This window comes from Budorcas taxicolor, chromosome 2 (assembly GCF_023091745.1).
Source record: "Budorcas taxicolor isolate Tak-1 chromosome 2, Takin1.1, whole genome shotgun sequence".
In the NCBI taxonomy this organism is placed as follows: domain Eukaryota; kingdom Metazoa; phylum Chordata; class Mammalia; order Artiodactyla; family Bovidae; genus Budorcas; species Budorcas taxicolor.
The window spans coordinates 68,880,597-68,952,685 of NC_068911.1; the positions used below are offsets into that span (position 1 = coordinate 68,880,597).

The following is a 72,089-nucleotide window of genomic DNA, read 5'->3' on the forward strand; positions in this document are numbered from 1 at the left end:
TGGGTTAAACAAACTGAAACCAAACTATGGAATAAATATCAAATAGCTGACTCTGAAACCAAACTATGGAGTAAGTATCAAACAGCTATTTAGAATCAGCATGTTTAGAACTGAAGTATTCTGACATGTACTAATAAAGATAAGTTAAATTTAACTGGAAGAGATTCTAAGTACTGCATATAGTATATATCACCATTTGTATTGAAACAAAGTTATGGGTGTTTGCAAACTGATAATTAACTCTGAGGGGCAAAAGAGAAACTGGGAAAAGTAACTGCCTCTGGAGAAGTGACTTAGGTGACTGGGTGGAAGGGAGGGCAGTTTACTTATCAAATACTCTTACTTATTTTGCATTTCATGTTCATGTTACGTAATTAAAAAGTCATTGCTTAAATGTCAATGAATATTTAATCCCACATAGCAGTGGTTCTCAACCAAGGCTGATTTTGCCCCTCTGGGGTACATGTGGCAGTATCTGGAGACATGCTTGGTTGTTACAGCTGGAGGTGGGGATAGTACTACTGGCATCTCGGGGGTAGAAGCCACGGATGCTCTTAACCAGCCAGTACACAGGTCAGCGGACTTCCCTGGTGGCTCAGCAGTAAAGAATTTGCCTGCAGTGCAGGAGATGCTGGTAGGGAAGATTCCCCTAGACAAGGAAATAGCAACCCACTTCAGTATTCTTGCCTGGGAAAGCCCAGGGACAGAGGATCCTGGAGGGCTACAGTCCATAGGGTCACAACTTAGACTGAACATGAGGCAGTACGACAGTGATCTGGCCCAAAATGCCAACAGTCCTGAGGATGAGAAACCCTGCTGTAGAGCAGTTCTTCTGGATGATAAGGTTTGAAAAGAGCTAAGCAAGACTAAAGGAAGAGACAAAAAGAAAGTCATGGGCCTATGCCTAAGTGTTCAAACCACTGTGCCTTTAAGATAATTATTTCTAGCTGTGTAGGAGGATGGTTGGAGAGGTCCAAAATGCTCTTGTTTACACAGCTAATTCTAGACTGGTACAGGGTCAAGCATCTGTAACCTTAGTTGGTGTTAATAATTTTAACTGCTGTAAACAGTAGTATAGTCACTGTAAGAATGAGTTCAGACTAAAGGTCATGATTTCTAGGACTTTAATCTCTACACACAGCACATGTACAAGAACGTGCGTGCATTGCAGCATTGTTTGTAATGGAAAATACTGGAAACAACATAAATAATAGGGAACTGGCAGAGTAACTTCTGGTATATCTGTACAGTGGCTACCATGCAGCCATAGCGCTAATGATTTCCAGGATACCATTAACTTTAGGGACTTCTTGGGTGGTCCAGTGGCTACGACTTTGTGCTTCCACTGTAGGGGGCATGGGTTCAATCCCTAGTCGGGGAACTAAGATCTCCTAGGCTGCGCTGCATAGCCAAAAAACAACAACAACAAAAACCCAAAACAGCAGTTGTTTCTGAAGGTTTGGGGCAAGGAACTTTTCACAATATGCCCTTTTCCATTTTCATACTATGTGCATACTACTGTTTATGTAGACAGCTCTGCCTAAGTCAAGGAGTAAATTCAATGTGCTGTGTAACGCTACTGCAATGCATAATACAAGAATGAAATATGTGTTACAATAAAGGTGTAAAGGCATATAGAAACATGAAAGTTGTAGATGTTGAGTAGCTGAAAATGTTGAGAGGAAATGAGGAGCTTCAAGCCATGCTTCAAAGGAGGCACCAATCATCTCGGTCATTATACATAAACATCCTTTTTCCTGATACTTAAGGTTTTGAACAGAGGACAGCTGGGGTGTTTGTCCTGTGACTACATCAAACATGCAAGTGAGGTATTTCCCAGATGGCGATAAAAGCAAGCCCCACTTAGGAAGAGCCTCGTGGGTTGGCATGCTTACGACTTGGTCAGCCTACTTGATAGAAAATGAAATGGAGGAGTGGAAGCCAGGTATTATAGTCCTGGCTTTGCCACTAGTTCAGTGTGACCTTAGGCAAGTGAACTTCCGGATCTATTGTCTGTCTATAAAACTGAGAGTGTAGCCCCTAAAAGTCAAATTTGAAAAATGAAATGGATAATTCCTATTCCTAAGGGAAAAATTTTCACAAAAACATGGAGAAGTATTCAGCTTTCCCATTAAGCAAAAGGAATACAAATTTGAGATTTTATACCTGTGGAGACAACAACAAAATCAACATACCTATACCACTGAAATTCTGTTAAAATCAGTACAAACATTAATATCTGTAATTTACAAAGCATTCTGGAAAATATGGCATGTTTACATAACTGAACCATGGAGATAGCCCTACCCTTTGACTCAGTAACTATACTTCCCAGGAATTGGGATACTTAATGGATACAAATATATATATATGTGTGTATACATATATACACACACATGTAGATAATTCATTTGAATGTTGTAATAAAAGAAAAAATCTAGGCAAATGGTTTAATATGGGAACATCAACTTGAAATATTGTACATCTTTGAGAACCATTTTGAACACTAGAAATGCTAAAGAGAAAATGCTACTCTGTTCAATGTATACAGAGATAATACTCAAATATAAAATAATTTCACTTGGAAGAAGTATGGGTATCTTAATCAGCATTTAATATTTTTAAACTGGCCTGTAAATTCCAATAAAGAATGAATTTGAGGAATTCAATCATTTGACCTGTGAGGTCTGTGAGTCTTTATTTCTTTGATATAGCATTGAAGGCTTTGCTGTGAGGAAACTCTAGTGGACAAGATAATGGTGGGTGAGATAAATCTTCAGAGTAGACAAGACTCTAGTACAGCAAGCTGAGGCCCCTGCAATTTGGAGACAGGGACATATAGTGGGTTTTCCTCCTCTTATACATTAACTCAGGTATGAACTGAACTTTGTGATTTATTAAAATTATTTTAGATGTACACCACATCTATATCCATATCTGAGTAGAAAAGCTCAAGAGTGATGAGGAAAGATGTAAAAAGGATAAGCACAGATATTAGAACAGGGCAGAAGCCTGGAGCCAAGTCTAATACAACTTCATTTTACATCTGTGTTTTTCACTGTTCTCATGTTTCCATGAAAGGAAACATGGTATTACATGCAGAGAAAATGCAACTTGGAGAAGACACGGAAAAAAGTAGTGGAGGGGAGGAAGGGAAGAAGGTAAAGGCATCAAATAAAATACTGTACATCTACGTGTATGTGTATGGTAAAGGAGATACAGGCTGCTACCCCAGGGTGAGAAGTGACCGCTAAGCCCAAAAGGTAGCTGTGCTGGGTTTCACACACGGTCCTATGTATCTATCCTGGTGTTTAACTATCCTGTTCTAAGTACAGATCTTACTATCAGACTTACTCTTCTAACTCAAAATGAAAGTACAGCCTTTCAAGTCTGAAAGATTAATGCTAATAAACTAGACCTTTAACCATAGAACATTGTATTTAAAAAAAAAAAACTACAGAAACTGGTATCACATTGGCTTTTTCTGGTTTCTACATAAAGAAGGATGTTGAAAGATAATTTATTTAGATTGTACTGATTTTTTCTCCTCAGAGCTCATTTTTAGGCATCAATTGTTAATTTCCAAATTAAAAAATTTTAAATCTTATAATAAATTCAGATGGAAAACACATTTTTTCCATATAGCTTCAGAAGGACTTTGCATTGGTTCATTCTATCTGTACGACTTAGGTATGTGTTCAGAAATCAAGTTTTATGTATATAAACTGAGATGAGACTGTCTGAAATGTTCGCAGAACTCTTATTGTAAAGGTCCAGCTTTAGTGCCATTGGTATGCTGGTGGCCACAACTACTTCATGTCCAGAGGGTACTACTCACTTTGCTTCTATGTTTGACAGAATTTACTGATGAAAAAAAGCTGATGAAGGACAAGTTAGTGCTTGACCAAGATGGGATTTTGCCTTGAGCATTGAACAAATCAGATTTTAAAAGTAAAGTTCAACTAAAAAAAAAAAGTAAAGTTCAACTTACATCCCATTTTTGATGTTATACAATACTTGGCTTACTGGCACATGTTAAAAAAAATCAAGGCTTTACTTTTAATGACTATCAAGCAACTTATTTAGTTCTACTTCGATAAAATAAGGACTATATTAAGCAATTTATCTTTTTTTTTCCCCTTCTTAGACTTCAACATCTTGATAACCTTATATTAAATCACAACCTCATTTTACATATTTCAACAATAGTGTGTAAACTAGACTTTTGTTAACTGATTTGTATCTTACTATTTATAAAGTGTTTATAAACCTCCAATTAAAATAAATAAATTTATATTTTAAAAAATAAATAAAATGTTTATGGCAACTTCTGAATTATCTTCAATTAATATTTGGTGCCAAACATCTAGGTTTCAGGCTGTATTCAGTTTCCCTTCTCTCTCTTACCCACGCTACTCCTAACAAGTGGTTAATGGTTTATTTAAAACAGTTCTACTTTAAGAACATTTTCTACTTAGAAAAATCACATAGCAAGACCAAGATTACTAGGAAGACATTAAAGAAATGTGTTAAAAGCTTAGAAGCAAAGTGTGGGAGGAATAATAAAAGCTTAAAACCTAAAGGTTTTTAACAAGATGGAAGAAGTTAATCATAAGTATTCAAGAATCATATCAGCACACATTAACATATCACAACTAAGCATTTATTACACTATTTAAGAAGGGAAGTAACTGCAGTGGTATTTCAGAAGCTATATCTTTTTTAATGTAATATATGCTCATAAACTCTAAACAGTATTTTAAAATATACAATCTCTCCAAAAGAAAATATTCAACTAAAGATAGATAACTTTTAATGTAAGCAAAATGTTACAAGATTTTTTAAAATTAAAGTCAACATCTGATTTTCACAACACATGTACAGAAATCTGCAAACTTTCTGTACAGAAAAGTAGAACCTCTACTCTTGAGCGAGGCGTTCAATGACACGTCGATAGTCTTCCACGAGTTCCTGAAAGCTTTCTTCCAGCTGTTCATGTTGCATGCTTATTTCTATCTGGTTCATCTGGTTTGTCAGTTCTTCCGGTCTGAGACATTTTCTCATTTTAGCAAGATCTCTCTGTTTTTTCTAAGTAACAAACACAATTATTGGTTAGACTAAGAAAGCTGATATAAAAAAATATGTCTCTAGTGTTAATAATAGTAGGAATATGCCCAAATCTATCCCATATTCCTTTTTAAGGAAGCCTAAACATAATGTTAACATGAATCACAAGCCCTCTAAAAAGAGGGTTCCAAAAGACATGGAATTTGTATCAATTAATGGTAAATATAGGTATGTAAGTGAGAGCCCCCTCTCCAAAACATAATAAAGAACTGGCCAGTACAGATACTCAAATATTTCTTTAATAAATAAGGTACTGTAACTGAAGACAGACAACTGAAATTAAGTGCTATTATTTCATCGATTTAATCATTAATTACATTAATCTTAATTCCAAGCTGGCTTCTTCTGCCACTATTATTTCTGAGCTCCCTTACCCAGCAATGTATTTATGGATCACATATTAATTTTACCATAAACTGTTCGGAGAGTTTCAGGAAGATAAGCCAAAAACGGTCACACTTTAAAAAACAGTATTAACTAGCATTCATTGAGTCTCTACTGTCTAGACATACATTATCTTATTAAACCCTCTCCATTTCACTAAGAAGGAAAACTACGATTTGTCAGGAAACTGAGATTTGCACCACCCTAAGAATCTGGTAACAACTTTTAGACAGGTCACTATCAGAACAATATGATTAGTATGCTGAGGATGGGACTGGAGGGGACCAAGTTAGCAGTTAGTTTAAGAATTCAAGAGATGATTTAAGCCTAGACCAAGTCTGCTTAGTAACAGACTAAGCAGAGATGGAAGGTACAGAACAGATTTAGGGAAGAAAACATTGGATGATGTGGGGAAAGAATGCAGAATGACTTCCAAGATTCCTAGGTGGGTGGCAATACTGCATTATATAAAACACTGTAATATATGAAACTTCCATACATTTTCGACTTCCCTGGTAGCTCAGCTGGTAAAGAATCCACCTGAAATGCAGGAGACTCTGTTTCGATTCCTGGGTCATAAAGATCTGCTGGAGAAGGGATAGGCTCCCCACTCCAGTATTCTTGGCCTTCCCTGGTGGCTCAGACAATAAAGAATCTGCCTGCAATGCAGGAAACCTGGGTCCGATCCCTGGGTTGGGAAGATCCCCTAGAGAAGAAACAGCTACCCACTCCAGTATTCTGACCTGGAGAATTCCATGGACAGAGGAGCCTGCAGGCTACAGTCCACGGTCGCAAAGAGGTGGACACAACAGAGCGACTTTCGCTTTCATACATTTTGGATAAACTGTTCTAGATTATATCCTCTTAAGCATTTAATAAAGAGCTAACTTTATATAGAGATCAGAAATCACATATATTAACTCATGTAATCCTAAAAACTATGAGACAGGTACTATAACTTTCTTCAATCGATAAAGAAAAAAAAAGGTGCAGGTGTTAAAAATAACTTGTCATAGAGGCAGGCAGTAAGCCGAGAAGCCAGGATCCAACCCCTAATGATCTAATTAGAAGTCCATATTCTGAATTCCATAACTGCCTACCAAATACAATTTAAAAAAACACCTAAAACCCTGAAAACAGTATCTTAACTCCATCCTAAAAACTAATAAATGTCTCTCAAAGGAAACCCTAATAGTTTTGGAATACAAGACATGCAATGCTTCTCAAACTTAAATGTGCACAAAGATCAACTGGGAACCTTGTTAAAATTAAAATGCAGGTTCTCATTCAGTAGGTCTGGAGTGGGGTGAGAGTCTGAGGTTCTAAAAAGTGCTCCTGGATGATGTTAATGTTGCTGACTTAGTGTGTGAGATTCTTAGTTTGACAACCAGGGATTGAACCCATGGCCCCTGCAGTGGAAGCACAATCTTAATCACTGGATCACCAGAGAATTCCCAGTGTTGCTGATCTTCTAATCACATTGTGAATAGTAGTTCTAGAGAAGTAATGAAAATTCAGATTTATTACTCCCAAGGCCTGAAAGGACAGTATATTCCTTACTCTTCAATCATGTGGATAATAAATGCTTTGTTTCTGCTGTGAAAGTTACTTTTTTTTTTGCCAAGAGGCACAACTGCCTCTTGGCGGCACCCAAGTTAAGGAAACGGCTCAGGAACTAAAAGGTAATGCATCGAAAAATTATCATGGAATGTTATAAGAAAAACAATTATTCTTCTAAACTGCTAACCAGTTATAACATTTATAAAATAATCTAACCCCATTGCTTGAATATGCCTCCAATCATATTAAATTCTCGTATACAACAGAACCATCATTTCAATTCTTAAATATTCTTAACTATCAATTCTGCTACAAATAACCTACAGAATGAATCATGTGCCACTGACATACTGTTTTAAATTAACTTGTTTTAAAACTCAACATTAAGAAAACTAAGATCATGGTATCTGGTCCCATCATGGCAAACAGAAGAGGAAAAAGTCGAAACAGTACAGATTTTATTTTCTTGGGCTCCAAAATCACTGCAGACAGTGACTGCAGCCCTGCAAGTAAAAGATGCTTGCTCCTTGGAAGGAAAGCTATGACAAAACCAGACACCTTAATAAAAAGCAGAGACATCACTTTGCTGACAAATGTAGAATGTAAGAACTGGACAATAAAGAAGGCTAAGCACTGAAGAACTGATGCTTTTGAACTGTGGTGCTAGAGAAGACTCTTGAGAGTCCCTTGGACTGCAAGATCAAACCAATCAATCCTAAAGGAAATCAACCCTGAATATTCATTGCAAAGACTGATGGCAAAGCTGAAGCTCCAATACTTTGGCCACCTGATGTGAAGAGCTGACTCACTGGGAAAGATCCTGATGCTGGGAAAGACTGAAGGCAAAAGGAGAGGGAGGCAGCAGAGGATGAGATGGTTAGACAGCATCACTGACTCAATGGACATGAATCTGAGCAAACTCCAGGAGATAGCGAACAATAGGGAACCCTGGTGAACAGTCCATGGGGTCACAAAGAGTCAGGCACAACTTAGTGACTGAACAAAAACAACAGATCTCTTAAGAGTGTTTACTTCCCCTGTTTATCTCCCCCTTCACTGCCACCTTCAGTTTCACTGTCAGTTTTTCTCAGATTTATTGACATGGCAATACATCTCTGAATTAAGTTTAAGAGCTCTAAGTACCTAGGAATAAAAAATACATGTACTAGCTTTATGGAAAACTATGAAACTATTATAGAAGTTCCTCACGAGCACGTAAACTATGGTTCATTTTTTAAAATAAGTTATTTGAGCTATTTGTTTTACTGATTTTAATATTCTTAAAACTGTGTATGTATACTGCTTTGTATATGTAGGAAATATTATAAATTCATCTTTTAAACCGTGCTTAAAAAAAAAAACTTAAAAAGCTAATTCCTTCATAGATTAAGGCTGTGGATAATTTTAATTAATGCAGAAAAGTTAATTGAAGATCATATTAGTGTCAGTTTATTTAAGGCCCAAAAAACAATCTCTTCTTGCCTAGTTTTCAGAGGTTCCAAGAAGGTTTACAAATATCTCAAAAATTCCACCACCTTTAAGAGTGCCTTAATTTCCATCTGCTCAACCAGTCTCTTTTGTGAACTACAGAAATAAGGTTCTTTTGCAAGAATTTAAAAATAATAATGGTGTGGAGACATATAACAAGTCCTAAGACTTATCGAAATGTTATCTTTAAGAACATGCACACTGGATTGTATTTCTTTCTCTTCAGTTCCTCACTATGGAGTATTTCCATTTTAGAGAAGAGAAGCCTAACACCCAGATTTTAATAAACTCTCAACACACACAATTTGTAAAAGTTAAAACTAGACCTCAAAATTGAGTTTTCTGATTCCAAATCCAATGCTATTATAACAATGATTCTAAATTTTGTACTTGCAAACCAATTATGAATTAAAATATGCCTATGAAACAATATAAGAATTTAAATGCTAAAACCAAGCAGCTGCACCAACTTCTTTTTTCTTTATTCAAATTGTTCAAATTTATCTTTCCTTGAACACCTGAAAATTACTTCTGTACTAAAGAATTTCTTTTTGTGCTTTTAAAATGATTCTAGTTAATACAAATTATTTTTATCCCTTCTTGGCACTGATACAAATAAATTATCAGTGAAGAACTTTTAAAGTAAGGTACAACTACTTCTAATATCTACCCAAAAAAATTTCTTAGTGGGACTAAACCGATATGGAAATTTAAGCCCTTAAAAAAAGGCAGCACAGAATTGGTGGATTGCTATCAATAAACAATTCCATTCCTCCGAAATAACTTAAGACAATCTAAGTTACACTTTCTTATCATAAAATGTGTTAAAGTATAACATAAATTCTAGATTCCAAACTTTCCCCATTTGCCATATAAAGATTTTTTAAAAATTCAAAATCACACTCAGTATTAAGCAATTTTACTTTATTCTTAAATATACTTTTGCATTTGAGAATGCTGTGATAGCACAGCACAGTATACAAGTATCAGCTTGGAATGGCAAATTGGAGAAAACCATCTACACACATTCAACAAAGGAATCTTCTAACTCTTCCCTTGCATATAGGGCATTCAACTATTTCTAGGCTTTTACCAAGTATGTGGTAGGTTTTCTATCACCCTGCGGCTATCAACCCAGATCAAGATTTCTTGGTTTTCTCAATGAGACAGAATACTAGATAACTAAACTCATTAAAATTGGGATACTATAAATAAGGTTTGAGCAAGTATCTAAAGAATTTAATATTTTGTATGAGTGCGATTTTAGCTGTTAAGAATTTAAATAGTTTAATAACCAGTTTTTGGTCATCTTTTAGAAAAGGTGAACTTGCTAGACAGGTGAGGATACTTAATAATATTAAAAAAATCATTATTCTTAAGCGTAGACAATACTTGCTTTTATGAACTACAGATATTCCCATTATTTGGCATAACTTCATGACTGCTATTTATACTTAGAAATCATCTTTTATTTGCTGCATCTGCCTATATAAAATATCACAAGTATCTGAGATACATAATTTAATAAATTACTAAAAGTTTTAATACTCTTAAATGTTGTCATGCTAACATCTAATTATATTGTTCTATATGCCCCATTTCATCATAAAGAAATTTTCCAGCTAACAAGTTAATATTAAAGATCAAAATCTTTGGAAAGTACCATTTCTACCAATTTTCTGAAGTTTCTGAGTTGACAAACAAAGATTGATAAAGAATAAAATGTTATTTCTGACAAATTTTGGGGAATAGTTGTTATAATTTATTACAACCTGTTATATGCAGATGGTAGTTCCTAAGTTAGAAAATCAATTAAATTGATTAGGCATTCCATTAATTGCTTAATAAAATGGCACTATGAAGAAAAAATATATGAATTCCAGACACAAGGATTTATATATCAGGCAAATAATTATTTTTATATTCAGAATGTGCTATATTTAGAATTATAATAAATTAAGAAATAGTTACATTGCAAACAAGATGTGATAAAGGAAAAAACCTGAGATTCAACGAGTACTGCAACCCTATATACCATTAACACTCAAAATCTATGATAAAGAAAACGGATTAACTTAGAAAAATCATAAAAATCATAACTATACACTTGATATATTTACTCATTATTAACTGACCTTCTTCTTATACCTTAAGACAGATCCAAATTTGTCATTCATGTTTCCAACTATGGTGCTGTATAAGCCTCAGGTATAGTACATACAAATGCAGCACTCAGTAATTAGTTGTTAAATAAATGAATATTCTCTCCAATCAGATTACTGCCCAACTACAAGAATCACAAATCTTCCTCCACACAAGTGCATGGACAATATCTACCTTAATAATGGCCAAAAGATGAGGAGGCCAGACCTGATCTAGGAGGGGAATATTTTTGAGTTAAAGGAAAATAAAGGAGATGAAAAAAAAGCAGGGGGTAAAGGAGCAAGAACAATGACAAAACAGGTAAACAACACTAAGTTGCGATTTCAGCTATGGTCAAGTACAGGGGTTACAAAAAGCAACCAAGGCCATATTTAGGAAGAAAGAAGCAAATGTAAGCAGAATATAGGGACAAATAAAACAATGGAAAAAAAAACAAGATAATCTGTTAGGGAAGATTCTGGGCATTCAGTTTTTTAAAAGATGCATACAAATAAAAAAATAACCACGAGTAAACTATCCTTGGGATTAGTTTTTAAGTGAATGGAAACATCTACAGTTTACACTGGAAAATTATGACAGGGAGAATTCTTATAACTAACTGGAAGAATATTTTCACTTTTGTAAAGTTAATTTAGCAGAATGATTTGGACTCTCCCACACATTGGTATTTGCTAGATATTCTTCATTTTCAACAGTGACAAGAATATAATGTTTAAGACTCTTCAAAGTCCTACCTTATATGGGCTAATTAGTCTTCTTTTAATATCCAGTCTATAGCTTCTGTATTGTTCAGCATCACTCATGTCAGTTACCAGTAGTCGAAGAATTTCATAAACCCGTCTAGCATGTTGCTAATAAACCAAAGAAGAACATGAACATTTCAAATTACAAATAGTAACACCTTCCCAAAAGAACACATCATATTCTGAATAACTGCCAGAGGCCAGAAATTGTGCTTGGTGCCAGACAAAAAGCAATAAAAGATAGTCTCTGCCCTCAAGAAGGCAAGTAGTCTACTGTGTAACACAAATGAATGAGGTATGGTTAATTTCACGATAGAAATGTGCACAGGACACTACAGCAGCACAGCCTGAGAATGGGGGAACAATGTTAGAAGAGGATTCCTGGGGGAATAAAACCTGAGTGAATCTTAGAGGAAAGGGAGCATGCTGTTCTTAAAACAGGGCAGGGCACTATATGTGTGTGCATGTCTCACATACACACGTGCAGAAGTAGTTTAACACTGCTGGGACACAAATGAAAATGGTAGCGAAAGAGTAAGGAGACCAACCAGAAAGCTCAGTTATTAAATCAGGCAAAAAATGATGATGGTATTAACTGAGACAGCACAAACAGTAATACTAAGGGGACAAGAATTCTAGAAATAAAGAGGAGGAAGACTGTGGCGGAGGGTATGGAATGACAGTGAGATTTTCACAGAGTAGGAGAGATTTAGGAGCCAAGAGAACATATAAATCTGAAGAAAATTCTAGACCAAGGACAAGGATTTAAGCAATATCAATATAGAGTTTAAACCTTAAGACTGGTTAATGGTCAAGACAGTCCAAGGAAAACACACACAGTGAAGACAGGGGTGTGTGTGTGGGGAGGGGAGGTCAGAAGCCTGCAGTATAGTGCCAGTTAATGAGCAGACAAAAAACAGTCAAGAAAAATATGCAAAAAATCAGGAAGTTGTGGTAACACTGAAGCCAAAGGAGTAGGCCTATAGTTTTCCTATTTCTGTCATTTCACTTATTTATTGGGAGTGAGGAAGAGGTCAGGTATATATAGGTTAAGATAATACTGAAATTTCTGGAAAAAACACCTGAACTGAGCCTGAAAAATGTACTACCTGGCCAGGCAAAGATGAAGAAACTGGAGAAGGGGGTGTCAGGGCAAAGGGAATAGTTGATATACAGGTGCATAAAAGGAGTAACTCTTGCCTGGAGAATCCCATGGACGGAGGAGCCTGGTAGGCTGCAGTCCATGGGGTCGCTAAGAGCCGGACACGACTGAGCAACTTCACTTTCACTTTTCACTTTCATGCATTGGAGAAGGAAATGGCAACCCACTCCAGTGTTCTTGCCTGGAGAATCCCAAGGACGGCGGAGCCTGGTGGGCTGCCGTCTATGGGGTCGCACAGAGTCGGACACGACTGAAGCGACTTAGCAGCAGCAGCAAAAGGAGTAAAGCTGTAGCACAGCTGGGAACCGGCAAGAGGTGCAGTAGAGCCAAAGCATATGGGAAAGCGGGAGGAAGCTGAGGCGAGCAAGGCAGGCACGGGCCAGATGATGCTGGTGTCTGTATGCCATACTGAGGAGCTTTAATCTCAGTAATAATGTGTTCATATTCTCTTTCTCTTGAAAGCTGAGCTATTAAATAAATTCTAGTTAATTAAAGGTTTAATACAGTCTGAGATATAAATTATTTCTAAATCTTAAAACCATGAACCCATTAAAGTGTTTTTATGCAGGAGAAGATGGAAAGTTTCAATTCAAATTGTTTGTTGAAGGTCAGTGACCAGTGAACGTTTGGCATAGTTTTGGACCTCAGGAGGAAAATCTGGATTACAGATGTTAACAGATGAGCTCTCTCAGGCAGAATTAAGTAGAATGAGAAAAAATGAGGATTGGATAAAAAAACTCTGGGGAAGAATTGTATTTAGGGAGCATACAAAAATGTAGAAGCCAGTGACAATATCTCAAAAAAGATAAGCATGGTGGTTCACTGAAAAGCTAGGAACTGCAGTGCCTTAGAAGCCAGGGGAGGGGAGGTCAACGGCACCAAGTACTAGTCCTCATTACTGGAATACTCTTCATCCCTCATACTTTTATATTCCAAAACCTACCCACTGTTCAAGGCTTAGATCAAATGTATTCCCACTATGAAATATTTTGATTTCTTGCTAACATAAATATAATAATTTCCTCTGAATTCCTATATTATTTGTCTGTACTTAAGATATTTATTACTTTAAAATCCAAACAAATACATCTAGAAGTATAAAAAGTGAAAATTATATGTTTTATTCTAATCCTCCTCCCATCAATATAGTCTCCAGGGGCACTAACTACTTTACCAGTTTAAATAAACATTTTCTTGTTATACTTAATGCAGCCATGAAGTCAATTATCTTTCCATTCTATTAATGAGAAAATTGAGGCACAAGGAAGTAAACTAAATTGCCCTAAGAGCAAGTGGTAAAGCCAGATTTGATCCTGGCCAATCTGGCCTCAGGGCCTGTATTTTTTTTTCTTTTTCTTTTTTGGCATGTGGGATCTCAGTTCCCTGACCAGAGATCAAACCCACGCCTGCTGCAGTGGAAATGCGGTCTTAACCACTGAACCACCAGGCAGGTCCCAGGGCCTGTATTCTTAACCACTGCTACTTCCTACACATGTATTCTTAATGTATTTGCAACATTTAAATTATGTACTTAAATGATTTTTTTCAAAATTTAAATGCTTTCCTTCTACAGAATAAAAATACCTTATTTATTTTGAACTTCTGTTGAGCCTCTATTGCCATATCTTCACTGAATCCTTGCATTAACTTTTCCCGGGAAAAACAGGGCAAATCTTGACAAAACTTCACAAGCACAAAGTCTCTCAATTTCACATAGCTTTTGGATGGATCTTCCGCTAAAGAAAGAAAGCAGAATAACATTTCCCTTATCCAGCATAATTTATTCATCATCTGCAACCTCAGTATACACACTAACCTTGGAAAGGCAAATATTCTTCAATGAATTATATAATACAAAAGTTACAATATGAAAGATTATAAATCAAATAATAGCACTACCATCTTTGTCAAATAAAGTTATAGGTACAATCCGTTTGCAAATAATACATATATATTATTTGTGAAATTAGAAACAACTCCTTTTCAAATATAATTTATTAATTTTTATTTTACAATATTATATTGATGTTGCCATACACTGACATGAATCTGCCACAGGTGTACATGTGTTCCCCATCCTGAACCCCCCTCCCACCTCCCTCCCCATCCCATCCCTCTGGGTCATCCCAGTGCACCAGCCCCAAGCACCCTGTATCATGCATCAAACCTGGACTGGCGATTTGTTTCACATATGATATTTTACATGTTTCAATGCCATTCTCCCATTAAATATAAATTTTTGACTAGTGTGTTGTCATATGTACCTTAGTTTCATTTTCAGTTAGAGCAGCTGTATACACAAGAGATTCAAGTTTGGATAATCAATTCCAAAAGCCATTTTCTGATAGCTAAGGGTTCCAAAGCTAAGTTTATAACTCCCTTATTTTAATCTAAGAAACTTCAAAGTCTTCTATGCTTCTTTAACCTAATTAAAAAAAAAAGTTCTTCCTTTTACAAAACACTCTTTTTCATTTAGAGAATATGATTTTGATTCTTTCTTCATTGCATCTGAGTAGCACAGGTCTTCCTTTACGTTTGTCTATGTTATCTACATTAGACTGAGTAGTGGATAGGGAAGATACCAAAACATACAGGCAGAAAAAACACTGCATAGTCAGAGAATGAGTGTGAGTCCCAGTTCTGTCATTCATAGATGAAGGACTTTAGGCAAATAATCTCATTTCTCTGAGCCCTCATTTTCTAATTAGTAGATGGTATAAACAAAGAATGTTGAAGTCTGAGCTAGCTCATGGGTCATAAAACAGTTTTGTTACAGTATCAATTCTCCACCAACTGTTCAATGCAATCCCTATCAAAATCCCAGCTGGCTTTTTTTTTATTGCAGAAATTAACAAACTCATCCTAAAATTGATAGGCAAGAAAATCAGAATAGCCAAAACAACCTTGAAAAAAGAACAAAAGTTAGAGGACTCACATTTCCTAATTTCAAAATTTACTCCAAAGCTACAGTAATCAAGACTGTGATACCAGTATAAAGATGGACATGTAGGTCAATGGGACTGAGTTGAGAGTTTAAAATAAACCCATACATTTTTGGTCCATTCATTTCTGAGAAGGGTGCCTTGACAATTCAATGAGGGAAAGAATAGTCTTTTAACAAATGGTACTTGGACAACTGGATCTCCATAAGCAAAAAGAATGAAGTTGGTTGGCCCCCCTTTCCTCACACAGTACACAAAAATTAACTCAAAACAGATCATAGACCTAAATGAAAATAGAGGAGTAAACCTTCAAGACCTTTGGTTAAGCAATGGTTTCTTAGATAACAGAACCAGAAGCACAAGCAACTAAGGAAAAAGTAAATAAACAGGGCTATATAAAAATTTATAACTTTTGTGCTTCAAGTGATAACCTTTAAGAAAATGACAAGATAACTTAGAGATGGGATAAAATATTCCCAAGTCATATATATGATATGTAACTGTAACCAGACTTTCTATATAAAAAACTTTGTAATTCAAATAAGAAAAGGTCAAATACCCACCACCCAATTAGAAAATGGGCAAAAAATCTAAATAGGAATTTCTCAAGACGATATAAATACATACAGTAAGCACATGAAAGGATGTTTAACATTATTAGCCAAAGGGAAATGCAAATCAAAACCACAATGAAATACCATTTCTTGTCCACTAGGATGACTAGAATAAAAAAGACAATAACAAGAATCAGCAAAGATGTGGATAAACTGAAATCCTCATCTACTTGCTGGTGGAAATATAAAATGGCACAGCCATTTTGGAAAACATTCTGGTGTTTCTTTAAAAGGGGAAACACAGTTACCAGATTTTCCACCATTTCCACTCTTAGGTATGTACCGAAGAGATATGAAAACACAAGTCCACACAAAAAACTGTACACGAATATTTATAATACCATTATTTAGAAGAGCCAAAAAGTAGAAACAACCCAAATATCCATCAACTGACAAATGGATAAATAAAATATAATATATTCATACAATGGAATAGTATTTGGCAATAAAGTACTAATGGATGCTCAAGGATGAACCTTGAAAACATAATGCCAAGTGAAAGAAGTCAATCATTCTATTGTACGATTCCAATGTCCAAAAGAGGCAAAACTACAGAGACAAAAAGTAAATTAATGGCTATGTAGCACTGGTGGGGGGTTGAAAGGGTAGGGAAATAAAGAGGAAAGAAGTGACTGCTAATGAGGACTGGGTTTCTTTTTGGGAGAATGAAATACTCCAAAATTAGGTTAAGGTGATGGCTGCACTGTAAACATGTTTTTGAAAAACTGAACACTTTAAATAAGAGAACTGTATGACATGTTAATGCTATCACAATAAAATTTTTATTAAAAAAAGTCTGAGCTAACGGTAATGTTTTATGATTGAGTCATTCATTCATTCAATCTATATGTACTAAATACTGTCTTTATACTTCTATGCAGCACTTCATATACATGTAATTATTAAGTAACATTATATGACTATGGCTTTAAGGTGGTAAAGTGAAATTCTGTCATGGCATCGGTTTGGTATGAAATTGAGATTAGGAATATACAGAAAATGAAATCAACAGTAAACCAAATAACAAATGCAGACCTACAGAAAATCACCAAATAAACATAACACTGTGACTAGTTACTTTGTCTAATTCTTCAGTCTTTTCCTTATTAATCTAGTCACATCATGCAGTTATACAAGTCACCCAGAAACATGAAGGACATTCTGATTCTTCTCCTATGTGCTGCCACCAGTGGTTTTTTTTTCAACTACTACAATAACCTCCTTGTTTTCCTCACTTGTACTCTGCAGCTTTATAAAGTGTAAAATGGATCGACACAAACCTAAATTAAAACCATTCAAGTATACCAATGTAACTGTAATGTGTGTCTCAAAGAAAGGGAAGAGAGAGAACAGCTGAGGAAATACTGGCCAAAAACTTTCCAAATTTGATGAAAAAATTTTTATCTATACATCCAGGAAACTCAACAAGCTTCAATTAGGAAAAACATAGTGTTACGTATCTAAACACATCATAATCAAACTTCAACGTGAACTGAATGAAATGAAAGCACAATTTATGAAAATTTATATGATCAGTAAAACCAGTACTTGTATTTATATAATAATATTTAAGTATTATTTAGGTAGCTATATTAGAAAAAAAGGACATCAAATCAATAACCTAAGTTTCAATCTTAACTAGAAAGAGTAAATTAATCTCAAAGCAATAAGAAGAAAATAATAAAAGTTAAAGTGGAAATCAATGAAGTAGAAAACAAAACAAAAATTTTAATGAAAACACACCAAAACAATTCTGAAAAAGAACACAATGGACTTTCATTTCCCGATTTCAAAACTCAACATAAAGGTCGAGGCTCTGCTACCACTGGAGCCATGACGGCCCCAGAGAGCAAAAGCAAGGCCACCAAGGCTGGGCGAGGCGGCATTTCAGTCCCAAAGAGATCAGCAAACCCACGCTCACTGATGGTGAGTTTGCAGCAACCAGCCCTAGTCTGTGTTGTCTAGATGCTCACGGAGAGCAGGACGGTCTTCTGGGAGTGTGTGCCTCTGGGTCCCTGAGGCCCCACTTCTCTGCTCCATTCCCACCCACCTGGCCAAGGCCAGTACCCATTTCTAACTCTACTCATCAATCGTTTGAAGAACTGTCGGTTTAATTTACAGCCCCCTGGCAAAACAGGCTCCACAAATTCAACTTATGCATTTAACAGGCTCAACTTGACATTGCTGTTAAGGCAAAACAAAAAAAAAACCTCAGTAAGAAAACTACAATAAAAATATCAAGACAGTATGGTTCCAGCAGCACTACAGACACAGATAATTCGAGAGTCCAGAAACAAATCTTTTACGTTTACGGTCAACCTATTTTGAACAAAGGTACCAAGGCAATTCAGTAGAGGAAAAGATAGTCTTTTTAGCAAACTGCTGGAAAAACTGTATGATCACATATAAAGAAGATTAATTCAGAAACTTTCTGCACATAATGCACAAACTTTACCTCAAAACGGATCACAGATCTCAATACAAGAGACTGGGGATGGGGACTGACTGGGGACAGACATGAGGGAATCTTTTTATGGTGACAGAAATATTGTAAAACAGGCCACAAAACTAGGCAAGTATACTAAAAATACTGAACTGTATATACACTTAAAATGGATGAATTTAATGGTATGGAAATCAGACCTCAATAAAGCTGCTTTAATGAAATCTCTACTAAGTGACAAACTCTTAAGCAAGCATCTCTTGAAAAAAATGTTTTTGAAGTGCTAACAGCGACGCACATGCTTATCCACGTCTACCTGTTTCTGAACTGGTTTAGAAAAAAAGAACTGTGCTGCTAATATCAGTATAAAATAAAATTTAGTATGAGTGAAAGCTTAAGTATCTTAAGTAACTAATATCCCCTCAGAATTTTAGGGGAAAACACATCAAAGGTAAGAGAATTACAGTTGAGAAAAATCTAAAAAAATTCACACCACATTCTTATCTCTAATTTTCATATAAATTAAAAACTTGTGTAAAAAAAATTTCCACTCAGGTTTAAATAAGCCATTATAGACTAACAATATTTTGTTTATAGTTTCATATTAGTATAAGTGGCCAAGTCACCACTCCAACTTTAAGCACTTTAACTAAAGGTGTCAGCCTGAAAATGAACCTAAAATGACAACACCCATTAATTTGTGACATCCTTCAATTGCTTTGTTTCTATGCTACATAAGTGATGCATTTAAAAGATGAAATTTGCTTGGATATAAGTTGATAAGTTATACATGGGCTCAAAGCTTGAGTTTTTTTCCCAAGTTAAATATATCATCTACCAACATTAATACTCTTCTATCATTTAAAAAAACTCTTTTAACTCTTCATATTACAAAACATTTATAGATAAAATTCTAAAAAGCCATGTAACATATTCCAGTACTACATGGAATAGTTAAAGAACAGATTTAATTAACTCTTAATATACACTGATAGGTTAATAACACTGATATATAGCCTAGGATCAATTTCGACTGTCAAACGCAACTCTCTTTGCAATTCAGGAATAAATCATTGATTCTATATGTAAGGTCATATAACCAAGATGTGTTAAAACGCTGTGTATCTTATGATACTGACATCCTCCAAAGGAAAAATGGCACATGATATAAAGAACTGTTTTCCAGTATTTTACTTTAAGTGCTAAAAAAAGGGAATTCTCTGGCGGTTCAGTTGTTAGGACTTGACAGTTTCACTGCCAGGGCCAAAGTTAGATCCCTGGTCTGGGAAATAAGATCCTGCAAGTCATGAGGCATAATGTGCTAAAGAAAAGTGCTAAAAAAAGAAAATGGGTGGCAATTATACCACAAAAACTTATCCTGTAACATAGGCCATCAATGGTTAGGTTTGAATTTTTACTATATCTGGCTATATGTCAATTAAGCAAAAGGCCATCTCAGTATAAGGAATATTCTGGGTTGCAAAGGGAAATCCAGAGCCTGCAAAAAAATCCAACAAGTTTTAAAAATATGCAAAATAATGGATCTATACACAACTAAAACAACCAAAGAGAGAACTCTATCCTTTTTTTAAAAAGACCGAGAATGGAAATCTAAGAGAAATATCTTAATGAGAACAAATGTATCAGTGATTTTTAGTAATTTGCTAAGAAATGTTAACACTGAAAATAAAGGCCAATACCCAGTTTTCAAATTCAGGAATCCTTTAACATGTTCAGCATTTTCTCTTTAGAGACTTCAGTTTGCAATGAATAAAGGCTACCATTATTGATGACTCTTCACTGAGATTTAAGAAATAAAATTCTTTATCTGCTAATTGGCGCTAAGTATCAAGGACTTTATAGGCTGGAGTAGACAGAAGAAAGTGGTTAAGAGGCTTCACAGAAACAACCCCTGCTGGCACATTACCCACTAGAGAAGACAAAGACTACTTATGGAAACCCTAATCTCCAGACTAAAATCACCAAAAAGTCCCTTCATGTAGTACCAAGTCCAAGCTCTACAAGTAAACAGAAGCTAAACAACTTTCAGCTTAGCTAAAAAGAAGTGTTATTGATTGTGTAAAGTTTCTATAATTTTACAAGTCACTAAGCTAGTGAAAGTGTCAATTTATAACTTTTGATATAAACTAACTTTAGTAATTACTTCATCTCCCAAGTTCCCAAACCATTTAACAGTAACAATAAAGTTAGATGAAAAGATAAATCAACTTTATAAAATGCTTGAGAAATAGACTGAACAAACAGTCATACCATACTTGCAATATATATATATATATATTCCTGACCAAGATTTCCCATTTTATATTCAGTTCATTATCCTCAATTTGTTCAACTAATTAAGCACTTCATACTCAGAGATGCAATCCAATTTCACTAAGGGCTTATGATTTAAAATGAAACTTAAGTCATCTTTAAACAGCTCCAAAAAGACCTCAGGAGACTGCTGCTATTTAAAACAAAAGTTAATTCTGACAAAAACAAAATTAGTAAAGAAGAGATTTGGAAAAGCTTTTTCAGTAACAAAATTTACATACCTGTAATATCAAGAACAGAAGGAGATGCAATGTAGTATCTATGAACTGTTTCAAGAAGTTGAGCACCATGGCCTTGACCTTGAAATGGAGTCAATATCAGCATTTGACTATAGTAAAGAAATTATATTAAAATATTACAATCTGACCAGTTTACAGACTGCAAATCACTACAGTAATACAAACATTTTCAAGTTTGTGTAGTTTTTCAATCCATCTTTAAGAATTCCAAAAATCACTGAGACACTCAAAATTGTAAACATTTAATCTTCCAAACTGTTTCAAAAGGAACAATGAAATAAATCAGTACACAGCCAATGAATAATGGTGATTTTTTTTTAAAACAAATCAACACTATTACAGTATTAGAAACTTCAGCAGTTCCTTCTTCTGAAATAAAAGACAAGGCACGTGTTATACTGCCAATTACCTTACACGTGGCCGGGTTTTGTCTGGGTACACATAGTAATTATAGACTGTCATGTAGCCTACGGTCGCAAAGAGTGTAGCTCCATCCTTATTATACTTCTCAAATCTGCAGATAAAACAGAAAGCCAAGCAGGTCAATTACAGTCGCGCTCCCATGCAGTGTCCATTTTCTTTTCCATTCTCTGACTGAATTTTCAGTGTCAGCAAGCTACTCTGTGAGGGCCCAATGGGTACACCTGCTATGTTCTGAATATACAATTCACTTAATTGGTGTGCAGCAACTTGGATAAATCAGACCTCTTTACATCACTTCAGTGCACTTGCCTATTATAAAGATGAATAGGTGGCAAGTAAAAGAAAACACAGGCAAAGCTCATTTTACTGTTTAAGCCTACATTCAGAGCCCTAACGGACAACAGCATTTAATTCGGCTCTATTCTCAAGGTCTCCCAAAGCATAATGAAGGAAAACTCAAGCCTCATAAACAATAGTTTTTCTTTCCTGGGAAAAATATCATTATACTATCCCAATAATTGGGCTGCCACAATTAAAATGCTGGCTTTGTGGAGGTAATAAGGTCTACTGTTGCTTTAGAACTGTACTTACACTAGAAAGTAGTGCCATCTTTCATCATCCACGTCAATAAAGCTAGCAGTTTCAATAAACCACATCAAAAAGGTCTGAAGCCTTTCATGATATTCTCGAAAGCCTCTACATGTCATGTCAGCCTAGGGAAAAAGCCAGGAAAAGTCAGGTGAAACTCATCACAGAGGTAAGTAAAAGCCTGCAGAACACAAAACTATTCTGTGGGAAAATGTTTAGAAGTCTCAGATTAAGATGTGTACACAGACACACATACAAAACAGATCTTTGTTTTTATTGCTGACAAAGACTTGTTTCCTGAAGTTAGAATAAATCACTGAAAATAACACATCAAAACAGAACACGGGTTTCAGGCAAATTAAGTAAGGGAACATTTAGATCTATCTTTACCTTATAAATCTGAAAGGTAAAGTTTTCTCCTCCTGTTGGACTGAGAACAGAGTATGTGTGAAGTAAGGTTCCAAATGGCTTGAAATCAGCTTCTTTTTCCAGCAACGAAAGAAAATCATTCGTGTTTGTGCAAAATCCAGGTGGAATGATTTGTCTAATTTTGCCCTCAACATCATCTGCCTAAGGGATGGAGAGTAAAGGACACACACAGAAATTAATAACTCTGACCTAGTTGAATATGCTTAGTTTTTTTGAAAGGGACAAAATTCACAAAACTTTAATTCACAGTTAAACGAAAGAAGTGAACACATAGCAAATTGGGAAAGGATGAGTTTCATGTGTACAAGATACTGCCACAGAAATGTGAGATGAACACAAGTATAACACAGAAATAAAAAAGAGGAGGTGGGGAGTCTGAAATCAACTGCAAGAATGAATGCAACCCTACAGAAATCTCTAACATCATGTAGAAAAGGCTGACTACACCCCTTCAAGACAATTTGAACTGGCCAAAACAAAAGACTGCTTATTATTTTACATGGCTGCTTATTAAGTTACATGTGTCAAGAAGAGTATATTATTCAAGACATGAAAGGATCACAAGCAGTAGTGAGGTGAGGCTAGAGTCAGACCAAACAAACGGCAACCTCACCATGAGCAAGCAGGTCATTAACTCCCTGACACCAAAACTCAAAATTAAGATAATATTTAAAATATGCCCACTTAGGAAATACATAAATCATACGACTGGATATATTATCCACTCATCCTATAAGGTGACACAATTTTTACAGAGTTGGATTTGTGACAGTAAAAAGAGACAAGCCTGGACAACAAAATTAAACTCAGAGATTAAAATTACCCTTGTTAAACAACCTCGACGAATGTTAAACTATCAGCTGAGCAGACTTCATAATCCTTTTCAAAACCCCAAAAGACCACTTGATTGAATACATTTACTACTTCTCTTTAACCATGAATATTTGATGAAGTCTTACAATAAAGTATTACTGCTTCTCACCCGGCAATAAAACTTAATGAATTGGTCTCAACTTAACAAAACCTTATCCCTCAATACAGTCCCTAAAAGCCTGACATTACATTCAACAAAATGAGCTTGCATTCTATTCAAACTTTTTCCTGAACAATGAGGCCAGGTTTTTACTTAATGGAGTTTGCCGTGAGTTCAGCTGTAATGTTTGTATTGTATCTATTTCCACAAGGACTGACACAAGAACACTTTGTGTTAACTTACTAAGCAGCTCTTTCATACCGTTTACATGCATGATGGGTATTAGTTCTAAACCAAGACCCTTGCTACTTAGCATTCAAAACAGGGAAATTAAGATGCTTAGGACAAAATACACTACAAAAGGCTAATACAACATGCTACTAATTCCTGTCCTTTCAACCATCTTTTAACTAAGTAGAAGCAATGCACCTGCAGATGAATAGCACTTTATTATCATTCAGTTACATTTCAGGATAGAGAACCAGGGATGGAGTTTATTACAAACAAGTTTCATTTTCAATGCTCTGGTACACCAACATTTATATAGAACTTGTTTACAGCTATAAAAAAGAGCTATTATTTAAAAATATAGCTCTTCAACGTTTTACCCAACAGCTTATTTCTAACATGTACACCAGTGTGTACAATCCATTCATGCTCAAGGTTAGATGCACTACATTTGACAGAACTACTTTTGCTTATTTCTAAAGTACTATTTGATAAATATTTTCTCTTGAAACTGCTAACTAATATGAAGAGATGATCTTAAGCATATTTTATAGAATTTGTACAATTTCAACAATTGTAACAAGAAAGTGTAATAATAAGGGATAGGTCTAATATGTCTGTTGTGTGGCTATTAAAATCCAAAGTAGCAATGGGTAAAGGTAGTATTAATTCAAATTTTAAAAAGTCAAGAAACACTAGTTTTCAATAAAGAGGTTTATAATCTATCAGTTTAAAAGAAAACACTTCAAGACACATAGAGTATATATAATTTTAACTTTTAAAAATTTCCCCCAGTGTCATGTCTTCTCAATAAGGCACTGCAAAGCATGATCAAATAACTTCACATATCTGGCACTAAATGTACTTCAAAGATTTCTTTGAAACTCTAAGTTTCAAGTAGCAGTTCTGGTGGACTATAGAGCAGCCCAAAGATTTGAGCTCAACAAAGTTGAAAGATAGTTAATGTTTAACTTTCAGCCTTCGAAGGATACCTATTTATTGTAGTATTTTCAAATGAATATTTTGCTCTGGGCAAGTTTATACATTATTTTAAGAACTTTTACAGAGGAAAAGAGGGCCACGTTTAAAACTAAGTAATCTGTTAACATGTATTACACTAAAGAAAATGTATACCTATTGTATAAAATACGAAACATAAAACCAACAGCTCTTCAAAGGTGAATTCACAACTTTGTATCACTAAAGGAGAAATGTCTGCATTTCTCTATTAAATGGATTCTACTTTAATGGGGGGAAAAAAAATCCTGCAACTATCATATTTTACAGATCTACACTCTTTTCTAAAAGAATAAATTTATTTTAGTTCAGTTAAATATTCATCTATCATACTGGATTACTGGCCAGGTAACAGTTATCACTGGAGAAAATCCCCATGTAATCTTTTTAAATTGAATGTAGAATTAAACATTAACTGAAACTTACACAAGTTCCAATGCTTGTGGTTAAAGGTTTAGATTCTATTTCTGAAGATCACTGAAAAATTCCCTATATTCAAGAGTATTCTGGAGAAGGCAACGGCAACCCACTCCAGTACTCTTGCCTGGAAAATCCTATTGTCGGAGGAGGCTGGTAGGCTGGAGTCCACGCGGTCGCTAAGAGTTGGACATGACTGAGCAACTTCACTTTCACTTTTCACTTTCATGCATTGGAGAAGGAAATGGCAACCCACTCCAGTGTTCTTGCCTGGAGAATCCCAGGGATGGGGGAGCCTGGCGGGCTGCCATCTATGGGGTCACACAGAGTTGGACATGACTGAAGCGACTTAGCAGCAGCAGCAGCAGCAAGACTATCCTAAACTTTAATCAAAACTATATAGAAATACAGTTACGTGTGCTAAGTCACTCAATCATGTACGACTCTGTGCAACCCCATGGACTGTAGCCCACCAGGCTTCTCTGTCATGGGCCTCTCCAGGCAAGAGCACTGGAATGAGTTGCCATGCCCTCCTCCAGGGGGTCTTCCTGACCAAGGGATTGAACCCACATCTCTCATATCTCCTGCATTGGCCTGCAGGTTTTCCATCACTAGCGCCACCCAGGAAGCCCACAGTTATAGAAAGGATAAGAAATTAAGCTGATCAAGAATCTAGAGTACAGCATGATATGTTTAATTAATAAGGACATGCCTTACAACAACTGGCAATGTCTTTTTTTCCTAACAACTGGCAATGTCTTTTTAATAAGGAAAGCATAAAGGTAACCAACCCTTCTATTTAGGTCTTCTCTTAGGTGACTTAAGACGAAATGTTTTGGAGTATACTCTCTGTCTATGGTCATTTCAACTTCCAGTGTTCTATACACTGTTACATATCTGATGTTTCCATGAAGCAATTTTTACATTTCCTCATCACTGCATAAAGCAATGTGCCTGAGACTTAAATGGTAGTCGGACAGAACTCGTACACATATACTTAATACAGATTTAAAAAACAAATTACCTCTTTAGCCTCTTAACCTAAATAGCAGCATCTGTCTAAATTTGTCTGTGGTGCATAATTTTTGAAATACCAATTTTGAAGGCATGTTAAGGCTTGGCTAAAGTCGCAGAGAGTTAACATTAACTGTAATTCTAAGAATACCCAAGATATGCTGCAAAAACAAGCCAAAAAACTCCACATCTACATAAACTTGCTCAATCTTACATTCGCTGACAATATGCAAGCTGCAGAAATTTCAGTATTGTTGGAGAAATTAAGTAGAGAAAAACTGTGAGCATTTCCACTTTTTGAAAAACAAAGGTCACATTATGTTAATTTTACTGCATTAGTGCTTTGCAACCTAACTAAACTTACAATAGCTCAGTTGGTAAACAATCTGCCTGCAATATAGGAGACCTGGGTTCAGATTCCTGGGTAGGGAAGATCCTCTGGATAAGGAAATGGCAACCCACTCCAGCATTCTTGCCTGGAGAATCCCATGGACAGAGGAGCCTGGCAGGCTAAAGTCCATGGAGTTGCAAGAGTCAGATATGACTTAGCAACTAAACCACCACCACCAAACTCACAACGATGTTCTAAGATAAAGATCTAAACACATAATTTTAAAGCTTTTTATGATATTTCACAAAAAGAACTTCTCATTAAGAATACTGTCACCATTATCAAAAAAGGAATGCAGTGGAATTCACTAGGAAATATTATTAGTCTACCAAAGTATTTTTTTCACTTTCTCAAGATTAAATTTTTATACATACATAGGATTTTTCTATTAAAAAAGCCCTCAGGAATCCAGACAGTTAAAGAAATTTGCTCTCATTTACTCTCAAATTGAATCCAAATTAAAGAGAGACAAGGATAAAATAGATGACTGAAACTCACAGATAATACAAACTTTATCCATGTATTTCAACTTTCTTCAACAAAACCCTTCCCTAAAATGTCAGCAATCAGCAAGACTGAACAATCTTTGTTACACATTCTTCTACTAAAAAGCAATGAAATTACCTTAAGAGAGGGCTAGAGGTACTGATAAAAGCAAAACCATAAGATGAACAAACCATCAGTGTCTGAATAATCAAGTTTATTATATTGCAAAATTCAAAATAATTACATTATCTTTAAAGATGATAGCTACGGAGATGTTCTACAGACACCTTGTGACAAAAAATTTAGGTGCCACTAGAGAGTTTGCAAAAGAAAAAGAATGGATGATGAAAGATTAATATAATGGCAAAATTTTAATACACAAATAACTTCTAAGCAGATGTGCTCTGGTTTCTGACCATCTAAAAGGGTATATTTTTCACATGCAAAAATAATACTACAAAGCACCGTGTGCATAAACTCAATTATGACATATTATAGTCTCAAACCTTATACATCTAAAACAAAAATCTTGGGTTTTTTCCACTTAAATCTACTTCTCCAGTCATCCCTATCTCAGGGAATAGTACCACCACCACTGAAGCAATGGCATCCTCCTCATTCCTCTTTCCCTCAACAATCATATTTAACTCAGTAACAGATGCTGCTGACTCTATCTCTGGGGAGGTGACTCACTGGAAAGAACGCTGATGCTGGGAAAGACTTAAGGCAAAAGAGGAAGAGGGCAGCAGAGGATGAGATGGTTAGATAGCATCACTGACTCAATGGACATGAGTCTGAGCAAACTCCTGGAGACAGTGAAGGACAGAGGAGCCTGGTGTGCTGCATTCCATGGGGGTCACAAAGAGTCAGACATAGCGACTGAACAACAACCAAAGAAATACCCTCAAGCAGGTAAATGCAGTGTTGCCCACAACGCTGCAATGTTCTGGTCCCTCTCCTCTCACTCTTGCCCTCTACAGTGGGTTCTCTGCATAGCAGGCAGAATCATCTTTCAACAACATAAACACTATCACATAACCCCCACCTACTTAAAACTTCCAAGGGCTTCAGCTACTCTTATTCCAGCTACTCTTATTCCATCGACCGAGTTTTGCCAACCCTCTTCAACTATCTCCTACCCTTCTTCTCTCATCACCACAATTTAACAACAGTGATCTTTCTGGACAACGAAAATGCCAAGAATGTTCTCATTTCAGGGCCTCTGTATAGGTTGATCCCTTCAGATAACCACATGACTGGCTACTCTTCATTCAGAAACCAGCAAAATGTTTCTTCATACATATTAATTTGTTTATTTAATATCTATCTGTTGACTGCTCCTCTTGGCAAGAACATAAGTGTCTTAAGAACAGTGACTTTGCCTTGTTTGCCATTATACCCCTGTGAAATGAACATTCTCACTGTGAATGGGAAAGAGCTAAGCCTGTTCCCCCCACATCTGCTACCCATTCTTTTTTTTACAAGGGGAAAAAGAGGTCTCTGCTTGAACATGCAATTTAAATAAATGATCTCTGACAATGAAGCAAATAAATAATCCTACAAAAAGACATTATAAAAGACTGATTCCTTACTCCTAACACACTACTTCTAAATGGAGAAACCTCGTTTTCAAGAATGGAACAATTAGAAGTCAATGCAAATACACAGCTATTTTCACTGCACATAATATTTGAAAGATTTATCAATAACTAATAGTTCCTTCAGAAGAAATCAATTCAGCACTACCAGCCAGAACTTAAAAAGAAAAGAAACACAAAAAACCAGCAAACCCCTCAAACACTGAATTTTGTACAACACAAAGGAAAAATACAATTTTTAAGAGTAGCTGGGCTTGAAAATCTAACAAATATTTGATTATAAAAAGCTCCATTTTTAGTAAATTGTGTTAAATGCTAGTTTATCTAAGATTAAATCTTTTCAAATATCAAATCACCACAACTACAGTATTAGTCAATGAGTCATTTTTATAGCTGCAAATTTTCAAAAATATCTAAGGGACACAAACCACTGAAAAAAACAAATATTAAGTGAAAGTTACATATATTTATCTAACAAACTGAGTCATCTCAAATAGGGTTGGCAAATGAGAACTAAAAAAAGTTAGTGCTCAAAATATTTCTGACACTGAAGTTGAATAATGGACATAAGAGACTATTTCAGATTTCTTTTATGCTATATATCATTCACGTTTCCATTCCTTTAAGCTTACTAATACGGAATTTTTACCCATAAGGGGACTGTTTGCAAGAGGGAAGTCTCTCATATTAGCAATAAGCTGAGAGCTAATAGCATAAAAGTATGGGAGCAGGCAAATAAATAAAATATACACTGTGAAAAACAGAAATAAAACCTAAAAAGCACAAAAGCCCAGGACCATTTAGAACAGGTCATAAATAGTTCTAACATCTTTGAGGAGGATATTACCATATATTATGCATGCTACGATAAGTGATTCTCTCCTGTGTGCAATACAGATTGTTTACTAGTTGTGTGACTTTGGACAAGTCCCTTACAATGAAATGAAAAAAGCCAACAAACATAATAAAAAGGGGGCAAATCAACCAATCTCTGTAATGAGAGAAGGTTTTAACAATAGGAGTGGAGCATGAGGCTGGGAAAAGACTTACGTCAGGAATTTAAACTTAGTTAAAATTTTGAAAACGTTTAAAACGTTTGAAAACGTTCCTAGGAATGTCTAGGAACAGAAAAACTCTAAAATGTACAATTTTTTGAAGGTCCCTTAAAGATTCATGTCCATCCAAACATGCCAAAGACACCCCCTCCCCAACATCCACCAAGATCAACTCAAGTCTAAAATCTCATCATCTATGTTATTCAAATAAGGTACAGGTGAGACTATGGGTATGACGTATCATGGGGCAAAATTCCTTTCCACCTGTGAAACTAGAAAACAAGTTATCACTTCCAAAGAACAAAGGCAAGACAAGCATAGGATAAAAGTTCTAGACTTTGTCATTCCAAAAGGGAGAAAATGGTAGGAAGAAATAAGTCACCAAATGATTTCAAAATCCAATAGGTCAAATTCCATTGCTGTTGTACAGTCTCTAAGTCATGTCCAATTCTTTGCGACCCTATGGACTGTCGCCTGCCAGGCTCTTCTATCCATGGAAACCTCCAGGCAAGAATACTGGAGTGGGTTGCCATTCCCTTCTCCAGGGGATCTTCCCAACCCAGGGATCAAACCCACATCTCCTGCATTGGCAGGCGGACTCTTTACTGCTTAGCCACCCCCTGGAAGGCTCAAATTTCATCAGACTTAGGAATACTGTGGTCTATGACACTACCCTCTGAGCCTGAAGTTCCTCCTTCAAAATCATTCATCCTTTTTCTTGAAAGGCAGCACATGTTTGCAGATGAATAGAGTTATCAACCTGTTTCTTGCCTGTTGGATTTTAGAAGTCCATTAGCCTTCCCGTATTCTGTCAGTCCAAACTGGCTATATTTCTGCTGATATGACACTCTGGAACACTTCTGGGTCACGTATGTATGCCATGAAAGTTCATGCCAATAGACAAGATGGTCCTCCACAGGTGCTCCCTGAATTTATATCACAGAATTCAATCCCTATTTCTGGCTTTGTTGAGATTACTGAGGAGATCAATGAGTCACACCTGTCTACTCAGCAAAACAAGATTATTTAGCCAAGATTACTATTGGCTTTCTCCCCAGAGCACACTTCCCCACCAATGAATTTTCTAAATTTAGTGTCTTCAGAACAGGCTGAGAATTTCCCAAATCAAGTCCTAATCCTTGTTACTTAACAGTTCTTCTCTCAATTTCTTTCTTCTTACACTTTAAGTGGCAAGAAAGCAGGCCACAACTTCAATACTTTGTTCATAAAACTCCTCAACTCAATAACCAAGTTCATTTCTTACAAGTTTTCCTTTTCACATGAATATATGCTTAAAACAACAGACCTACAGTTGGTAAATGAAATAAAACTCTAATCAAAAAAGTGAAGATTTTTACAGAAAAGGCTAAGGATCACGATCACAGGTTTAACTGGAATGAGAGGCAGATAATCATCTCCATAATTAAATGTTAAATATGTGGTTTTAAAGCTGTAATATAACAGATTCTCTCCCTCAAATCTTTAACATTTTATAATCTGTTTTATACTCAATTAGGAAACAGTTTAAAATAAATTTATTTCTGTTCTTACCTCTACACAGTCAAAGTTCTCATCAACTTTAGATGCATATTCAACACGGAACATTGTTGACAGGCTCCCAGCAATATAATATAACAAGATCTTCAGACCCTTGTAACCAAAAGCAGTTTCACTGAAAGGGGAAAAAAACCAGTAATCTAAGACCCAAAAATGAAAAAAGTCATTACAAAGTATTAACTCTACACAGAAACAGGTTTAACTTAATGGGTAGTTTCAACATTTTAAACTACACTTACTAAAAACAACAACAAAAAAACCATACTGTAATGAAACTGTGCCTCAGCTGTCTGTCCTAGTTTATAAAGTAACCGAATAATAACACCTACCTTAGGGATGTTATATGGGTTATATAAACAAGTCAATACATATAAATTGCTCATAACATTCACTGGTACAATATACAAGTGTAGCACAGCTACTGCTGCTGCTTTTACTCTTGCTACTATTATGAGGTATTTCATATCAGAGACAAGTAATGTTAAACTGATTCCTGGTTAGGCAAGCAGTTAAGACGGAGCTATAGAGCCCAACTTATAGTTCTCCCAACTTATAGCCCAGTTCTCCCAACTAATCATTTGCATGTCCAACACAAACATCCAGAGCTGCTGAAAGTGCTAAGTGGTAGCACCTGACCACACCCCACTTATGAACTCAGAAAGCACATGGGGAGCTGCTGCTATTTTCCCAACCTTGCTCGCTGATATCCATCTATGCCTATTTCCTTTAAAGAAACAAAAAAAAACCTTCTAAAAAGAGAATTCTAAAGTAGCCAGGCGAGTTCCCTGGTGGTCCAGTGGTTAAGACTCGGTACCTTCACTGCCTTGACCCAGGTTCAATCCCTGTGTTGGAAACAAATATTCCACCAAGAACATGGTGTAGCCCCCCAAAAGAGTCCAGAATAGGTAAATCTATGAAGACAGAAAGTAGATTAGTGACTATCCAGGGCTAGGGAGGGTATGGGAAAGAGGGAGCCACTGCTAACTGTCACAATGGGAATTTTTGTGGAAATGATGAAAAGGTTCCAAAATTGGTTGTGGTGACGATTATGCTAAAACCCACGGAATTGTACACTTTAAAAAGATTATTGTATGATAAAGGGTTTTTTTGTTTTTAAAGATGAATTCTGAAAGAATGCTAGAAAGAAGCAGTGTCATTTCCAGATTTCTGTCTAGGTTACCGAAACAAAATGTAAGAAGTGTCCATTCCAGGACTCTGAAAATTATGTGTACTAGAAAAGAGTGGCAATAATCCTAGGATTAAGATCAATGTAATGGTTCCCAAAATACAGAGTTATCATGATTATGTGACTCTCTTCTGTCTACCTTAGAGGGGTGTGCAAGCACACCACTTTTAATGATGTGCAAAGTGAGTGTGCAAATTGCCACGAAGAAGCCGTACTTGTGAAACTAGACCCTACTCACTAAGATATTACCTTAGGAAGAGACTTCAAGTAGCAGTAAGAGGAAGAGAGCAAGATAAAGCGCTCCTTAGAGATAGAGATCCAAAAGAAAGCATTCCTATTTTTATGCTGTAATAAAACCTGTTTAAAATATGAGAGGCTCAAATTTTGGCATGAATCAATTATAAAATTCAGTTATTAATACTTAGAAGCATATAAAATACCTGATCTGATATATTCACAAGAAATTCTTAAAAACTTGTTCCATGTAGAGACATTTGTCAATTTAAAAATACATTAAATAAATGTCAAAAGTGCTGAAATAATGCATAGGGAAAAGAGCAATATAGAAGAATATTTTAAATGTCAACTATGTCTAAACACCGTTTCCTACTAAGAAAAAAATCCATGGTTCCTAGAGGATATGGCCAATTCATTCTGCAGAACTAGTAAAGTACAGGGTGAATGTGCAACACTTGATTGTATCACAAAGTAAAGTGTCCTCAAAACGATGATGATATATCAAAAGGACTCAAAAGCCAGTTTCAAAGAAGAGCCACTTGTTGAATCTGGGATCATCTGAGCATCAACATTAAAAACAGTAACAGACAATAACTCATTAAGTTAAATCCTGAGTCTATTCTGATATAAACAAAAATATGTAAGGGGAAGAAGAGACACTCTCTCTTACAGCAGAATGCAAACTAATAACTGTTGAAAATGTGGCAGCGTTAGAAAATCACCCTTTTAGAATCATAGTAAAATACTAACAATCATTAACAGATTTAAAACTACTGAATGAAAGTCTGATGGGAAACAGGGTATTTTCACTCTCAAAAGTATCTCCTCACAGGTTACATATAAATAACAAAGAAAAAACCCTACAGTGGAGAAACCTTGCAGATACCTCCAAACTTAATGACCCAAGTTAACCAACAATGGGACAAACTGACATCAAGGACGTTCTGATACGACACATTGAGGACAGATACAACTTATGCTGCGGTACTACAAATATATGCATTATCTGAATTTAATCATGAAGAAACGATCAAACTAGTCCAAAATGAAGGTTTACAAAACTAGCCCTATTCTCTACAAAAATAATGACATGGAAAATAAAAGTCTGTGGAACTGTTCCAGTTGAAAGGGACTAAAGAAAGATAACAACTAAAAGCAATACATGATTCTAGACTGGATCAAGGATAAGGAATTACTGAATTTATTGAATATACACAAAAGAATTACTGGGAATAAATTGGCAAAGTTTGAAATGTGGATATTTTAGAAAATATGTCACTGTTAGATTTCCTGAGTTTGGATAATTTTACCACAATACTGTCCTTGTTTTTAGAATATACATACTAAAGAGTTTACGAGTAAGAGAAGATATATCTGCAACCAACTCTCAAATGGTTCAACAACAATCTATCAATATATGTGTATGAGAATGATTAAAGCTAATATAGCTAAATGTTAATAACTGATGTATGTAAAGGATATACAGAATATTATTCTTGAAACTTACTGCAAAGTTAATTATTTTCTTCAAAATCAAAAGGACTGTTTTAGTAACGTAATGAAGGCATTAGAAATTTAAAAAACTGTGCTGAACATCCAGAACATCTTCAAACTTGCTTCTGAAAATAAATTTCTCTTAACTGCTTATTTATTTCTCATAGAAAAAAACTTGACCTTTCCAGTGTTGGGGGAGTGTTTTCTAGAAGCAGTATAGCAAAATCGTGCAAAACAAGTAGTTATGAATATGGGCTCTACAGTCTGACTGACTGAATCTTAACTTCAGTCATTCATATATCCCTAGGCAACTATCCAACCCCACCAGTTAATGTTACATATGATACCATTGCTAAGATTATGCAAATTAAATATCATACTGTACCTATAGTACAACACTAAATGATAGGTATTATACAGTAGATTGGTGTCTCAATATAAAACATGCCATTCTAATATATTTTAAAAGAAACATGAAAAATAATAGGAAAGAAAATAAATTGATTTCTAAATTTTCAAAAAAATGTCTTTTCCCTACTAATTTGACAAATATCTTACTAAGTTACTTACTCATCCCCAAAGAGTTGATGGGTATACTCAGGAAAGAAAGTTCTAATGTCATTCTCAAGATCTTCAGGAAAACGAACTGTTTAAAAGAATAGAAAATATAGAGATATTAAAGACATTAAAGGTGACAGGTATTTCCACTTTGAGAATCTCATTATAACCAGGATATAGCCAGCATATTTTTTTTTTACTTAAAAATGTCACTTTTCCATTATATGATTTACACTGGATTCTCATGCGACAAACAATAAAAATCAGAATGTTACTTTAAGTGCTTCAGCATCAAAACCCTACTGAGTCTAAGAATTAGAAACCTAGGTATGACAGAGGCATCTAATTCAGTTTTTATTTTTCTGTTATGTTCATACACAACACAAAGAGTAAAAGACAACAAAACCAAAAAGAGGCACACTGAGATGAGAAAAGCCAGTACAAAGGAAACAGGGTGCTATAGGAAACATTCTGAGAACAAGAATAATATGAGTTTGATGACGCTCATATCATCACATCACTCTTTATGACTGCAAGATGATGATGATGTTTATGTTGTCGCTAGTTTTTCCCTTTTGCTTTTCACTACTAAAAGTGACACTGCAGGACTTCCCTGGTGGCCCAGTGGTTAAGAATCTGCCTGCCAATGCAGGGGACATGGGTGCAATCCCTGGTCCATGAAGATTCCACATGCCAAGGGGCAACTAAGCAGGTGTGCCACAACTACTGAACCCTCGTGCTGCAAATACTGACACCTGCCCTAGAGTCTGTCTGTGCTCTGCAACAAAAGAAGCCACCTCAAAGAGAAGCCCCCGCACTGCAGCTAGGGAGTAGCCCTCACCTGCGCCAACTAGAGAAAGCCGACATGCAGCAATGAAGAGCCAGAGCAACCTAAATAAATAAAATTTTAAAACGTATCATAAAGCACAAAACCTGAAAATGCAATCTAAATTGTATTCAGGCACAGAAAGCATTAAATGGCATAAAAGAACAATCTCTTCATAGTCATTAAGGTGAATTCTTTCAACGAACAACTATGTCTATCTAATGCTTTAAAAACTATTCAGAGTGGGAATGGTAAAGTGGGAAGGCACACAAGACTACAAAAATTGACTTTCACCTCCCCTAAAAAGAAAGCAAAGAAGAGAAAAACAGACCAAGCTCGCCTACAAACAATAATGCAAGAATATTTAAAGATAATATAGTCTTCATAGAAAAAAAATATACTGTGGTACTGAAATAAAAGGATGATTCAATATCTAAAAATCAAAAAATAATTTAATACTTATGCATTACATTGTATGTAAGACAACATTATCAAAATTATTTCCATGTAAACTGAAATGGCCCTCATATACTCTAATATGTATATCTGAATAAAAAATTTTGAAAATTGAAAAACACTTTTCAATGTAACAAGCCAGGTTTATTGGAGAATTACTATAACCATCTTCATTAATTTAAGTGAAAGGAATGACCACTATCATTTTTTCACAGTGTTCTGAAAGTGCTAGAAAATGCAAATTGAAAAGAGAACACAATAAGAGGCATATTTATAAAAAAGGAAGTGAATTTACTAAGATGTTCAGATATGACTGCGTGCCAGTGAAAAACTAAGTAAATCAGCTGAAACCACTCTCCAAAAACAGTAGAAGAATCCAGTAAGATTATCTGTTTTAAAATTCATTAAAAAAAACAACAAATATATTAAAGAAAAACACTTCAATTAAAAATTAGGCAAAAGATTTGAACAGATAGTTCTATAAAAAAGATACACAGTGACAATAAGCACATGAAAAGATGCTCAATATCAGTCATTAGGGAAATGCAAATAAAAACTGCAATATCATTTCACACCTACTAGGATTGGCTATATATAAAAATAATTAAGTGCTGACAAGAATATAGTAAAAGTGGAACTTTTATACATTGCTGGTGGGAATGTAAAATGGTGTATCCACTGTGGAAAATAATTTGGCAGTTACTTAAAAAGCTAAACAAAGATTTATTCTGTGACCCAGCAATTCTGTTCCTAGCTATATAGTCGGAGAAGGCAATGGCACCCCACGCCAGTACTCCTGCCTGGAAAATCCCATGGATGGAAGAGCCTGGTAGGGTGCAGTCCATGGGGTCGCCAAGAGTCGGACACGACTGAGCGACTTCTCTTTCACTTTTCACTTTCATGCATTGGAGAAGGAAATGGCAACCCACCCCAGTGTTCTTGCCTGGAGAATCCCAGGGACGGGGGAGCCTGGTGGGCTGCCGTCTCTGGGGCTGCACAGAGTCGGACACGACTGAAGCGACTTAGCAGCAGCAGCAGCAGCTATATAGTCAAAAAAACTGAAAACAAGGACAACACATAATTCTATCTTGATGCTCACAGCAGCATAATCCACAATTGCCAAAAGGTGGAAACAACCTAAGTGTTCATCAGCAGATGACTAAATAAAACAAAGTGTGGCATACAGTGGAATATTATTCAGCCATTAACAGGAGTGGAGTTCTGATACATGGTACAACATGAAACATTTGCTGAGTAAATAAGCTGAAAATATGCTAAGTGAAATAAGCCAGACAGAAAAGGATAAATATTCCATTTAAGCAAAGTATCTAAAATGGGTAATTCATACAGACAGAAAGTAGATTAGAGGTTACCAGGAGCTGGAGGGAAAGGCAAATGTGGAATTTCCGCTTAACAGGCATAGAGTTTGGTGTAATAAAAAAAGATGGACTTTTTTCTATAGTAATCTACCCCCAGAACACTGATCTCTGTGGGGAAAGTAGGCCTGTCAATCTCTCACACACGAAGTGAAAATAGCTTATTAATGGAGAAGAATCTTGGGATAAACCTTAGTGGAATTATTGGTATGCAGTCAAGAGTTAAAGTTATCCCATGTGTCTAGAACAATGTCTATAAATGTTCTGATAAACGTTTCTCCAAAGAAAGGGGAAAGGGAAAAGAGGGAGAGAGAAAGGCTGGTTTGAGGGAAGGAAATTATTGCTACTGATAGTAGGAATTAGATTGCCCATATAAACATTATAAATACTATAATAATTTTATAATTACATGTAATATATATAATATTACATATAACAATATTATAATGTTTAAAATATATATAATGTAATAGTATCCTGTCTTAAAAGGAAGGAATTTCTGCCAAGTGCTACAACATGGATGAATCTTGAGGATATTATGCTAAAGAGATGAGCCAGTCACAAGACAACAAATACTGTATGGCTGCATTTATATGCGGTATCTAAAGCAGTCAAATTTTAAAACAGTAGAAAGGTATTAGCAAGGGGCCAGTGAGAGGGGGAAAATAAGGAGTTCTTTCTTTAATAAATAGTTTCAATTTTACAAAATGAGAAAGTTCTGGAGACTAGTTGCACAACAATGAGAGTATACTAAATACTATAGAACTGTACACTTTAAAAATAGTAAATTTTAAGTTATGTGTTTCTCACAACAATTGCAAACAGAAATAAGAAGCTACCTTTCACACATCACAGGGGCAAGGTGTTTTTGCTTTTTTTAAAAAATGGTAATATGCAACACTGATCAGGGTAGAGGTAAAAGGACAATCTCAAGTGTGAGACTGTAGCAGTATAACCACACATACTTTTTCTGGAAGGCAATTTAAAAACAGCTACTAAAGTAGAATATGTTCGTAACCCTTTGATCTAGCACAGTTCTTAAACAGAGACAATTTTACACACCATCCTTAGGAGGTATGGCAATGTCAAGACATTTTTGGTTGTCACAACTGGAGGAGAATGTTACTGGCATCTAGTTATCAGACCAAGAGCACTGCTAAACATACTACAAAGTACAAAATAACAAAGAATCCTTTTGTTCTTTAGTTGCTAAGTTGTTCGGACTCTTTTGTGACCTCATGGACTGTAACCTCATCCATGGGATTTCCCAGGCAAAAATACTGGCTGCTGTTAAGTCGCTTCAGTCATGTCCAGCTCTTTGTACTGCAGCCCACAAGGCTCCTCTGTCCATGGGATTCTCCAGGCAAGAATACTGGAGTGGGCTGCCACTTCCTCCTCCAGGGGGATCTTCCAGACCCAGGGATAGAACACGTGTCTCTAATGTCTCCTGCACTGGCAACTGGGTTCTTTACCACTAGCGCCACCTGGGATGGGCTGCCATTTCCTAACAATTACCTAACCCAAAATGTTAACAGTGTTGAAACCGAAAAACTCTGATCCAGCGTTTCAACTTCTAGCCACACATTCTACAGATCACTCAACACAAGTGGGTACATATATACACAAGGGTATTTACTGGAGAATCACCTTTAATAGCAAAAAAGGAGACGCAAACCTCACAATAGAGAGTAAGTTTAAAAAAGTATCATAACCTGGCTAAATTATGATACAGTCATCCTGAATTACATAGTTTAAAAGAATGAGGTAGATCTATATATAGTTACCAACAATGATATTCAAGTTATGGTTAAGCTAAATAACAGAACAGCCTGACAACAGGATCCTGGTTTTAAAGAAACAATATATGTACAGGAAAAAAAAATTGGATCAGTATTATCTTTTTAGTGAGGTGTCAGGACACAAGTATCTTCTTTATCACCTTCTCTGTATTCGTGACATTTGTACTGTTTTAAATAATTATAGCTAACATTTACTGTGACTGTCTACATCAAGTTTTTCAAGCACTTTACTTGTATTTAACCTCATATTTAATTCACTACAAATAATATTAATTCCCTTTTAAAGATGAAAAATATACAGAATGGAAAGTGATAGAACCAGAACTCATTAGCACATATTTTTACATGGCCTTATTGAGTTATAAATTTACATTCCATAAACTCAACTGTTTTAAGAGTATAATTTTAAGATTTTTAGTAAATTTAGACTTGTGTACCACTACCACAATCTAATCTTAAAATACTGCCATTACCCAAAAGAAATCTAATCTGCAGTCATTCTCTGTTGCCACCCTTAGACCCAGGTAAACACTAACCTTTCTGTTTCTGTGCATCTGCTTTTTCTGAACACTCACACAAATGGAATCATGCAGTATGTCTGGTTTCTCTCACTTTAGAATGTTTTTGAGGTTCCCCTACGCTGTAGCATGTATCGGCCCTTCACTCCTTTTTACTGTCAAATAGTATCCCATTACATGGATATACCACACTTTGTTTAACCATTTACCAGCTGATTGGTATCCACATTATATCCTTTGGCTATTGTGAATAATACTCCTGTGAACATTCACATACAAGTTTTTGGATGGACAAACATTTTAAATTCTCTTGGGTAGACACCTAGGAGTTGAACTGTTCAGTCATATAGCAAATATGTTTACTGTTTAAGATCCTGCCAAACTGTTTTCCAAAGTAACTGCAAAACTGTTTCCCAAAGTAATTGCATCATTTTATGCACCCACCAGGAATATATGAGTCTCTTTCCACATTCTCACCAACACTTATTTTCTATTATTTTTATAAGCAAAAAGGTAAAGGTAAATGTTTTTAAGAGGTTAAGACCATTTCTACTTGTCATTATTTTGCCACACTGAACTTTTGACCTGTAAACTCTGCCATCTCTCAAACATCTACCCACTCCATGATATAAATCAAGACTTCATAAAATCTGGATGTGCTCAATTAGTATAGAAAACTAAACATAAACTGCAATAAACAATAAAATAAGCCATACAAGTGCCATAAACAACTGCTCTTACACAAAATTCCCCTTCATATACCTAACACTACTTAGAAAAGGCATACATACCTAATTTCAGTTCAATTGCTGTGTTGGTGTTACATTTGTACTCGGCCAGTTTCTTCTCAACTGCACTCTTGTATTCAACCAAAAACTTCTCCATAGCACCAAATCCTAAGAAACAGCATTTTAAAAAGACTAGTTGGAAGTGATTAATCAAACCTTAAAAAAAAAGAGGGGTTCTTACTAGAAGCGGAATAAAGGTAAGTCTTTAACTATGCTAACAGACCAGAGAGTTCCAAATACTCCTACATAAATGTACTGAGTATATGACTGTCTCATTATTAAACAGAATAAATATCACTTTTGAGATAGAGGCTTGTGAACCAGACTGGCTTTACAGAAATGAGTAAACTTGATAATTAACATAACAGACTACTGACATTTCTAAATATTTAATATTAATATAAATTACCTGCTAGGATTTATACCTAAGTAGCAGCAGCAGCAGCCTTTTAAAAAGAAATATAAAAAGGATGCTACTGCTCCACTAAGAATCAAGCTAAGAATGTCCTTCAATAATTACAAGATAGCATTTTATTCATAATACTGGAAAAATTCTACCCAAAGTACTTTCAGATCAACTATTTCAAAACCAACAACTAATAATGCATAGAAAGATTATCTCAGGAAGGATACACAAGAAACCAGTAAACACTGCTATTTTTAGTATAAAAGAGAAGGAACAAGGACATGATTAGGAAAGAAATTTTTTAACCATGTGCAAAGACATAGGCTATTGGAATAATCAAGTGGTTTTACTACAAGGTGGCTATCCATCAATGTATATGATAATTAACAATGGAAGAAACCATTATCAAGAGAAACTTTCAAGCAAAGATGGCAATAAATCTCCTGACTAATCATAAAAATTAGGGAAAACTCAGGTAGAAAAGTCATGAGTAGAAATGAAAAACAGGGTACAATGACATGTCATAAACTTCAGTAAGTGGTTACAACACAAGTACACAGAAAATGGGCAACACTTGAGGCAGTACAGATTAAAGGTTTGGAGTCAGAATTGCTGGATTCAAATCCAGGCTTCATCATTTGCTTACGGCATCTATGACCTAGAGCACATTACTTGGCTTCTCTGAACAAATGGATAAAAAGAGTATAATAGAATCTACCTCAAACTTCATCTATGAAAACGAGGGAACAGAACCCACCTCAAGGCATTTATGTACAACCTAAGCAACAAATCATACATTAGTTTAATCCTCACAATTCTACAAGACAAGTAGATACTTTATCAGCCCCCTTTCATATTCAAAAGCTCAGGCTTAGCAAGACGTTTGGTTGTTTAAAGGTCACTTGATTACTAAATGGTGGGACTGAGATTCGAATTTAGATGTAATTCTTCTAACAGTTCACCCTGTGCCATACACGGGTCCCCCCCTCTTAAGACAGTACCAATGGACCCTAAAATCCTACAGTCTCTATCTGGTAGAAGAGGTCTTCGTTAAACATCTGTAGAGCTCATGCTATACCCTGTCTATCCAGCACACCCATAAACGTCTACTGAGACTACTAGGAAGGCACTGGGAAAAGATAAAAAGAAACTGTCCGTCACTTCAAAAGATATGTAACAGGGAAAAACAAAAAAAAAAGCATATACCACACCAAAACAATCTTAATACACGTACAAAATAATGGCAATAATTAGTTATTAAACGCTAAATTTAAGAGATTCAATAAAGAAAGCAGAATGGAATAAATACAGAATTATATTAGACATCCCCTAAAAGAGAAGTTTAGATGAAGGAAGAATGCTTAATCCTCTTTCTCAAAGGAAATCTATATAAATCCTAGGACTACTTAACTGTGAGAGATTAAGGAGACTACTATGAAGTCAAACAAGACTCAAATGAGAGCCTTGGCGCAGGGTAAGGCAGCACTGCGCTGGCTCAGAAGTTGAAGTATAGGGTGGAGGAAGACCTGGAAGAGGAGGGTCTGAGCAGTAAAATCAGCTGGCGGGAACAGGCTCAGACTAGAGGCTGGGGCAGCAGTGGGCAAAGGGGACGAGAAGAGAAACAGGCGTCCAGGCACCTGGCACCTTACAAGATCCAACCACCACGCTTTTTCCTGGTGTCTTGGTCCCTCTCAGGGGCCAAGTTGCCCGCTGAAGGTGCAGAACCCCGAGCAGTTGGGGGCGGGGGCACGAATCTCGGCGGAAAAAGAGCTGGGCTGACAGTTCCGCGCTCCCAGGTTGAAACAGGCCTTCTAAACCCCAGGCAAGAGCTCGAAAGTTCCAGGGGGGTACTGTCACCTCGGTCTCGGTGTTCGTTCCCAAACCTGCCCACCCTCTCCCCTTGGTAAACTTTTCCCGGGAACTTACCCGCCATTTCCGAGCTGCGAGCACCCGCGGCTGAGGGAGGACGAATCAACCGCGCGCGCTCCCAGGCCGGAAGTGAGCCCACTTTCTGACGCATTTCCCCCGCCCACCCCTGGCCTGTAGCTGGCCAATGAGAGAAGGAGGTTCGAGGCGCGGCGTGGTGGAAGCGTCTTGAGAGGCGGGGCCAAGACGGCGGGGCGGGCTCGGACGGTTGCCTAGCCACAGCGAGCGCAGTCAGTGCCTTTGCAGGCTTGAATTGCTGGAGGAGGCCGCGAAGGGATTTTCTCTGTTAAGACGCTCGCTGGCTTGAGGAGTTTCTATCGGCTTGATTTGAATGTATACATACCTTATGACAGTTTTCTGTACTCCCTTAGCGATGTTTGGGAGTGGAAGAGAAACTTTCCACTTGACCTGGACGGTAGATTCAAACACCCGAGCCCTGTCGGTAAAATAAAGGGACTGAGTTGTGATTTCCGGAGAAATTTTCACTTGTTTATATTTTTGCGGTAAATACTTGTTCAACATCGTTTTTCTTTCATGTTTTTTAACAATATGTATACGGTGTGAGACTTCGGTACTCTGTTTTCACTTTAAGTTTATTACGCAAGAGTCTGCACTGCGCTTAGTCGCTCAGTCGTGTCCGACTCTTGCGACCCCATAGACTGCAGCCTGCCAGGTTCTTCTGTCCATGGGATTCTTCAGGCAAGAATACCGGAGTGGGTTGCCATTTCCTTCTCCAGGGGATCTTCCCAACGCAGGGATGGAACCCAAGCCTCCCGCGTTGCAGTCAGACTCTTTACTGAGTGAGCTACAAGGGAAGCCCACACAAGAGGTTCACTCAGTTCAGTTCAGTCGCTCAGTCGTGTCCGACTCTTTGCGACCCCATGAATTGCAGCACGCCAGGCCTCCCTGTCCATCACCAACTCCCGGAGTTCACTCAGACTCACCTCCATCCAGTCAGTGATGCCATCCAGCCATCTCGTCCTCTGTCGTCCTCTTCTCCTCCTGCCCACAGTCCCTCCCAGCATCAGAGTCTTTTCCAATGAGTCAACTCTTTGCATGAGGTGGCCCAAGTACTGAAGTTTCAGCTTTAGCATCATTTCTTCCAAAGAAATCCCAGGGCTGATCTCCTTCAGAATGGACTGGTTGGATCTCCTTGCAGTCCAAGGAACTCTCAAGAGTCTTCTCCAACACCACAGTTCAAAAGCATCAATTCTTCGGCGCTCAGCCTTCTTCACAGAGTTTAGTATACCGAAATTGCTACTCAATAATACCTCAGGTGACTTGTTCTGCTCCTACATGTCTCAAGTCCTAGTGGCCGAAACCACAAGCACAGGATGCTACCCGATTTGGGCCATAGGGCTTGTTAGTGTTTAGTAGCTGCTGAAACTGCCCCAGAGTATAAACCACTGTTGGCGTGTCTGCGTCCTCAGTTCTTCAGTCCTGTCAGACTTTGCTACCCCATGGACTGCAGTCCGCCAGGCTCCTCTGTCCATGGGATTTCCCAGGCAAAAATGCCACAGTGGGTTGCTATTTCCTTCTCCAGCCATCTTCCCGACCCAGGAATCCAACCAGAGTCTTCTGCGTTGGCAGGCGGATTCTTTACCACTGAGCCACCTGGGAAGCCCCTGTTTAGGTATCCACAATTATTCCCACATCTATATACTAGAATGCCTTGTCTCAACAAATGTTGGTTAATAGGTTTTATGATGATGATACTAGAGCTAAAATGGACCATTGGGATGACAATCTAGAACTAACACAGTTCCTTCTTTTAAAGACGAGGAAACTAAACCCAGAAAAGAGAATTACCCAAATTCACACTCAGTATACAGCTTATACAAAAGCCCAGGTTTCCAGATTCCCAGCTCAGTATTTCACTACATGGATATGGCCCTCATGAAGATAAAGATCAGAAAAGGTACTGAGAATGCTCAGATCCCTTTCCTTTAAGCCTTAATGAAACACAAGAAATTATGATCATAATATCAAGAAAGAAACTGAAATCATTGTCACTAATGACATTATTGATCAAAATTTCAAAACAATCTTTTTTATATAATCATTTTTTCAAAATGGCAAGATTCATCATTTCTTTCCAAAACTACCTTACCTGTAGATTGGTCAATAGCTGACTGGCAATTATGATTCTTAAAACAAGAAATTAAAAGGGAGTTGTCTTAATGCAGCAAATCTGAAACAGAGTTTATGACTTCATATGACTTCATAGTTAGTTGTGGGCTTCCCAAGTGGCACTAGTGGTAAAGAACCCACCTGCCAATGCCAGAAACACACAATGTTCGATCCCTGGGTCGGAAACATCCTCTAGAGGAGGACATGGCAGCCCACTCTGGTATCTTGCCTGGAGAATCTCATGGACAGAGGAGCCTGGCAGGCTACAGTCCATGGGGTCGCGAAGAATCAGATATGACTGAGCGACTAAACACGGCACAGCATACGTATGATAAGTAAGAAATAAGCTGAATGTGAATGTGAAAAAAAATGACACCTATGTATTTTGTGACAAACATTTAGTATTATGATTTGCTTGCAGAATTGAGGTTACAGTTTTAAATTGCCCTTGTTTTAGAACTGTTCATGCATATTTATTAAGATGTCATGGGGCTTCTCTGCTGGTCTAATGGTTAAGAATCTGTTCTCCCAGTGCAAGTGGCATGGGTTGGATCCCTGGTCTGGGAACTAGGATCCTGCATGCCTGGACAGGGCAGCCAAAAATAAATAAATAAAAATAAAATGGAAAAAAAGTCACAGAATACGTGTTTCACTAGTTTAGCTAAAAGTCAAATGAATGACTTCTTTCAGAAAAGTAATAGTAAAATTACCAAAAAGGAAAAAATATTTTTTAGGGTGTTACCCTTCTTTTTAAATTTATATTTTACTTTATTCTAAAGGGGATTTAGGAAGTGAATATTACTGCCACAGAGTAAAATTTCTGCAAAAGGAATCTGCTTTTCTGAGGTATATGGAGGAGGTTGCATTGTGGTATGAAAAGTTCAGTTCTACTCCTTGGTAGACCTTGTTTCCTCTATTAAGTGGAGATAATAATACCTTCCCATTCATCGCATTGGGCTGTTGTGAAAAGCAAATGGAATGATATTTAGGAAAGAGGTTTATAAATTATAAAAATTCGATATTAATATGAGGTGGTACTAGTATACCATTCATTCTAGAATAGGAAATTTGGAAAAGGCATTTTTCTCCATAGCAAATAGTCATATTACATTGCTAGGAATGAACTAGCAACCATATGTTTTGTACATGTTCAAGTGCATATGGGCTAGTAAATTTTGTCATCCTATCCTTAAACCTCCACAAGGGATTAAAAAAATAATAATAAAACAAAACATGATATTAAAAAGATGGTTATCAGAAAGTGGATGGAGGAAATTTGAGATCCAAAAGAAAAATGCAGGTACTTGACGTGTCTTTATTTCAAAATATATGCCTGTCTACAAACAAATAACAATAACCAGTTAATTCATTTGTTTAACACATAGTGGAAATGGTGGGGATGTGGGGTGTGAGTGTCAGTTCCCAGAACAATTATCCAGAATCCCCTACCCAGATAGATTACTTTCATATGAGATGAAAGAAAATAAAAAGTGAAAAGTAATGTTGGAGGAATAGCTTAAGAGGGACAGTACCAACAGTTTACACATTCCATTTTTCAGTTCTCATATACTACCTATAGGTGTGTCAACTAGTACTTTCTGAGAGGCAATTTAGCAATTTTAACAAATATAACATATTTCAATTTGTATATCTTTGAAGTAGCAGTTCCACTTAAAAGTATTTCTCCTACAAAGCTATTTGCACAAGAATGCAAAGATAAATAATCAAAGATGTTCAAGGCAGCATTAATTTTACTGGCACATTGGAAATAGTCTAAACATTCATCAAAAGGAGCTAGCTAAAATGTACTGACTTGGGGAAATACACTACAGTTGTTCATTCACTCAGTCGTGTCCAACTCTTTGCAGCCCCATGGACTGCCGCATGCCAGGCCTCCCTGTCCTTTACTATCTCCCGGAGCTTGCTCAAACTCATGTCCATCGAGTCAGTGATGCCATCCAACCATCTCGTCTTCTGTCATCCCCTTCTCCTCCTGCTTTCAATCTTTCCCAGCATCAGGGTCCTTTCTAATGAGTCGGCTCTTTGCATCAGGTGGCCAAAGTATTGGAGCTTCAGCTTTAGCATCAGTCCTTCCAATGAATATTCAGGATTGATTTTCTTTAGGATCGAATGATTTGATCTCCTTGCTGTCCAAGGAACTCTCAAGAGTCTTCTCCAACACCACAGTTCAAAAGCATCAATTCTTCTCATTCAGCCTTCTTTATGGCTGAAACATTCATCAAAAGGAGCTAGCTAATATGTACTGACTTGAGGAAATGCCTGCTATCAGTTCAGTTCAGTTCAGTTCAGTTGCTCAGTCATATCCGACTCTTTGCGACCTCATGAATTGCAGCACACCAGGCCTCCCTGTCCATCACCAACTCCCGGAGATCACTCAGACTCGCGTCCATCGAGTCAGTGATGCCATCCAGCCATCTCATCCTCAGTTGTCCCCTTCTTCTCCTGCCTCCTATCCCTCCCAGCATCAAAGTCTTTTCCAATGAGTCAACTCTTCGCATGAGGTGGCCAAAGGACTGGAGTTTCAGCTTTAGCATCATTCCTTCCAAAGAAATCCCAGGGTTAATCTCCTTCAGAATGGACTGGTTGGATCTCCTTGCAGTCCAAGGGACTCTCAAGAGTCTTCTCCAACACCACAGTTCAAAAGCATCAATTCTTCGGCGCTCAGCCTTCTTCACAGTCCAACTCTCACATCCGTACATGACCACAGGAAAAACCATAGCCTTGACTAGATGGACCTTTGTTGACAAAGTAATGTCTCTGCTTTTGAATATGCTATCCAGGTTGGTCATAACTTTTCTTCCAAGGAGTAAGTGTCTTTTAATTTCATGGCTGCAGTCACCATCTGCAGTGATTTTGGAGCCCCCAAAAATAAAGTCTGACACTGTTTCCACTGTTTCTCCATCTATTTCCCATGGAGTGATGGGACTGGATGCCATGATCTTCGTTTTCTGAATGTTGAGCTTTAAGCCAACTTTTTCACTCTCCTCTTTTACTTTCATCAAGAGGCTCTTTAGTTCCTCTTTACTTTCTGCCATAAGGGTGGTATCATCTGCATATCTGAGGTTATTGATATTTCTCCCAGCAATCTTGATTCCAGCTTGTGTTTCTTCCAGTCCAGTGTTTCTCATGATGTCCTCTGCATAGAAGTTAAATAAGCAGGGTGACCATATACAGCCTTGACGTACTCCTTTTCCTATTTGGAACCAGTCTGTTGTTCCATGTCCAGTTCTAACTGTTGCTTCCTGGCCTGCATACAGATTTCTCAAGAGGCAGGTTAGGTGGTCTGGTATTCCCATCTCTTTCAGAATATTCCACAGTTAAAAGTAAGTTATATAACATTATAATGCTATTTTACTTGTTTAGTACATAATGTTAGTTGCTCAGTCATGTCCGACTCTGCGACCCCAGGAAATATAGGCCAGGCTCCTCTGTCTATGGAATTCTCCAGGCAAGAATACTGGAGTGGGTTGTCATTTCCTTCTCCAGGGGCACTTCCCAACCCAGAGATCAAACCCAGGTCTCCTGCATTGCAAGCAGATTTTTACCATCTGAGCCACCAGGAAAGCCCAATTTTACTTGTATAAAGAAGTGTATTCTGATATAAACAAAGAAAACATCTGGAAGCATAAACAACTAGTTTAACTGTGGCTACTTGTAAGAGACGGAATTTGGAGATGAGGATTAATCAGGGATTTTAAAAAAAAGTTTTCTTCTTTTAATGAGGATATGTTGGTTTCTTTTATAATTAAAAACATCAATCTTTTGGAAGTTTTTAGACATGGTGGCTAACTACACTCTTCTTTATGTCTGGTAAATTATGATACACAGAATAAAGAGAAGCAGCTTAATTGGCACAAAGAACATTAGTTGAAAATTAATATTTCTGGTTTACATTCTGTCATTATTTATAAGCAAAGAATAGTCAGAAAGAAAAGAGGGCTATAATTGCTTATTCTTGTTTACAAAGTGACCAGTCAGGGATGCCCCGTTTACTTTTTGAAACTGTAGTTTGTAAAAAATGCTTTAATTATATACATCTACTTAGGGTGAGTAATATAATAATGCTTATGATAGTTCACATTTCATAATTATTGCTTCAAATATTAATTTTTTTTCAGGTTTAGCCAGTGGAAAAATGACCATTACTTCTCTGCTTTAAACTTTTTTGCTGTTGTTTGTGTTGTACCTTAAGGTGGAAGAGTTTCAGTGTAGGAGGAGGGTGAAGAAAACTACCAAAGCCACTTTGTTATTAAACGTTGCTGTGCTTAGTTGTTCAGTCGTGTCTGACTCTTTGCATCCCCATGGACTGTAGCCCGCCAGGCTCCTCTATCCATGGGGATTCTTCAGGCAAGAATACTGGAGTGGTTGCCATGCCCTCTCCGGGGGATCTTCCCAACCCAGGGATCGAACCCAGGTCTCCCACACTGCAGGCGGATTCTTTACCATGTGAGCCACCAGGGAATATTATATAATTAAGAATAAAAAGTGGTGAAAATTATGACTAGTAATATTCATTCTAAACTGATACATTGTTTCAATCATTCTGTCTTTTTTTATTGTGGTAAAAAATACACAACATAAAATTGACAATCTTCATCATTTGTAAGCATACAGTTCAGTAGCACTAAGTATACTCACACTGTTGTGAACATGTCATTCTAGTGGACTGGTTTTCAGCCACCTCTTTTGTAACCTGTTTACTCATATCACTATGCAAAACAAGACTGTTAACTTCCTATGACCTGGATACACAAAGTGAAGAGTTTTTATACCAGCTATATAATACTGTTAAGTGTTTAGTTTCTAAAACTGTTCCTTAAAAGGATGATAAAATAAGACAGCTTTATAGTAATGTTTCTTCAAATCAGAATTTTGAGGGAATATATCAACATATAGTTGTTAACAAGCTAGAGCTACCAATCACGGTGCAAATTAGTAACATTAATTCTTTCTGAAAATGTTGCTAGAGGGAATCCAGAATTTAATGAGCAAAGAGGAAGAAACTGTCATGCTAACTGGCACCATATAATACAAAGAGAACCTGTGTCATCAGATAAAAAGGGTATGTTGGTAGGGTTGCTGCTGCTGCTAAGTCGCTTCAGTCGTGTCTGACTCTGTGCGACCCCATAGACGGCAGCCCACCAGGCTCCCCCGTCCCTGGGATTCTCCAGGCAAGAACACTGGAGTGGGTTGCCATTTCCTTCTCCAATGTTGGTAGGGTTAGGATACATTTAAACAATAAATGGCTTTCTCTCACATATCTTTATAAAGTTTTGTTGTATATGAGGTAGTTTATATTATAGATATGGTATTATTTTTAAATATAGTTTAAGAGCAATTAAGGTGCTTTAAATAATATAGAATCAGGATTTTTAGAACAAAATGATTTTAGAAATCAGGTAATCTAGTCATTGTCATGGTTTTTTTTTAATTTGGTATGCATGTGCATAAAAACTTTTGCTCATATCTCCTTTTAATTCCTGTGTTAAATATTGCTATTATTTTTAATTTTTTAGACAAAAGAGAATATGAATGCTCATTTTTTAATATTTTCTATCTCAGTTGTTCACCTGTGCACCCCTGAAGATCCCTGACTTAAAACACCCTTTGCTTGAGGTTCTTTAGCAAATAACTAGCAAAGCTGATACTGTGACCTAAGTCTCTCAGTTTGGTCCTATGTTTTCCCATTTTTTTTCTTTCCTTTCTTTCTATACAAAGGGCTATTTCCTTCATGAAATACTTTAATTTGCAAAGAAAGTTACTGGGTCTAGCATTTGATTGATATCTAATAAATATTTGTTAAGTGACTTTGCAGTAACACCATCAAGAACACAATTAATCCCCAAAACATCTAAACTTCCACTTTTGTTCAAGCATTCCATGGTTTCTGGTATTGGAAACTGCTCTTTCCTTGTTTTAAAACATCCATGAGCATGTGATTAGAATCAAAGAGACTAAAAATTAACTTATCCATGTTTGGGTTTTTCTTTTAATATGTATTTTTATTTATTTATTTGACTGCGCTGGGTCTTAGCTGCAGCGTGTTGGATTTTCGATCTTCGATTCAGCATGCATGATCTTTTGGTGGGTCATGAGAACTCTTTAGCTGCGGTGCTAGGGATCTAATTCCCTGACCAGAGATGGAACCCAGAACCTTTACACTGGGAGTGCAGAGTCTTAGCCACTGGACCACCGGGGAAGTCCCTCTTTATCCATGTTAACCCATTACTACCAACATGTATATAACACAGGTGTTTTTCTTCTATTAAATTGTTCTCTGGATGTCATCAGGGAGTAGGGAGTGATCAATACAATCCTCAGGAGATGGTCTTTTGCCAGAGTAAATTAATCCCCAGTACAATGGCTGAAAAGACAAGATTCCATGGGACACAGGTATTCTTATAGACAAACCCAAATCGTCAGTGGCTTTCCCCAGAAAATTTTAACTCAGATTAAGTTCTGGCTTTCTTACACAGCTCTAAGCCTATCTAGCCAGCTTCCTAATTGGGAGCTTACCCTCCTTCTCCATACCTCTTTCTTTCTCTCAATCAGTTCAGCACCCAAATGTTTAGGCACTAAATGTAAACTGCCATCTCCCCAAACCCAGGCCCTATTTGGAATCTAATTACACAGTCCAAGAGAAGTGTATGTTGAATAAGTGGTATGGTGGATATAACAGTCTGTTCTTTCTTTTCTCCCTGGATTTCCCACAACAGACAGGGGTGTGGTCATGCTATAACTGGCAGCAGCCCCACACTTCACCCCAACTGAGGCTTTTATTCTCTTCCCTCACTTCTCTGCACCTGTCTTCGCTGAGGGCTGTCCTATCTGGGGTCTGCTGTGTTCACTCAGCAAAGTGAGCCTGCTTATCACAGAAGGATTGCCTCACTTTCTGATCTGTCCTCCTAGGGAATAATTGTGAATGATCACCTACTCCACTCTTAAACCTATTTACTTCTTATTGATAACTCCTCCAGACCTGAAACTGTTTTGCCTTCATCTTCAAGTTCTTCCTGAAGTGAGAACATTTTTTTTTAAGTAACATTTACTAAAGATTTTTATTCAAATTAACTGTTGTATTGAATACATTAACATTTAAATTTGCCTATATTCTTTCTTCTTAGGCCCGCTCTCATGTTTGTCTCCTTCCCCTTCTCTGTCTGGTCCTTAAGGTCTATTCTTATATAAGCAAAATTATCTATTTACTGCAATACTATCTTATATTCTCCATTTATGAAATCTTATCTAAAAGTCTGAATATTAACTTTAAAAAATATGTAATATTCTCAATTAAGAATGAATACTTGGAGAAGTGAAAACTTCCCTTTTAAAAAAGTCATAGGAATAAGGTCAAGGGATTCCTAACATATTTAAAAATATTAACAAATAATTATAACATCTTATGTTATACAAGTTTTGTTAGACCAAGATCACAGGAAAAAGCAGGACAAAAATTTTCTTTTTCAAAAAAAGAAACATTGCCCATCTACATTGCCCTTGGATGTGTAGAAGCCCTGTTAAGCTACATTGTCTGTTTCTTTCATTTGGTAATTCTTGCTTTTCTTCCCTTGCCAAGCAGACTTTCAAGTTATTTTATTCTCAGACCTTGAACTACATGTTGTTCTTTTGAGTAAAGTGCACAGAAGGACTGCATCAGGGAGATGACAAATGTCCAATTCATTTAAATAATATTAGTATGATTTAATTATCTTAGGTTTTGCTTTGCTTTCTGTTAAATAAAATAAATTAGATAATATGTTTAAATGCTAAATGACAATTTTATTTATTATTAGGAGACTTAATTGTATATGAGCCCTTATCTAAGCACAAATGAGAGCTGCACAGTTAGGAACGTCTCTGGTAGTTCAGTGGCTAAGACTCCATGCTCCTAATGCAGAGGCCCCGGGTTTGATCCTGCTCAGGGGACTAGAACCTGCATGCCACAATTAAGACCTGGAATAGCCAAATAAATAAAAATAAATATTAAAAACTCAAAACATGGAAAACATGTTATTCATTTATTAAAGGTAGATAAATACTTATCTAAATTGTCACTATAACAGAATAATAGCTGTAATTTGAAAGGTCATTCTTCAGTGAGCCTTATTTTATTTTTATGCTATCTTGTTCATATATATTTCTCATTGGGGTCATAAGTGTTGAAATTTAAAAAAAGATAGCCATAAACTTTTTATCTCTTACTAGGCTTGGGTTGGAGAAGGCAATGGCAACCCACTCCAGAACTCTTGCTTGGAAAATCCCATGGACGTAGGAGCCTGGTGGGCTACAGTCCATGGGGTCGCAAATAGTCAGGCACGACTGAGCGACTTCACTTTCACTTTTCACTTTCATGTATTGGAGAAAGAAATGGCAACCTACTCCAGTGTCTTGCCTGGAGAATCCCAGGGATGAGGGAGCCTGGTTGGCTGCCGTCTATGGGGTCGCACAGAGTCGGCCACGACTGAAGTGACTTAGCAGCAATAGCAGGCTTGGGTTAAGAAGGGGTTAAAAGGCTTTACTATGTATGGTATCCACTGTTTCCCCATCTATTTCCCATGAAGTGATGGGACCAGATGCCATGATCTTCATTTTCTGAATGTTGAGCTTTAAGCCAACTTTTTCACTCTCCACTTTCACTTTCATCAAGAGGCTTTTTAGCTCCTCTTCACTTTCTACCATAAGGGTGGTGTCATCTGCATATATGAGGTTATTGATATTCCTCCCGGCAATCTTGATTCCAGCTTGTGCTTCTTCCAGCCAAGCATTTCTCATGATGTACTCTGCATAGAAGTTAAATAAGCAGGGTGACAATATACAGCCTTGACGTACTCCTTTTCCTATTTGGAACCAGTCTGTTGTTCCATGCCCAGTTCTAACTGTTGCTTCCTGACCTGCATACAGATTTCTCAAGAGGCAGGTCAGGTGGTCTGGTATTCCCATCTCTTTCAGAATTTTCCACAGTTGATTATGATCCACACAGTCAAAGGCTTTGGCATAGTCAATAAAGCAGAAATAGATGTTTTTCTGGAACTCTCTTGCTTTTTCCATGATCCAGCAGATGTTGGCAATTTGACCTCTGGTTCCTCTGCCTTTTCTAAAACCAGCTTGAACATCTGGAAGTTCATGGTTCATGTATTGCTGAAGCCTGGCTTGGAGAATTTCAAGCATTACTTTACTAGCGTGTGAGATGAGTGCAGTTGTGCGGTAGTTTGAGCATTCTTTGGCATTGCCTTTCTTTGGGATTGGAATGAAAACTGACGTTTTCCAGTCCTGTGGCCACTGCTGAGTTTTCCAAATTTGCTGGCATATTGAGTGCAGCACTTTAACAGCATCATCTTTCAGGATTTGAAATAGCTCAACTGGAATTCCATCACCTCCACTAGCTTTGTTCGTAGTGATGCTTCCTAAGGCCCACTTGACTTCACATTCCAGGATGTCTGGCTCTAAGTGAGTGATCACACCATCGTGATTATCTTGGTCGTAAAGATCTTTTTTGTACAGTTCTTCTGTGTACTCCTGCCACCTCTTCTTAATATCTTCTGCTTCTGTTAGGTCCATACCATTTCTGTCCTTTGTCGAGCCCATCTTTGCATGAAATGTTCCCTTGGTATCTCTAATTTTCTTGAAGAGATCTCTAGTCTTTCCCATTCTGTGGTTTTCCTCTATTTCTTAGCATTGATCGCTGAGGAAGGCTTTCTTATCTCTTCTTGGTATTCTTTGGAACTCTGCATTCAGATGCTATATCTTTCCTTTTCTCCTTTGTTTTTCGCTTTTCTTCTTTTCACAGTTATTTGTAAGGCCTCCTCAGACAGCCATTTTGCTTTTTTGCATTTCTTCTCCATGGGGATTGTCTTGATCCCTGTCTCCTGTACAATGTCAGGAACCTCCGTCCATAGTTCATCAGGCACTCTATCTATCAGATCTAGTCCCTTAAATCTATTTCTCACTTCTACTGTATAATCATAAGGGATTTGATTTAGGTCATACCTGAATGGCCTAGTGGTTTTCCCTACTTTCTTCAATTTAAGTCTGAATTTGGCAATCAGGAGTGCCAAATGGCAACAGTGGAAACAGTGTCAGACTTTATTTTGGGGGGCTCCAAAATCATTGCAGATGGTGACTGCAGCCATGAAATTAAAAGACGCTTACTCTTTGGAAGAAAAGTTATGACCAATCTAGATAGTATATTCAAAAGCAGAGACATTACTTTGCCAACAAAGGTCCGCCTAGTCAAGGCTATGGTTTTTCCAGTGGTCATGTACGGATGTGAGAGTTGGACTGTGAAGAAAGCTGAGCGCCGAAGAATTGATGCATTTGAACTGTGGTGTTGGAGAAGACTCTTGAGAGTCCCTTGGACTGCAAAGAGATCCAACCAGTCCATTCTGAAGGAGATCAGCCCTAGGATTTCTTTGGAGGGAATGATGCTAAAGCTGAAACTCCAGTCCTTTGGCCACCTCATGCGAAGAGTTGACTCATTGGAAAAGACTCTGATGCTGGGAGGGATTGGGGGCAGGAGGAGAAGGGGACGACCGAGGATGAGATGGCTGGATGGCATCACTGACTGGATGGAGGTGAGTCTGAGTGAACTCCAGGAGTTGGTGATGGACAGGGAGGCCTGGCATGCTGCGATTCATGGGGTTGCAAAGAGTCGGACACGACTGAGTGACTGAACTGAACTGAACTGAACTGATGCATGGTATCAATATGCCACAGGAAATTCTTACCCTGCCCCAGTGTCCTAAAATATTCCAATATGGGAGAAAGACTTCATATATTAGAGTATGTGTATAAATATACCAATAATGCCATAGAAATTGGAATAGAAGATAGAATAAGTTATGGTAGATGATTTCACATCAGGTGGGCCTAAAGGAATCTTCACTAGAGGGCTCAAAAACATGTTTTGTGCAATATCTGCACAATATTAACAATTATATTTATGGACTCCCTGCAAACTGGAATGATTGCAGATAATGGAAAAAGTCAAGCATAATACTCAATTTTTAATGGAAAAGGGAGGAACTGGAAGATCACACTCTGTTTAGTCTTCTTTGAAATGCCATGGTGTTAATCTCTGAAAAACAAAACCAAAAGCAAAAAACAAAAAACAAAAAACCCTTAATTTTAAGTCCACAGAGGGTGGCCAAGTATCCATTGTCTAATATGAGTTTGTGAAAAGCAGTCTTACTAAATAAACTTATTTTACTTCTTAAATAAATGGCAAAAAGAAGTGTGCATGATAGTATGGCACAGTGGTAAAGAATCCGCCTACAATGCAGGAGACCCGGGTTCGATCCCCGGGTTGGGAAGATCCCTTGGGGTAGGAAAGAGCAACCCACTCCACTATTCTTGTCTGGGAAATCCCATGGAGAGAGGAGCCTGGTGAGCTACAGCCCATGGGATTGCAAAGAGTTGGACATGACTGAGAGACTGAACATACGTGCATGCATGTTCAATTAGATATATGATCATTGCTGATCCTATGAAAAATTGTGATTTAGAGAAAATTCAGTTATCTGCTCCTGGCCTTGTTTAATATATTCAGATTACTCGTACAATTGTACATGCTATATATGCACAGTTTCAAGTTCTGATTAATTCATTTAACATTATATCATAAACTGCATTCTACTCTTATGTGACCAAGTTACGAAGAAATCTGAACTTGGTGGGGATATAAGCATAAAATATTGCATTTTTCCTCTAGTCACTGCTCCCACTGCACTATGTTGAATAAACACCCTTTCTCCACAGGCAGATTCCATAGTTTTCTGCTCTTTTAAGTTACTCAAAGTCCAGCCTGGCCTAGTTTCTAAAATTTTGGTGTCCTAAAACCCCCTCCAGACTTGTAGCCAAGAGGACGTGAAATGAGGAAGGGGAGTATAACCAATGTTTCACTCCTTCTCCCTCATCAGGCCCCTAAAGACTGGGCTGGGTGTCTGGTTCTAGGATTTTTTTCCTCTTTCTTTTGCAAGGCTAATTCCTCTGGTATTGAGGGCTAGAAGTAGGAATAGAGGAGAAGTGAATCTTGCTCTTTGTCTTGGTCATCTATGCTTCTCCAGCTGACACTGACTGCCCTCAGTGTTCCAAACTGCCTCTCCCATAGCACACATCAATTCCTTCAGTGAGCAGAAGGGACCTCAGTATTGTACCAACACCCTCACAGGAAACTCTGGCACCTTTCTGTGTTATTTATTGGATTTATTTACTTGTGTTCTCCATGACATCGTATGGAAAAACCCGAACGAACTTTTTGGCCATGCCAACTCAACGCTTTGTTAAAGAGTCTGCCCTTTTGGTGGAACACTGCAAAAATAATTCCTAATATCTTCCTGGTGTCTCTTGACCTACAGGAAATCCACACATTATTTCTTGTATGCAATCAATGTCCCCAATGCATTGGACACACACAGTCCTATCAGGTATCATATCATCACATAATTAAATTTAAAATGTTAGCCAATGCCAACGCTCTTCATATAAGGTGGGGGTAGGGTGGGGAGTGAGAATAATGTAATGTATAGCTGCTACTGAACCCCGCCTTCTGTAGGTGGCCGTGAGGCCTAAGTTGGTACTCATAACTTCATTTTTCAACCCTTCGTTTCACATCCCTTTCTCCCTCTAAGCATCTTGACCTTGCATTCTTTATCTAGTTCAGTGCCTAAATCTTAATTCCCAAATGATTTTGGTCCACAATGGAGTTATTTTTGGACTTACATTGGCTATCTTCACTGAGTTGCCTCAGTTGGATTTCAAACATCATCTATGTCTCATGTATAGCAGCAACTCAGTTTCCCTTTGATGACTGGGATTAATCACCACATGGCTATGGTGACCCTTTTCTGCCTTTAATTCTATAGCTCCAGAAGCCAAAGATAGCCAGGGGAACTTTCAGCTTCCAACTCATCTGAATCCTGATGGAAGCATTCCTCCCTTAGATATAAGATCTCAAAAAGCATGAGCCCAACGTTGTTGGGAAGAAAAGCAAAAATTTCTTCAGTGGATTATTTGTTGTGATAGTGAGAGGTCCATTTTTACTTCCTCTTTTATTTAGTACGTGGGTTAGTACTACAGGAGATCCTTTTTTAATCTCCAGTGTTCTGGTATTTTCTAATCTGCCTTGGTATTGAACCTTTTTCTTTCATTGTTCTGGGTACACAGAGGACACTTTGAAACTCAAAAGTCACCTTTTGAATTTGGGAAGTTCTCATTTTTTTTCTTCGCTAATTTCTTCCCCATAATTTAAAATCTTTATTTTCTCTGGATATCCTAGTAGCCAATAATTAGTTCCCCTGATTTAACTCTCTGTATTTAAATTTTTCTTTCCTTTGATTCTTTGTGTATTGTCCTACTTTCTGAGGTTTTTACAACAATTTAATTATAATACTTTGACTAACCTTTTTACCACTCAGTTGCTGTATAACATTGGGAAAGCTGTTTAATATCTGTCTGCTTCCTCATCTTTGAAATGGAGATATTAGCAGGAGATAACCACATTTCACAGTGTTTTTTGAGGATAGCGTCATAAAAAGTGTTTAGAGTATTTTGACACACACTAAGTACTCAATAATAAATATTAGTTAATATTAGCTATTCATCAGTATCTTGTGAACTTGGTTAGTGTAAGTGATCTTTGGGCCATTTAGAAGATAATTTCTAACCAGATCCTGGCCTCTTTTGAGAAGACCAAACAGTTGGCCTTTGGCAGTCATGCCTCTCTGTCTCATTATGTTCTTCACGTGCAGCAATTTTCAAAGTTCTTCTCCAGTTTTGCCTAAATCTGTACCTGTGGTTTATCGTTGTTTAGTCACTAAGTTATGTCCAACTCTTTTTCGGCCTCATGGACTGTAACTTCCCACGCTCCTCTGTCCATGGGGTTTCCCAGGAGTGGGTTGCCATTTTTCCTCTAGGGGATCTTCCTAACCCAGGGACTGAACCCAGGTCTCCTGCATTGCAGGTGGATTCTTTACTGCTGAGCCACCAGGGAAGCCCTGTGTCTGTGCTTACATGTGTATATTTTGTATGTAAAATTACATGTGTTGTAGCAAACTCTTATTCTTAAAAAGGGAAATGATGGAGGGAAAATGATGATTCATGAGAATCTGCTCCAGGAGAGTGCATCTATCCTTTTATCAAGCATCTTTATTTAACACTGCTATGTGTTTAACCTCTGCTAATTGCTGAAGTGAAGTGAAGTCGCTCAGTCATGTCCGACTTTTTGCGACCCCATGGACTCCAGGCTCCTCCGTCCATGGGATTTTCCAGGCAAGAGTACTGGAGTGGGTTGCCATTTCCTTCTCCAGGGGATCTTCCCGACCCAGGGATCAAACCCGGGTCTCCTGCATTGTAGGCAGACTCTTTACCGTCTGAGCCACCAGGGAAGCCCTCTGCTAATTGCTAAGGACAGAAATTTTTTTTTATATCATCTTCTTAATTACTTTGAGCATCTACTATGCTTGAGAATCTATGTAAGTTCACAATCTATGACAGTATTTTTAAAGTATGGGTCATGAAATCAATTCAGTATGTTGAAACTTGAGTTAAAAAAAAGAAATAGAATAGTATAGAATAGTAAATACCAGAGTACATTGCATGTAATAAAGTTCAATATTGCTTCATGGAATTTTTATTTCAGTGTGTCCTGGGGTTGTGATTTAAAAAACATATTTTTTACTACTTAAGTCTGGGTCAATAAAGTTGGGAAGCCACCAATGGAAAAGCCAATAAACAAAGAGGTATTTGCAACACACTGTGATAATATTATGGTGAAAAGGGGAGTTAAGGATTGTATTCTGGAGGAGGGATTCTTGATCTGTATTTTAAAGGCTAGACAAATTATAATAAATGTGGAATAATATATTTCCAGTAAATAAAATAGCATAAAAGCTCAAAAATCCTTGTAACTAAAGGAACAAGTGTAACAGTAACATATAAGTAAGAGGAGTGGGCCAGGTCAGGGAGCTTCTACGCTTCATCGTTTGAGGAGCTTGGATTTTATATTGACATCTCTGGAGAGCTATTAGAGGATGGGGAAATGACAAAATTTAGTATCTGTTTTGTATTGAACATTTGCTAGCACTGTGAAGAATGGATTTGAGGATAGTGACAGGAGGCAGAAAGTGGAGAATTGGAGGCATGGAGAGCAATTAGGAGGCACAATAAAGGCCATTCTAATCAAGAGAAGAGATCTTAAAAAGACTGAAGGAGATGGAAAACACAGGACTGGGCAGCTATTTGGATGTGTGGCGTAAGGAAGAGTCTGATACCCAGCTTTCTGGCTTGAGCCATTAAGGCAATGGTAATGGTCTTTTTCTGGAAGATTGCCTATCTCCACTTAATTTCGTTGTTTTTCTGGGGTTTTATCTTGTCCCTTCCTCTGGGACATAACCTTCTGCTTTTTCATCCTGATTAACTTTCTGTAATATGGCTTTTGTTTTGGCTGCTGTGGGACTGTGGTTCTTCTTGCTTCTGTGTGCCCTCTGATGGAGAAGGCTAAGAGGCTTGTGTAAGCTTCCTGATGGGAGGGACTGGCAATGGGAAAAACTGAGTCTTGCTCTGTGGGCAGGGCCTTGTTCAGTAAAGCTTTAATCCAATTATCTGCTGATATTATGGTGTTTTAGTCACCAAGTTGTGTCTGACTCTTGCGACCCCATGGACTGTAGCCTGCCAGGCTTCTCTGTCCATAGGATTTTCCAGGAAAGAATACTGGAGTGGGTTGACATTTCCTTTTCCAGGGAATCTTCCCAACCCAGAGATCTAACACAGGTCTCCTGCATTGCAGGCAGATTCTTTACCAACTGAGCTACAAGGGAATCTGCTGATGGGTGGGGTTATACTCCCTTCCTGGTAGTTGTTTGGTCTGAGGCCACCTAGGGTGTGCAGGCCCTATGGTGGTGTTAATGAAGACCTCTAAGAGGATTGTCATTAACACCACCATAGGGCCTGCACACCCTAGGTGGCCTCAGGCCCTATGGCGGTGTTAATGGCCACCCTCTTAGAGGTCTTCATTAACACCCCTGTAGGGCCTGCACTCCAGTACTCTTGCCTGGAAAATCCCATGGACAAGGAGCCTGGTAGGCTGCAGTCCTTGGGTTCTCGAAGAGTCGGCACGACTGAGCGACTTCCCTTTCACTTTTCTCTTTCATGCATTGGAGAAGGAAATGGCAACCCACTCCAGTGTTCTTGCCTGGAGAATCCTAGGGATGGCGGAGCCTGGTGGACTGCCGTCTATGGGGTCGCACACAGTCAGATACGACTGAAGCGACTTAGCAGCAGCAGCAGCAGCAGCAAGAGGGTTGCCACCAAGAGGGACCTTTCCAGACTGCTGCTGCCAGTGCCCCTGTCCCTGTGGTGAGCCCGTGTCGATCCACCACCCCCCACCTCCCACAGGAGGCCCTCCAACACAAGCAGGTAGTTTGGGTTCAGTCTCCTGTGGGGTCGCTGCTCCTCTCCTCTGGGTCGTGGTGCATGCAAACTTTTGTTGTGCCCTCCAAGACTGGAGTCTCTGTTTCCCCCAGTCCTATGGAAGTCCTATAATCATATCCCATTGGCCTTCAAGATCAGATTCCCTGGGGATTCCCAGTCCCTTTGTCAGATGGCCAAACTGGGAAGCCCGACATGGAGTTCAGAATCTTCCTAACAGTAGGAGAACTTCTTTGGTATTATTGTTCTCCGGTTTTTGGGTCACCCGCACAGCGGGTATGGGGTTTTATTTTATTGTGATTGTGCCCCTCCTACTGTCTTGCTGTGGCTTCTTCTTTGTCTTTGAATGTGAGGGGTTTTTTTTGTTTTTTTTGTTTTTTTGGTGGGTTCCAGTGTTCTCCTCTCAAGGAGCCTGGTAGGCTGCAGTCCATGGGGTCTCGAAGAGTCGGACAATGGTTGTTCAACCGCTAGTTGCAATTTTGGTGCTCTCGCAGGAAGAGATGAGCACACATCCTTCTACTCTGCCATCTTGAACCAGAAGCAGTGGTAATGGTCTTTACTTAGGAAATATTGATAACAGGACTAATAGCTTCTGGTCTTGACCAGGTAAGAATAATCAATAAACACTTAAGTGGTACCTATGTATTTAATGTCAAGTATTGAGATAAGTGTTAGGGCCAAGAAGGAAGGATAGGATAATAAGATATGTCCTTGAAGAAACAGGAATCATGAATTCAAAAAGTGGCAAATCATGGTTTCCGTGAAACCTTCTAAATATCACTCAGCTTGAACTGATTTTTTCTTTTTCTGAAATATGTTGCATATTTACCACAGTTAAGTATATGCATTATTTTTTAATACCTATTTTATTATTTGGCTGCACATCTTCTCTGGTGGCTCAGTAAAGAGTCTGCCTACAATGTGGGAGACCTGGGTTCAACCTCTGGGTTGGGAAGATCCCTTGGAGAAGGAAATGGCAAACCATTCCAGTATTCTTGCATGGAGAATTCTATGGACAGAGGAGCCTGGTGGGCTACAGTCCATGGGGTAACAAAGAGTCGGACACGACTGAGTGACTAACACTTTCACACTCTGGATGTACCAGGTCTTGGTTGTGGCATGTGGAATCTTTAGTTGCAACATTCAAACTCTTAGTTGCAGCATGTTCCCTAACCAGGGGTTGAACCCAGGCCCACTACACTGGGAGCACAGAGTCTTTGCCACTGGACCACCAGGGGAGTCCCCTGCATTGGTGGGTATTACCTGGGTTTTTTCTTCTTAATACATTATGAGATCTTTATCAGTTCAGTTCAGTCGCTCAGTCGTGTCCAACTCTTTGCGACCCCATGGTCTGCAGCACGCCGGGCCTCCCTGTCCATCACCAACTCCCGGAGTTCACTCAGACTCATGTCCATTGAGTCGGTGATGCCATCCAACCGTCTCATCCTCTGTCGTCCCCTTCTCTTCCCGCCTCCAATCCCTCCCAGCATGAAGGTCTTTTCAAATGAGTTAGCTCTCTGCATCAGGTGGCCAAAGTATTGGAGTTTCAGCTTCAACATCAGTCCTTCCAATGAATATTCAGGACTGATTTCCTTTAGGATGGACTGGTTGGATCTTCTTGCAGTCCAAGGGACTCTCAAGAGTCTTCTCCAACACAACAGTTCAAAAGCATCAATTCTTCGGCCCTCAGCTTTCTTTGTAGTCCAACTCTCACATCTATACATGACTACTGGAAAAACAATAGCCTTGACTTTGTACCTCTGTTGGCAAAGTAACGTCTCTGCTTTTTAATATGCTGTCTAGGTTGGTCATAACTTTTCTCTCAAGGAGTACACGTGTTTTAATTTCATGGCTGCAGTCACCATCTGCAGTGATTTTGGAGCCCCCCAAAATAAAGTCAGCCACTGTTTCCACTGTTTCTCCATCTATTTGCCTTGAAGTAATGGGACCAGATGCCATGATCTTTGTTTTCTGAATGTTGCGCTTTAAGCCAACTTTTTTCACTCTCCTCTTTCACTTTCATCAAGAGGCTCTTTAGTTCTTCACTTTCTGCCATAAGGGTGAGATCTTTATAGAGAGGAATAATTATATTCCCTTTATACTTCCTGAGTTATTATGGATACTGTGTCTAAGAGATGGAGCAGAACTTCATGGCCATTTAGAATTCCATATGATGAAATGCTCTATCATCTTTCTATGGTTCTCTAGTATGTTTGAACAAAGTGGGGTTTGTCTCAGCTACTACTGAGCAGTTTCTTCTCTGTGATCCATGTCCCCTCTTTACCATGCCTTGGGTTTCACTCACTTGGCTGCTCTTCCCTACCTAGAACTCTGAACCTACTGTCTTTGATGAAATGATATTGCTGCTGCCACATGGATCTCAGTGAAGGAGTGATATGAGGAAGGCTACGTTTAGCATTACTGAACCTTAATTTTTCTTCCATACCATCAACACAAAACTAGTTCACATAAAATGCTTCACTGAAAGTTTGGGGATGATTAAGGGAAGTATAACTGCTGACTGTCTTATTCCCCATCCTCATCCTGTACTGTCCAGGTAAGCCCATCCCATTCATCCCTCCAGGCTGAGGGAAGAGCAGGATGAGCAAACAATGACTATTTTCTGGGGCTTCTTACCAAGCTGTAAAAATGAGAGATAATACAGGCAAGACCATGTAGATCTGTAACTCTGATTTTTTCCCATGCTGACCAGAGTCAATGAAGAAGCTGCAGGTTAGAGTAACCCAGAAGCTTCCTCAAAACTGCAGAATATAGTTAACTCTCTCTCTCTCTCTCTTTTATTTTTTTTTTTTTTTGGTATTTTTGCTGCATCACAAAACCTGCAGGATGATTCCTTGACCAGGGATCAAACCCTGCCCTCCGCAAAGTGCCTAATCCTAACCACTAGACCATCAGGGAATTCCCTAGTTAACCCTTTTTATGCATAAATTTATTCTTATCCATTGTGACATCTTTTGAAGTACAGAGACCTTACACCACAGTGAAGGCTTCTTATAACTATTTCACTGTCACGTTTTTATTATATTATCATTACTTTGAAGTAAACTGAAATGTTAGTCACTCAGTCATGTCCGACTCTTTGAGACCCCATGGACTGTAGCCCGTCCGGCTCCTCTGTCCATGGAATTCTCCAGGCAAGAATATTGGAGTGGGTTGCCATTCCCTTATTCAGGGGATCTTCCCAGTCCAGGGATTGGACATGGGCCTGTTTGCCTTGCAGGCAGATTATTTACCACCTGAGCCACCAGGGAAGTCACTATCTTAAGGTGGTATATATTCTGTTGTCAGGGCCATGGGAATGGAAAAAGCAGAATACTCCTTTGAGACTTTTTAACAGTTCTTAGTCAAGTTCCTTGTGTGTTCTCAGCTTCTGACCTCTTCCAATCAGAAGAAAGCCCGTCATTCCACAATTCTGCCCACTTTTCCTCCTTGACTTGTGTCTTTCCACAGGTCTAACTCTCCTCTAGGTCTACCTCATTCATGACGTTTCTCCCTAGCTTTCCATCTTGAACTTTCAGCTTATGTTTATGGTCACTACAATTTTATGCTGATCAATATTACATTATTCCTTTATAGTGATTCTTCAGAAGGAGTTTCTTCCCGGGCATACTCGGGTTCCTAGTTTCGTTCTCTTGAGATTTGTGGCCCTCTCTTCCTTTAATGAGTCCTTTCTTTAGGTCTCTCGCTACAAAGCTGCCCTTGACTTTTTTGGAAACTCTCTACTCTCTGGGCATACCCTAGTTCCTAGCTTGCTTCTCTTGAGATTTGTGGCCCTCTCTTCCGTTAATAAGTCCTTTCTTTAGGTCTCTCACTACAAAGCTGCCCTTGGCTTTTTTGGAAACTCTCTACTCTCTGGGGTTGGTTTCAAACTAGGATGAGTTCTCCTTTCCCCACACAGCAATCCAAGGACACAATGACCCATTGCAGGATATTTCCCATCAAAGTCTTGAGTTTCTTAGCCTAGATTTACACTCTAGGGGCCTTTCAGCAAGGGAGTCCCAGGGCAGACTTCAGTTTCCAAGTCTGGTACTTTCCAACATTTCTGTCAATATGATATGCAAATATACCTCGACATTCTTCCTCTAGCTTTCCTGTGGGTAACTATTAGACCAAACAGACACATGGACACAAGCACACAACTCCCAAGGACATATGATTACTGTCTAAATCCATGATACGGAAAATATCTTTTTCTCAGTGCAATACATCTTTCACAGATTTTGCTGCCAATACTAGAGACATAATATTTGTCAGTCAGTTTCAGTTCCTTTTCCCTACTCTCCAACGATGCACAGAGGCATGTCAGGGTTTAAGTAACAAGTTCCATTACAATTTCCAGCCAAATAGCAGAATTACATAACTGGGTAACATTTTCAGCTTCCAAAGACCCAGCACAATTTCCCCCAGCATTTGATTACGAAAAATTTCAAAAGTATACAGAAGTTGAGAGAAATTTTGCAGTGAATTCCCAAATACCACCCCCCCACCCCAGTGTGCCTCAGTTTCCTCAGTAACAACTGAATTTTTAGAGTATCTGAAAACTGAGGTGGGGTGGTGGGGCTACCCACTCCACTACTCTTGCCTGAAGGATTCCATGGACAGGGACTTCCCTGGCGGTCCAGTGGCTAAGACTCTGAGCTCCCACTGCAGGGGGCCTAGGTTCGATCCCTGGTCAGGGAGCTAGATCCCACACGCTACAACTAAGACCCAGAGCAGCCAAATAAATAAACAAAAATTAAAAAAAAAAAAAAAGAATTCCATGGACAGAGGAGCCTGGTGGGCTCCATACAGTCCATGGAGTTGCAAAGAGACTACACTAACACAGGCCCCAGTTGGGGATCACATTATCTATGTATCTACCCATTCATTCTCTTATTTCTTTTATGGATTTCAAAGTAAATTTAATATATATGTACTCTTCTCTTTAAATACTTCATGTCATCACTTAGAGTTCAATATTTATTTAAGATTTTTTTTTTTTTTTTTTGACCTGGACTTCCAGGGAAGTCCCCAGGTTTTTTTTTTTTTTTCTTTTCTTTTGAGTAAAAATTTACACACAATGAAATTTATAAATTTTATGAGTACATTCCTTAAATTTTGGAAAATACATACATGTGTGACCTAAACACCTAGCAAGACATAGACTATTACTATCACTCCAGATTCCCTCATACCTCTTTCCAGTCAATTCCTCTCCCTAAACAGCCATGGTTCTGATTTTTTCTACCATAGGTTCGTTTTCTTTGTTCTAGAACATTACATAAATGTAATCATATAGTATATGCTCTTTTCTACTATGGAAAGCTTCTTTCATTTAGCATGATATTTTTTTTAGTTGTAAGATAATTGCTTTGCAATGTTGTGTTGGTTTCTGCTGTACAACAATGTGAATCAGTCATAAGTATACATATATCCCCTCCCTCATGAGCCTCCCACCCACTCCATACCCCATTCCACTCCTTTAGGTTGTCACAGAGTCCCAGGCTGAGCTCCTTGAGTTATACAGCCACTTCCCACCAGCTCTCTACTTTATGCATAGTATGATACTTTTAAGACTCATCCATGTTGTTGTGTTTATCAGTAGTTTGCTCTCTTTTCTTAATGGATAGTATTCCATTTTGTGAATATCAGTTCAGTTCAGTTCAGTCGCTCAGTCGTGTCTGACTCATTGTGACCCCATGAACGAGGGGGCACACCAGGGGGCACACCAGGCCTCCCTGTCCATCACCAATTCCCCGAGTCCACCCAAACCCATGTCCATGAGTCAGTGATGCCATCCAACCATCTTATCTTCTGTCATCCCCTTCTTCTGCCCTCAATCTTTCCCAGCATCAGGGTCTTTTCAAATGAGTCAGCTCTTTGTATCAGGTGGCCAACATATTGGACTTTTAGCTTCAACATCAGTCCTTCCAATGAACACCCAGGACTGACTTCCTTTAGGATGGACTGGTTGAATCTCCTTGCAGTCCAAGGGAATCTCAAGAGTCTTCACCAACACCACAGTTCAAAAGCAACAATTTTTTAGCATTCAGCTTTCTTTATAGTCCAACTCTTACATCCATACATGACCACTGGAAAAACATTAGCCTTAACTAGATGGACCTTTGGAGATGGCAATGGTAACCCACTCCAGTACTCTTGCCTGGAAAATCCCATGGACAGAGGAGCCTGGTAGGCTGCAGTCCATGGGGTGGCTAAGAGTCTGACACAACTGAGCGACTTCACTTTCACTTTTCACTTTCATGCATTGGAGAAGGAAATGGCAACCCACTCCAGTGTTCTTGGCTGGAGAATCCCAGGGACGGGGGAGCTTGGTGGGCTGCCATCTATGGGGTCGCACAGAGTTGGACACGAATGAAGTGACTTAGCAGCAGCAGCAGCAGACGGACATTTGTTGACAAAATAATGTCTCTGCTTTTTAATATGCTGTCTAGGTCAGAAACAACAGTTAGAATTGAACATGGAACAACAGACTGGTTCCAAATAGGAAAAGGAGTATGTCAAGGCTGTATATTGTCACCCTGCTTATTTAACTTCTATGCAGAGTACATCATGAGAAATGCTGGGCTGGAAAAAGCACAAGCTGGAATCAAGATTGCCAGGAGAAATATCAATAACCTCAGATATGCAGATGACACCACCCTTATGGCAGAAAGTGAAGAGGAACTAAAAAGCCTCTTGATGAAAGTGAAAGTGGAGAGTGAAAAGTTGGCTTAAAGTTCAACGTTCAGAAAACGAAGATCATGGCATCTGATCCCATCATTTCACGGGAAATAGATGGGGAAAACAGTGGAAACAGTGTCAGACTTTATTTTGGGGGGCTCCAAAATCACTGCAGATGGTGACTGCAGCCATGAAATTAAAAGACGCTTACTCCTTGGAAGAAAAGTTATGACCGACCTGGATAGCATATTCAAAAGCAGAGACATTACTTTGCCAACAAAGGTCCGTCTAGTCAAGGCTATGGTTTTTCCAGTGGTCATGTATGAATGTGAGAGTTGGACTGTGAAGAAAGCTGAGTGCTGAAGAATTGATGCTTTTGAACTGTGGTGTTGGAGAAGAGTCTTGAGAGTCCCTTGGACTGCAAGGAGATCCAACCAGTCCATTCTGAAGATCAGCCCTGGGATTTCTTTGGAAGGAATGATGCTAAAGCTGAAACTGCAGTACTTTGGCCACCTCATGCGAAGAGTTGACTCGTTGGAAAAGACCCTGATGCTGGGAGAGATTGGGGGCAGGAGGAGAAGGGGATGACAGGATGAGATGGCTGGATGGCATCACGGACTCGATGGCCGTGAGTCTGAGTGAGGTCCAGGAGTTGGTGATGGACAGGGAGGCCTGGCGTGCTGCAATTCATGGGGTTGGAAAGAGTCGGATATGACTGAGTGACTGAACTGAACTGAACTGAACTAGGTTGGTCATAACTTTCCTTCCAAAGAGTAACCATCTTTTAATTTCATGGCTGCAATCACCATCTGCAGTGATTTTGGAGCCCAGAAAAATAAAGTCTGACACTGTTTCCGCTGTTTCCCCATCTATTTGCCATGAAGTAATGGGACCAGATGCCACGATCTTCGTTTTCTGAATGTTGAACTTTAAGCCAACTTTTCCACTCTCTTTCACTTTCATCAATAGACCCTTTAGTTCTTCACTTTCTGCCGTAAGGGTGTTGTCATCTGCATATCTGAGGTTATGGATATTTCTCCTGGCAATCTTGATTCCAGCTTGTGCTTCATCAAGCCCAGCATTTCTCATGATGTACTCTGCATATAGTTAAATAAGCAGGGTGACAATATACAGCCTTGATGTACTCCTTTTCCTATTTGGAACCAGTCTGTTGTTCCATGTCCAGTTCTAACTGTTGCTCCTGACCTGCATACAGGTTTCTGAAGAGTTAGGTCAGGTGGTCTGGTAGGCCCATCTCTCTCAGAATTTTCCACAGTTTATTGTGATCCACACAGTCAAAGGCTTTGGCATAGTCAGTAAAGCAGAAATAGATGTTTTTCTGGAACTCTCTTGCTTTTTCCATGATCCAGCGGATGTTGACAATTTGATCTCTGGTTCCTCTGCCTTTTCTAAAACCAGGTGCCCAATATGCTACTGGAGATCAGTGGAGAAATAACTCTAGAAAGAATGAAGGGATGGAGCCAAAGCAAAAACAACACCTAGTTGTGGATGGGACTGCTGATAGAAGCAAGGTCTGATACTATAAAGAGCAATATTGCATAGGAACCTGGAATGTTAGGTCCATAAATCAAGGTATATTGGAAGTGTCAAACAGGAGATGGCGAGAGTGAACATCAACATTCTAGGAATCAGCGAACTAAGATGGACTAGAACGGGTGAATTTAACTTAGATGACCATTATATTTACTACTGTGGGCAGGAATCTCTTAGAAAAAATGGAGTAGCCATCACAGTCAACAAAAGAGTCCGAAATGCAGTACTTGGATGCAGTCTCAAAAACAACAGAATGATCTCTGTTCGTTTTCAAGGCAAACCATTCAATATCACAGTAATCCAAGTCTATGCCCCGACCAGTAACGCTGAAGAAGCTGAAGTTGAATGGTTCTATGAAGACCTGCAAGACTTTCTAGAACTAACACCTCAAAATGATGTTTTTCATTATAGGGGACTGGAATGCAAAAGTAGAAAGTCAAGAAACATCTGGAGTAACAGGCAAATTTGGCCTTGGAGTATGGAATGAAGCAGCACAAAGGCTAATGGCATTGTGCCAAGAGGATGCACTGGTCATAGCAAACACCCTCTTCCAACAACACAAGAGAAGAGTCTACACATGGACATGACCAGATGGTCAACACCGAAATCAGATTGATTATATTCTTTGCAGCCAAAGTTGAAGAAGCTCTATACAGTCAGCAAAAACAAGACCGGGAGCTGACTGTGGCTCAGATCATGAACTCCTTTTTGCCAAATTCAGACTTAAATTGAAGAAAGTAGGGAAACCCACCATTCAGGTATGGCCTAAATCAAATCCCTTATGACTATACACTGGAAGTGAGAAATAGATTTAAGGGACTAGATCTGATAGACAAAATGCCTGATCAACTATGGACAGAGGTCATGACACTGTCTAGGAGGCGATGATCAAGACCATCCCCAAGAAAAAGAAATGCAAAAAAGCAAAATGGCTGTCTGAAGAGGCCTTACAAATAGCTGTGAAAAGAAGAGAAGTGAAAAGCAAAGGAGAAAAAGAAAGATATACCCATTTGAATGCAGAGTTCCAAAGAATAGCAAGGAGAGATAAGAAAGCCTTCCTCAGAGATCAATGCAAAGAAATAGAGGAAAACAATGAATTTGAAAGTCTAGAGATCTCTTCAAGAAAATCAGAGATACCAAGGGAACATTTTATGCAAAGATGGGCTCAATAAAGGACAGAAATGGTAGGGACCTAACAGAAGCAGAAGATATTAAGAAGAAGTGGCAAGGATACACAGCAGAACTGTACAAAAAAGATCTTCATGACCCAGATAATCTTGATGGTGTTATCACTCACCTAAAGCCAGACATCCTGGAATGTGAAGTCAAGTGGGCCTTAGGAAGCATCACTACAAACAAATCTAGTGGAGGTGATGGAATTCCAGTTGAGCTATTTCAACTCCTAAAATATGATGCTGTGAAAGTGCTGCACTCAGTATGCCAGCAAATTTGGAAAAGTCAGCAGTGGCCACAGGACTGGAAAAGGTCAGTTTTCATTCCAATCCCAAAGAAAGGCAATGCCAAAGAATGCTCAAACTACCACACAATTGCACTCATCTCACTGAGCGACTTCACTTTCACGCATTGGAGAAGGAAATGGCAACCCACTCCAGTGTTCTTGCCTGGAGAATCCCAGGAATGGGGGAGCCTGGTGGGCTGCCGTCTATGGGGTCGCACAGAGTCGGACACAACTGATGTGACTTAGCAGCAGCAACACACGCTAGTAAAGTAATGCTCAAAATTCTCTAAGCCAGGCTTCAGCAACACGTGAACTGTGAACTTCCCAATGTTCTGTGAATATAGCATAGTTTGTTTATCCATTCTCCTATTGATGAATCACTGGGCTGTTTCCAGTTTTGCCTTTTATAAATAAAGTAGTTGTGAACACTCTTGACCAAGTCTTCTTAAGACTTGGTCAAGCATGTTGACCATATTTTCATTTCTCTTGGTTAAATCCTGATAAGTAGAATTGCTGAGTCATCGTGTACTGTCTGTTAAGTTTTATAAGAACCTGCTTGATCTTTTCCCAAAGTAATTATACTATTTACACTTCCACTACAGTGCATGAGAACTCTGGTTGCTCCACATCCTTGCCAGAATCTGGTGTGTTCAGTCTGTTTAATTTAAGCCATCCTAGTGGGTGTGTAGTGCTTTTTACTGTGACTTAATTTGCATTCCCTGATGACTAATGATGTACAGTTTTTCATATGCATATTGGCTACTAGTATATCATTTTTTGTGAAATGTTCACCTCTTTTGCCCATTTTCAAACTAGGCTGTTTATTTATCACTGAGTTCTAGAAGTTCTTTATATCCTGGCTATCAGTCCTTCG

General features: G+C 38.1%; 1 protein-coding gene across 1 annotated transcript; it reads right to left on the reverse strand.

The window, feature by feature from the left end:
• Positions 1–4,864: 4,864 nt before the first annotated feature.
• HAT1 (histone acetyltransferase 1) lies at positions 4,865–43,039 on the reverse strand. The gene is made up of 11 exons (XM_052635680.1): positions 42,946–43,039; positions 40,617–40,721; positions 34,863–34,938; positions 31,370–31,490; positions 22,601–22,780; positions 22,214–22,335; positions 21,609–21,713; positions 21,182–21,288; positions 14,212–14,363; positions 11,457–11,573; positions 4,865–5,088 (listed from the first exon to the last, which is right to left on the reverse strand). The coding sequence occupies exons 1-11, from the start codon at positions 43,037–43,039 to the stop codon at positions 4,921–4,923; spliced, it is 1,347 nt and encodes a 448-aa protein (XP_052491640.1). The 3' UTR covers positions 4,865–4,920.
• Positions 43,040–72,089: the final 29,050 nt, after the last annotated feature.

Excerpts from the sequence above, each read along its gene's own strand:
- HAT1 (XM_052635680.1), bottom strand. The coding sequence starts at position 43,039 with ATGCGTCAGAAAGTGGGCTCACTTCCGGCCTGGGAGCGCGCGCGGTTG. Across the intron at positions 22,781-31,369 it reads AGAACTTTGACTGTGTAGAG|GCAGATGATGTTGAGGGCAA; the intron begins GTAAGAACAGAA and ends TCCATCCCTTAG. Across the intron at positions 21,714-22,213 it reads AGATGGCACTACTTTCTAGT|ATTTGAGAAGTATAATAAGG; the intron begins GTAAGTACAGTT and ends TTTTATCTGCAG.